This window comes from Rhinopithecus roxellana, chromosome 6, assembly GCF_007565055.1.
Source record: "Rhinopithecus roxellana isolate Shanxi Qingling chromosome 6, ASM756505v1, whole genome shotgun sequence".
Taxonomy (NCBI): Eukaryota; Metazoa; Chordata; class Mammalia; order Primates; family Cercopithecidae; genus Rhinopithecus; species Rhinopithecus roxellana.
This window is the reverse complement of record NC_044554.1, coordinates 68,453,201-68,525,289: the sequence shown is the minus strand read 5'-3', so window position 1 is coordinate 68,525,289 and position 72,089 is coordinate 68,453,201.

Sequence of the window (72,089 nt, the reverse complement as noted above, 5' to 3'; positions counted from 1 at the left end):
GGTCACATTAGACCTTCCTGAGAAGTAAGAACTAAGCAGAGTTGAAAATATAGCAATATAATAAAGGCAAATTTTAGTTCTCTGTAGTACATTTCAGTCCTATAAAAACATATGGCTTCAAGCATAAAAAACTGTGGGCTAATCAATATATACATAATTTTTCATATTCTTAAATACTCTCTAAACCCTGTATCCAGCCTTAATTTTGGTCTTCAGATCAAATTCATCACTTCTTTTGCTATCCCTAGGCTGTAGACTGCCACAGATATAACCCTCATATAGGCAATGATTTTATGTGATCATGCTCAGATATTAGACACAAAAAAATACTCAGAGTGTGACTCTGGTGAAACTGGCTCACGTTAAACAAACTCACATTGATATTTTAAAAAACCTGGTAATACAAATGTATTAAATTCCAACCAAATGTTTTAAATTATTAGCTATATATCTGGAATATGGCATTATCTTCATATCAGTACTTACAAGGAACTGAATTATAAACATTTGGCTGTTGGGAAAGCATGGAATTTCGACACACAAAATGTTCTATATGATCCTACAACCTAACATAACCAAGTCATGTGAGTTTGGTGTCATAGTCTACTGAAGAAATACATGTGGATGTTCACATTTGTGGTCAGGGCACCATCTCCCCTGAATGTTTGCCTCTCAAATGGTCTCTTTTCTAGGCATGTAATTAACCTTCTTCAGATGTGTCCTGTTTTCTTTTTTATTTTCTTTCTGTGCTTTGATTTGGATTAGAAATCAATTACAGCTATGGCTCCGGTAATATTTACAAGTGTTTGGCTATGCCATGTTCTTTCCCTTAGTTTTCTAACAATTTGTAAAATTCAAGACTCTGTATAATAACTGTAATCTCTCTAGTGATTCTGAAAAGACAGGGATCCCTTTCTTTAAATTTTCTCATCTATAGCATATAATTTTATTTTTATAGATGTATATTCACCTATTTCTAAGCACAGAGTAAGCCTTCAAGGCTTGTCAGTGAATTAGATGTTCTGCTGCTAAAAGTCACCCTGAACACCCTCAAGACTCAGAGTTGGCCGTTTTCTGAGAATAAATAAAAGGCCATGGCTCATCTCAATGCTATGACAAGAATGGGCACTTTCTTCTTCCAGCTCGCTTTCTTCCAGATCAGAGGATTCTTATAAGAATTTATGTGTTTTGTTGGGGAAAAAATCATTAATCCAAAGTTTAATCATCCCTTCAGTTTTACTTAAACTGTTTTCTCTTTTGTTTAATTCAAATAAAATTTAAATTAATACTTTTAATTTAAAATATCATTTATGATTATTTTATTTTAAATTAATTCTGTCGTCCTGGCCAGTAGCTTAAGTCTAATTCTATGTATTATACAGAGATATCTGAAATGATATTGATTAAATGTTCACACTGGTTATTGTTGAATGAAGAATTTAGATGACTAGCTGCTTTATCTTTTTTAATCAAAAGTTTTTTCACTGCTTTTATCACTTAGCCACATGACTAAAAATAGCTAAACCAAAAGAAGTTTTTTGAAAGACTCATATTTAAGCAACCTCTAGTGGTAAAATTATCTGATAACCATATATACAACATTTTGGATGTTTATGCAGCTCACACGCCACTAAGAGCTGCCTTCCACACACAGAAGTCTGTGTATGTAGCCATGTTGGTATTATGCACTTGCTCTTGTTCCGTCCTGACTACAGGCTGGACCAAGATAATCACCTGACCACTTGACTCAGGAGGCAGCCAATCTATTGCCTGGATGGAGCCAGTTAGAATCTGTTTCTTAAGAACCCAGTAAATTGGGCCACACGCAATGGCTCATGCCTATAATCCCAGCACTCTGGGAGGCCGAGGTGGGAGGATCAGAAGGTCAAGAGATCAAGACCATCCTGGCCAACATGGTGAAACCCCCATCTCTACTAAAAATACAAAAATTGGCTGGGTGTGGTGGTGCATGCCTGTAGTCCCAGTTACTCAGGAGGCTGAGGCAGAAGAATCCCTTGAAGTTGGGAGGTGGAGGTTGCAGTGAGCCGAGATGGCGCCACTTGCAATCCAGCCTGGCGGCAGAGTGAGACTCTGTCTCAAAAAAAATAAAGATAAAATAAAAAAGAACCCAGTAAATGACTTTGGTCATTTGTGTACAAGTGAGTTGGCCTTGGCACTTGATTTGCAAGGGCAAATAGGAGGCTAGGGTGGCCATTGTCCATAACAACGTGAAGAGGCAGAAAAAAACAAACTGCAAACAAGGATGAATCAGATACATACAGAGAAGCAAACCCAGACACCATGCAATCCCAGAGAAAAAGACAGAGTAGTTTGCTGGGTTCTTAGTATCTTTAGTATCTTTGATATAGTTCTTCAAAAGGAGTTAAATGTCCTTCAAAAGGAGTTAAAACTCTAGGTTCCATGTGACACTTTTGAATTCCACCAGTATTTATTGGTTTTTGTTAAGTTTCTGTTACTTGCAACCAGTAGCATTGTGACAGACAACACTCAGGAATTTCTGTTGGCTTTCGTCTTAAAATGTGTACAGAATCAGATCAATGCATATCACCTCCACCACCACCACTGCGATCCAAATCAACATACCCTCTGGACCGGATTTCTGCAATAGCATCCTAGAGGGTCCCCCTGATTCTTTACTCTTCACTTCCTGCCCATGCACAATTATTTCTCCATTCTCATCAAGAACAGCAGGTCAGATCATTTGCTCCTCTGCTCAGAATACTACAAGGATTCTGCAGTACTGTCAGGGTCAAAGTCAAAGTCCTTTAAGTGATCGAATCCCTCTGCTATCCTGAGTTTACCCCTTATGTTCACTCACTTGAGATAGACTGGCTTCCTTGCTGTTTATCTCGAGGCTTAGAGTGGAATGCTAGAATACTCTTCCCTTACTAATTCCCTCAATTACTTCAAGAATTTTCCTCAAATATAACCTTGTCAAAGAAGTCAAACTGACCACTATATTTAAATTTGCACACACATCCCTCCTGAGTTTTGCTACCCTTTTCTTTTTCTCCAGAGCACTAGTCACCTTCTAACATACTGTAAAACTGACCCTTTTAATTGTGTTTCACACTGAAAGGTAAGCTCCACAGTAGTAGGAATTTCAACCTGTTTTGTTCATTTGGCAGTCAATAAATACTTGATTAATGAATGGTTAAGACACCATCCCTCATGATTCACTAACCAGTTCTCTCTCCAGTGGTCCACAGGCCGATGGATAACACATTTCATTAACTTCAATATAGCAATGCTTGGAAACCATCAGTAGGATGGACATGAAGAAAGACCGATTTTGGATAGACACCAGTGAGGTTATCTATGATGATGAAAAACACGCAAATTTCTTATTTATGCCAGAAAAGTAGAGAAGCTATATTATAAACATGAGCATTATATATATTTATTCCATGAATAACATGGAGAATCTGTATGGCCTATCAGTGATTCAAATACCATATTTTATAAATTACAAGTGAAATGAAAACCTTTTGAGTGTAATGTAATGTCATACATTAGTCAAGATTCAAATTTTGTAAGTTTACATAGGCTAATAAAGACAAGTGATTTTTGAATTAGATAGTTTCTAATTAGAATGTTTAAACAAGAGGTCTATCTCCAGCACTCTTTGGAGATTAAGATCCCTCATGCCATCTTTTCTCTCAGCAACAGATTATATTTTTTAATCAGCTTGGGTTACTTTTAAGCTCTCTTCTCACTACATCTGATGGGGTAATGGCTTAGAGTGAATGAAAACAAATACAATGAAAAGCCCTGTCTGAGAAATGCTGAGACAAGCCATGCACTAAGGGAAAAATGAATGACTGGAAAGAAAATAAAAGCCTCAAAGTCAAATTAGCATAACAGAGGATCCAAGTATATGCAACAAGGCACAGACTCAGCAAAGACAGCCAAAATTTTCATAGTGGAGAGAAATGGGTCGTTTTCTAATTTTGAGCCATGCCATGTGGCACCTAGGTGACTCAGTGTGTAAAAGGTACAAGGTTAAGATAGACTATCTCAACAGAGATAAGTTTTGGTTAAATTACACCAAATGTGTTTACTGATTTTTTTTTAAACCTGCATTTAGGAAAATTATTTTGAGTGATAATTCTGAGTGTTTATTCAGAAACACATTCTTTGACAAATCTGCTTATAGTAACAGCCAAGATCCTCCAGGTGCCTATGTGTGAGAAGAACTATGTTGCCTAAGAAAATGATTGGTTCTTCAGGTTTCTCTGTAAAGATGGGGAAGCAAGAGAAGAAGAAAAGAAACTGAACCAGAGAAACCAAGAGAGTATGCATGTTTCCCAGAGGAGATGCCACTCTTTGATACCTATGCTGTGCCTGCATTCAACCCACTCAAAGCACACCAACATGGCACATGTATACATATGTAACAAACCTGCACATTGTAGGGTACATATGTACCCTAGAACATAGAGTATAATTTAAAAAAAAAGAAAAAATCTTTAGAAAAGTTATCGAGCTCACAGAATGCTTAAGAATGAGTGAAATTTTTGAGAAAACCAGTGAGGAGCTTGATTTATGTCAGATTGCTGCATTTCTAATTGAGGCAGCACACACAAAAGGCACATGAAGAAAAAGAAAGAGAAAAAAAATTGCTGGAAATTAATAGACAGAAGTAGACTAGTCAAACAGGATCTTTCAACTCCTTTACACTGTGGAAGTAGGGGTTTATGTCTTGCGTTCAATGTCCCCTTCATCTACATATCTTACATTTTATATCATGAAGATATGTCCTGGGAAAATCTGTAATAATGCCCACATCTACAGCCTCTTTTCTATGTAATCTTAGATGTTTAAAAAAGAGTTGATAGTTAATTTGTTTTGAAAAGTAGTGGACCAGCTTTAAGCTGGAGAGCACAGAAGCAGACAGCAATTTGTTAGCCTGACATTTTTCTTTGTCTTCCTCCTGTTTTTTGAATGATCAGCAATTGGCACAATTTTAGGAACTTTATAATGAATAGCTTTAAATAATGGAAAGATAATTAAGAGTTTGCATGATTTTTAAGTTCATTATGCTTATTTGGAGTAATTAGGAACCATTTGTTTCAGGGTGAAAACACACTTTTAACACAGAGAGACATTTTGTAACTTTGTCAGAACCTTCTTATTAATTTAAATTAAATTTGCCTCTATTCATTACATTCATACACTTCTATGGGAAATGGGAAAGTCAATATATAGTCTCCTTGATGAAAACTGTGGGTAGCTTATTTATTTTTCATTTGTGTGCAATAATATTGAGACTTTCTATAGCTAAATATGAGTTTACCTTTCCTCCCCACAATTTGCCCATCAAAGACTATGTATTGTTAGAAGGATAAGTTTATAGGCTACTGTATTAATGAGATAATAAAATCTCATTTGTGTTGTCCCTTTTACCTAATTCTCAATAGTAAAAAATTACTCCAAGATATCTTTTCTATGATTAGAGCAGAATAGAAGTGATTACTATATAATCACATTTGAAAAACTTCAGTTTAATTAGGATATATATTCAACCCAGAACTTGGCGTCAGAGTCTGGCATAGCCAAAGGAACAGAAGAGATGAAGAAAAAGAAATACTTTTGTACTCTTACTTATTTTCACATGAGGATGGTGTAAACCAGTCCTAAGTATAGAGGCATGTTTGTTTAATAAACTCTTGTAAGTCTATTACACTGAAAGGAAATGTTAAAAAAGAAATGTATTCCTTTTGTCTTGTTGTTTATATCTGACCATCAATAATTTTCTACTTCTTCTAGATAATCTGCTAATTCTATCCATATTACACATCCAAATACTAATGATGCTAATCTTGATCAATCTCCTCCTTAATTTTCCTCGTAGTAAAAATGCTTCTTTTCTTTCCATTTCACCAGATACTCTTTATATCAAACCATGTATCCTGGAGCAGAAAAATCCTGTCTTCATTGCTACAGCTGCAGATTTCAGAAATGAGCATGTAACCAAATTCAGGCCAAAGAGATGTAAGGAAATACTTTCTGGGATTTCTAGAACTTTTTTTTTCTTTCTCTCTGGGGAAATATCATGGGAAATCAACCTCTCCTCTTCCTGATGCTGTGTGAGGAAATGTGTAATCCGAGTATTCCTGGCAGCCATTCCACAACCAAAAGGGAGCCCAACTTAAGATGAAGCCAGTCCTGTGGTTGACTGAACAGAATGCCACGTAAGTTAAAAAAATAAATAAAATCTGCAACTTTCATGGTAGTGTTAAGCCCTTACATGAACTAACCCTGAAATCTCATGTGTCTCTCAATCTCTAGTTACAGGAACTAGAACATTTCCTTGTTATTTAAGTCGGTTTGAGTTTTTGGTTTTCTGTTACTGGCAGTAAAGTAACAATCTCCTTTCAGTCAAACATCAGGAAATTCACAGTCTCATGACATCTAAAATCACTAATAATCTTGCACTTAGTAAAAACTGGTACCAGATGGGAGAATATAGTAAATAAATGTATAGCACCTAAGTGTTCTGTACTTAACTTCTCATCCTTCCACTATCCAACAACAGCTTGACATTCCTTTGATAAATCACTCCCTTTCCACTCTTCGTGCAGTTTATATGCTTATGACTTCCCAATTTTATATCTTCAGTTCTAGATGTATACATCCCAAATTTGTATTTTTCATAAAGTCCAGACTTGTATTTTCAACTGTGTATTAACTATTTCCACTTGCTGTCTAGAAGATATCTCCAACTCTCAAACTTCCTACAGATTTGTTGAGTAGCTTTGACCAAAATGCTGATAGTGATATGGACAATAAAGTCCAGGTTGAGATGGTCACAGATGGAGATGAGGAGATGGAGTAAACGTCACTCGCTATGCAAAGAGACTGGTAGCATTTTGTCCCTACCCTAGAGATCTGTGGAACTTTGAACTTGAGAGATGATTTAGGGTATCTGGCAAAAGAAATTGTAATCGCCCAAGGGGTTAATTGCCTACTGCCTAGACAGAGCCGCTTCATCAAGACAGGGGAATTGCAATAGAGAAAGAGTAATTCACGCAGAGCCGGCTGTGCAGGAGACCGGAGTTTTACTATTACTCCAATCAGTCCCTCTGAGCATTAGAAAAGCACAGTTTTTAAGGAAAACTTGGTGGGTGGAGAGGAAGCCAATGGGTCAGGAGTGTTCATTCGTCAGAGATGAAATCATAGGAGTAGAAGCTGTTTTCTTGCACTGAGTCAGTTTCTGGGTGGGGGCCACAAGATCAAAGGAGCCAGTTTATCTCTCTGGGTGGTGCCAGCAGATCCATCAAGTGCAGGGTCTGCAAAATATCTCAAGCACTGATCTTAGGAGCAGTTTAGGGAGGATCAGAATGGAGGCTACTCCAGCTGCATGACTCCTTTCTTTTGTCTTTTTTGAAATGGAGTCTCGCTCTGTTGCCCGGGCTGGAGTGCAGTGGTGTGATCTCAGCTCACTGCAATCTCCACCTCCCGGGTTCAAGTGATTATCCTGCCTCAGCCTCCGGCGCAGCTGGGACTACAAGAGTGTACCATCACGTCCAGCTAATACTATTTTTGTATTTTTAGTAGAGATGGGTTTCACCATATTGGCCAGGCTAGTCTCAAACTCCTGACCTCGTGATTCACCCACCTTAGCCTCCCAAACTGCTGGGATTACAGGCGTGAGCCACTTCGCTCGTCCAACCCCTAAACCATAATTTCTAATCCTGTGGCTAATGTTAGTCTAGTCCCCAGGCAGGAAGTAGGTCTGCTGTGGGAAAGAGCTATTACCATCTTTGTTTAAACTGTAAACTACAAACTAAGTTTCTCCCAAAGTTAGTTCAGCCTATGCCCAGGAATGAACAAAGACAGCCTGGAGGTTAGAACAAGATGGAATCGGTTAAGTTAGCTCTCTTTCACTATTTCAGTCATAGTTTTACAAAGGTGGTTTCAAAATTCCTAAGCGTCAAACACTCAAGAGGTGACAGAGCATAAAAGTTTGGAAAATTTGCAGCCTGATTGTGCAGTAGAAAAGAAAATCCTATTTTCTGGGAATAAATTCAAGTGGGATGCAGAAATTTGCATAAGTAATAAGGAGCCAAATGCTAATTACCAAGACAATAGGGAAAATGTCTCCAGGCCATGTCAGAGACTTTCCTGGCAGCCCCTCCCATCACAGACCCAGAGGCCTAGAAGGGAAAAATAGCTTCCTGGGCTTGGCCCAGGGCCCCCCTCCTGTATGCAGCCTGGGGACTTGGCATCCTGCTTCCCATCCACTCCAGCCATGGCTAAAAGGAGCCAACGTACAGCTTAAGCTGTTGCTTCAGAGGGTGCAAGCCCCAAACCTCGGCAGCTCCCATATGGTTTTGGACCTGCAGGTTCACAGAAGTCAAGAATTGAAGTTTGGGAACCTCCACCTAGATTTCAGAGGATGTATGGCAACGACTGGAGGTCCAGGCAGAAATTTGCTGCAGGGGCAGAATCCTCATGGGTAACCTCCACCAGGGCAGTGTGGAAGGGAAATGTGGGGTCAGAGCAGAGTCTCCACTGGGGTACTGCCTAGTAGAGGTGTGAGAAAAGGGCCACCATCCTCCAGCCCCCAGAATGGTAGATCCACCAACAGCTTGCACCGTGCTATAGCCACTCAATGCCATAGGTACTTGCACGGCCATATGCACTCAATGCCAACCTGTGAAAGCAGTCTGCAGGGGGTTTGTACTCTGCAAAGCCACAGGGGCAGAGCTGCCCAAGGCTATGGGAACCTACCTCTTGCATCAGTGTGACCTGGATGTGAGACATGGAGTCAAAGGAGTTCATTTTAGAGCTTTAAGATTTGACTACCCCACTGGATTTTGGACTTGCATGGGGCCTGTAGACCCTTTGCTTTGGCCAATTTTTCCCATTTGGAATGGGTGTATTTACCTGATGCCTGTACCACCATTATATTTAAGAAGTAACTGATTCACTTTTGATGTTACAGGCTTATAGGTGGAAGGGACTTGTCTTCTCTCAGATGAGACTTTGGAATGTGGGCTTTTGAGTTAATGCTGGAATAAGTTAAGATTTTCGGGGAATGTTGGGAAGGCATGATTGGTTTTGAAAACTTGTCTTACCTCAGATGAGACTTTAGACTGTTGACTTTTGGGTTAATGCTGGAATGAGTTAAGACTTTGGGGAACTGTTGGGAAAGCATGATTGTGTTTCGATGTGTGAGGACACGAGATTTGAGAGTGGCCGGGGTGGAATGTTATGGTTTGGCTATGTTCCCACCCAAATCTCATCTGGAATTGTAATCCTGTAATTCCCACCTGCCATGGGAGGAACCCAGTGGGAGGTAACTGAATCATGAGGGCAGTTCCCCCATGGTGTTCTCATGATAGTGAGTAATTTCTCACAAGAGCCGATGGTTTTATAAGCATCTGACATTTCCCCCACTGGCACTCATTCTCTCTCCTGCTGCCCCGTGAAGAGGTGTCTTCCGCCATGATTGTAAGTTTACTGAGGCCTCCCTAGCCAGGCAGAACTGAGTCAATTAAACTTCTTTTCCTTATAAATTACTCAGTCTCAGGTATTTCTTCATCACATCATGAGAACAGACTAATACACTATATATTTCCAGTTTATTTATTTTTTTACCATTTATAATTGTGACCAGAAGATAAGTTTCATTATGACAGAGATTGTATTACAGACTATATCCCTATCACTTAGGAAAGTGCCACAGGATATAGACAGTCTGTAATATTAATTGATTGATGGAATAAATATTTTGGTGGGTAACCCCACTCCCCATCCTCATAATCCTAGGCACTCATTTGCTGCAAACCTGGTCAGTTAACAAATCCTATCACCCCAGCCACACTAATTGATGTTTAGAAACAATCACACAGCCAATTATTTTGGTAACTATAGGGAATTTTGCTGTAATAACTGGAAAAACAGAAGCTCTCCTTACATTGGGCTTTCCAGACACCAAGATATTGTAAGATTGTAAGTAAGTTCAACTTTGATAAACATAGAGCTTGCTGAGAATAAAATCCCTTAAAACAAAAATAGAGCTAAGAAATAGTAAAGGGAGAGGTTGGAGAAAAGAGGCTGAGGAATATAAGAATGAAGGGATGTGCGCAGGTGTCCAAAGGCAATGCTACAACCACCCCAGCATCTGTTGTAATCTGGTTATCTACTTTTAGACTTTCCAGTTATAAGAGTTAATACATTTTTACTTATGAAAATTTGATGAATTTCTTTCACTTAAAAGAATTAATGCAAGTTCTTATTGTCCATGAGCCAAAAATAGATCTTATCTACATTATGTATTGAAAACTACTGCCATCTCTTTTTCATTATTAGTGATATTAATCTTTCCATTTTGAGACTTGATATCATCTGTGTCAACATATAAAGCTGTAGGACCACTTATATCAACAGCAAGGAGAGCTAGCAGATTATAGATCTCAGAAGGAGAAAATCATATAGAGAGCACAGCTTTGAGCAGGTATGTGGCCTTCAGTATACTGATATAGCCAGCCTCAGGAAACCCTACACATCTATATTCCCTCAGTAACACTGTCAAGGTTCCCCACTGGCCAAGGCCAATCAAAAGCCAGAGGGCATCTTTTCTTTCCTGCCCCACCAGTGCATGTGTATGCTTGAAAGCTGGCCTCCCACTGCTGCCAGCAAAGCATACTCTGCCAGCCCCAACATCTTACTGTCATTGTAGTTGGAGCCTTGGTGGGCCCTATGCCCACCAGCTCTGCTGCCACCAGTGCCCTGCCACTGTGCCAACACTACTACTGCAGTGAAACTATGTATGGAGAACAGCAAACCCTCCCTACTGTCAGTGGCCACCTCCACCTGTGTGAATGCGCAAAGGGTACACACAGTCCTGTGCCCACCAACACCCCATCCCACAGGCTAAAACTATCACCAGTGCGACTGCTCACAGGCACCAGCAGGGTACCCACCTTCCTCAAGCTGTGCTGCCTCTGCTGCTGCTCCAAACACCTGCAGGAAGGCTGGCACCCTGGCACTTGCTGGCACTTGCTGGCACTCTACTGCAGTGGATGATCATGCATCCTGCCACACTGCGACTGTTGCTTCTGTGGGCACATGCAAATGAGGATGGATCCTACTCCCATCACCCTGTGAAACACTTTGGCTGGCACCACCTATTGAAGTGCTATGAACAGTGGTTTGAGAGCAACTCAGCCTCCATAGTGCAGTGGGTTCCTAACCTCAAGGAGCCAGAGAACAAAGTCAGGGCCCAATACCAGTCCTCCAGAGTTAGAGCACACAATCCAGGAATTGTGAGTGGGGCATTGGCCCCCTAAAATCTTCCAGAAATAATGCCAGTTGACTCAACCTACCTTATACCACAATCAAACCCTCAAGGTCATCAAATAGCATAAAAGAAAAAAAAATCCAAAGGACAGCAACTTTAAAGACTGGAGGAACATCAGCCCACACAGATGAGAATGAACCAGTGCAAAAACTCTGACAATTTAAAAAGCTAGAGTGCCTTCTTTCCTTCAAACAATGGCACTAGCTCTGTAGTAAGGGTTTTGAACTAGGCTGAAATGGCTAGAATGACAGAAATAGAATTCAGAAAATGGATAGGAACACAGATCATGGAAATGCAGGAGTACATTGAAACCCAATCCAAAGAAGCTAAGAATCACAATAAAATGATACAGAAGCTGACAAACAGAATAGCCAGTATAAAAAAAAAAATGTAACCAATCAGAGCTGAAAAACATACTATAAGAATTTCATAATGCAATCACAGTAATAATGGCAGAATAGACCAAATGGAGGAAAGACTCTCAGAGCTTTAGGACTGGCTTTCTAAAATAAGACAGTCAGAAAAGAATGGACAAACAAAATGAAAAGGAATGAATAAAACCTCTGGAAAATATGGGATTATACAAACAGACTAAATCTATGACTCATTGGTGTCCTTGAAAGAGATGGGGAGAATAGAAGCAACTTGGAAAACACATTTCAGGAAATTATCCATGAGACCTTTCCCAACCTAGCTAAGGAGGCTAACATTCAAATTCAGGATACGCAGAGATCATCAGTGAAATACTTCACAAGAAAATCATCTCTCAGCTACATAGTCATCAGATTCTCCAAGGTTGAAATGAAAGAAAAAATGTTACAGGAAGCTAGAGAGAATGGTCAAGCCACCTACAATGAGAAGCCCATCAGACTAGCTGTAGACTTCTCAGCAGAAACCCAACAAGCCAGAAGAGATTGAGGGCCAATATTCAACATTCTTAAAGGAAATGAAATTTCAATGAAGAATTTCATATCCAGCCAAAATAAGCTTCTTAGGCAAATGAGAAATAAAATATTTTTCAGACAAGCAAATACCAAGGGAATTTATTACCACTAGACTGGCCTTACAAGAGTTCCTGAAGAAACCACTAAATATGGAAAGGAAAGACCATTACCATGCACTACAAAAATACACTTAAGTATGCAGACTAGTGACACTATAAAGCAACCACACAAACAAGTCTGCACAACAATAAGCTAACATCATGATGACAGGATCAAATTCATACATATCAATACTAACCTTGAATGTACATGGTCTAAATGCTCCCAGTTAAAAAGTAGAGTAGCAAACTGGACAGAGAACCAAGACTCAGTGGTTTTCTGTCTTGAAGAGACCCATCTCACATACAGTGGAACCCAGAGACTCATAAGGAATGCAGAAAAATCTACCAAGCAAATGGAAAACAGAAAAAAGCAGGAGTTACCATCCTAATTTCAAAAACAAAGCAAAACAAACAAAAAAAATACCTTAAATCATCAAAGACCAAAAGAGACATAGAAGGAGATTACATAATGGTAAAGCATTCAATTCAACAAGAAGACCAAACTATCTCTAATATATATGCACCCAACACAGGAGCAGCTAGATTTATAGAGCAGGTTCTTGGAGACCTACAAGGAGACTTAGATTCCAACACAATAATAGTGGGAGACTTCAACACCCCACTGACAGTATTAGACAGATCATTGTGGCAGAAAATTAACAGAAGTAGTCAAGACATGAACTCAACACTGGATCAAATGGATCTGATGGACATCTACAGAACTCTTCATCCAAACACAACAGGATATACATTCTTCTCATTGTCACATGTCATATACTCTAACACCAACCACAATTAAGACATGAAACAATGCTTAGCAAATGCAAAAGGATTGAAATCATGACAACCACTCTCTCAGAACATGGCACAATAAAATTAGAAATCTAGACCAAGAAAATCACTCAAAACCAAACAATTACATGGAAATTAAATAACTGCTCCTGAATGACTTTTGTGTAAATAATGAAATAAAGGCAGAAATCAAGAAATTATTTAAAACTAATGAGTACAAGGATATGACATACCAGAATCTCTGGGATACAGCTAAGGCAATGTTAAGAGGAAAATTTATAGCACTAAACACCCACATCAACAAGTTAGAAAGATTTTAATTTAACAACCTAACAGAACTACTAAGAAAACTAGAGAACAAAGAGCAAACCAACCACAAAACTAGCAGAAGACAACAAATAACCAAAATCAGAGCTGAACTGAAGGAGCTTGAAACATGAAAAACCATTCAAAAAATCAATGAATTCAGGAGTTGCGTATTTGAAATAATTAATAAGATAGATAGCCTGCTAGCTAGAATAATAAAGAGAAAAAGAGAGAAGATCCAAATAAACACAATTAGAAATGACAAAGGGTATATTACAACCTATGCCACACAAATACAAATACCTATCAGAAAATATTATGAATAGCTTTATGCACACAAACTAGAAAATCTAGAAGAAAGGAGTAAATTCCTGGAGACACACACTGTCCCAAGACTGAACAAGGAAGAAATTGAATCTTTGTACAGACCAATAACAAGTTCTGAAATTGAATCAGTAATAAATAGCTTACAAACCAAAAAAAGCCCAGGATTCAGAGCTGAATTCTACCAGATATACAAGGGACAGCTGGTACCATTCCTACAGAGACTATTCCAAAACATTGTGGAGGACGAACTCCTCCCTAACTCATTATCTGAGGCCAGCATCATCCTGATACCAAAACCTGGCAGAGATACAACAACAAAACAAGAAAACTTCAGGCCAATATCCTGGATGAATATCAATGCAAAAATCTTCAGAAAAATACTGGCAAACTGTATCCAGCAGTGCATCAAAAAGCTTATTCACCATGGTCAAGTAAGCTTTACCCCTGGGATGTAAGGTTGGTTTGACATATGCATATCAATAAATGTGATTCATCACATAAACAGAACTAGAGACAAAAATCACATAATTATCTCAAGAGATGCAAAAAAACTGCTTTTGACAAATTTTAACACCCTTTATGTTAAAAATTCTCAATAAACTAGATATTGAAGGAGCGTACCTCAAAGTAATAAGAATCATCTATTCTATACAAACTCACAGATAACATCATACTGAATGGCAAAAGCCGGAAGCATTCCTCTGGAAAACCAGCACAAGACAAGGATTCCCTCTCTCACCACTCCTGTTCACAGTGGTAATGGAAGTCCTGGCCAGAGAAATCCGGCAAGAGAAGGAAATAAAGGACACTGAAATTGAAATAGAGGAAATCAAACTATCTTTGTTTGCAGACAACATGATTCTATATATAGAAAACCCAAGAGTCTTGGCCCAAAAGCTCCTTAAACTGATCAACAACTTCAGCAACATCTCATGATACAAAACCAACGTACAAAAATCCCTAGAATTCCTATACATCAACATCAGCCAAGCTGAGAGCCAAATCAGGATTGCAGTCCCATTCACAATTGCCACAAAAGGAATAAAATACCTAGGAATACAGCTAACCAGGGAGGTGAAAGATCTTTACAATGAGAACTAGAAAACACTGTTCAAAGAAATCAGAGATGACACAAATTAATGGAAAAATATTCCTTGCTCATACATAAGAAGAATCAATATCATTAAAATGGCCATACTGCCCAAAACAATTGACAGATTCAATGCTATGCCTATCAAACTACCAATGACATTCTTTACAAAACTAGAAAAAGCTATTTTAAAATTCCAGTGGAACCAAAAAGTACCTGAAATGTCTAAGGCAATCCTCAGCAAAAAGAATAAAGTTGGAGGCATCAAACTGACAGACTTCAAATTATACTATGGGGCTACAATATCCAAATCAGCATAGTACCGGTACAAAAACAGACACATAAAACAAAGGAACAGAATAGAAAGCCCGGAAATAAAACTGCACACCTACAACTATCTGATCTTTGACAAGGCTGACAAAAACAAGTAATGAAGAAAGGACTCTTATATTCAATAAATGGTGCTGGAATAACTGGCTGGCCATATGCAGAAGATTGGAACCGGACCCCTTGCTTACACCATATACAAAAATCAACTCAAGATGAATCAAAGACTTAAATGTAAAACTCAAAACTATAAAAGTCCTGGGAGACAACCTAGGCAATACCATTCTGGACATAGGAACGGGCAAAGATTTCATGATGAAGACACCAAAAGCAATTGCAACAAAAGCAAAATTTGACAAATGGAATCTAAACTAAATAGGTTCTGCACAGCAAAATAAACTATCAACAGAGTAAACAGACAACCTACAGAATGGGAGAAAATTTTTGCAAACTGTGCATCTGACAAAGGTCTAATATCCAGCATCTATAAGGAACTTAAACAGATTTACAAGAATAAAACAAACAACCCAATTAAAATGTGGCGAAGAACATAAACAGATACTTTTCAAAAGAAAATATATATGCAGCCAATAAGGATATGAAAGAAAGCTCCATATCACTGATCATTAGATAAATGCAAATCAAAACCACAATGAGTTACCATCTCACACTAGTCAGAATGGTTATTATTGAAAAGTAAAAAAATAATGGATGCTGCCTAAATTTTGGAGCAAAAGGAATGCTCATACACTGTTGGTGGGAGTGTAAAGTAGTTCAATCATTGTGTAAAGCACTGTGGCGATTTCTCAAGGACCTAAAAGCAGAACTACCATTTGACCCAGTGAAGGAATATAAATCATTCTATCAAAAAGACACATGCAGGTGTATGTTCATTGCTGCACTATCCACAATAGCAAAGTAATGGAATCAGCCTAAATGCCCATCAGTGGTAGACTGGATAATGAAAATATGATACATATACACAGTGGAATACTATGCAACCATAAAAAATGTGATCGTGTCCTTTGTAGCAATATGGATGGAGCTGGAGGCCATTATCCTTAGCAAATTAACACAGGAACAGAAAATCAAATACTGCATGTTCCCACTTATAAATGGAAGCTAAATGATCAGAATATACGGACACATAGAAGGGAATAGACACTGAGGGCTACCTGTGGATGGAGAGTGGGAGGAGAAAGAGGATCAGAAAAAAACAACTAATGGATTGTAGGCTTAATACCTGTGTAACAAAGTAATCTGTATAACAGACCCCTGTGACATGAGTTTACCTACATAACAAATCTGCACATGTACCCCTGAACTTAAAATTAAAAGAAAAAAAGCCAGAGGGTATGGGGTAGCAGTGAGGAGATCTATACATATCAGCCTCTTCTGGTAGAAAGTAGGTGAAAGGAGACTGTTGAGAAGGCATAGAGGGCCAAGGAAAGGATATATGGCATATCCTTACAGGAATTTTATTTCTTTTTTTTTTTTTTTGAGATGGAGTCTCTTTCTGTTGCCAGGCTGGAGTGCAGTGGCACGATCTTGGCTCACTGCAACCTCTGCCTCCCGCGTTCAAGTGATTCTCCTGCCTCAGGCTCCCAAGTAGCTGGGACTACAGGCATGTGCCACCACGCCCAGCTAAGTTTTGTATTTTCAGTAGAGACAGGGTTTCACCATGTTGGCCGGGCTGAGTCTTGATCTCTTGACGTCATGATCCGCCCGCCTCAGCTTCCCAAAGTGCTGGGATTACAGGCGTGAGCCACTGCGCCCAGCCTTATTTCACTTTTTGAAGACTAGTTTATAACTATTTTTCAGGACACTGAATTAGGAGGTAAATCACTTATCTCTTATAAATTACTGAATTAAAAGGAAAGACACACAGTGAGTGCCTCAAGGCAATGCTAATCTCTTTCAAAATGTTTATTTTTGAAGATAAAAAGAAATTCTGGAGAAAACAGTGGCAAAGACCCTTTTCAGGACAAACAATCTGTGATAAATTGTTAATCTAAATCCTGTTTCTCAGAGGCCCTTCGGTAAATACAGCTATCTACTACCCTAGTTTAACACTTTTGTAAATCCCAGAAAGCCTGAGAAAAGTCATCAAAAATTAATACGAAGATGAAATATTAACACCATAAGACTCTTCCCAGAAATGTTGTATGTGGCAATTTCTATATGTCTATATAAAATTTACAATTTTCTTGCTTTCTCCAGACTCAAATAACAAAATACATACTTGAGCTAGAGTCATTTTTGTAAAATGATGGTTTGTGGCATATTTTAATTATAATTGCATGTTTAATTACATTCATATAGCTCCAAGTTTTAATATGAGTTTTCACGTTATCGTCAATAGATTCCCCCGATATTTCAAGAAAAACAGACATAAAACACAGAATGTTAGAGTCATTTAACTGAGTGCAAATACTTACATTTTTGCATAGATTCATTTGTGCTCTATCTGTACCCCATTATTTCCATTTTATGGTGATGACTGCTACAAAGATGAAAAACATAGGTTTTAAAAATATAAGTATTTAACCTCTACATAACCTAATCCACAAGTTTTTTTTTAACTAATTTCAGTTAGTATCATTAGATAATAAAATATGTCCTGATATTATTCTTATCTTCGTACCACAGATTATTGTATTTTAATGTGTCAGCTATAACTAAACCACTTTTTTCTACTATTACAACCTTTAGAATCTGTTTCCTGACTTAAGCACATATGGAAAAAACATCCCGCAAGTGAAAGTTTCCCTTGCAAAAATGGCTGTTAAACAAATAAACCCTCACATTTCTAGAAAAGAGAAATCTACTCAGATAATACAGGTCAGAGTAAAAAACAGGCTTCAAATCAGATATCATAGAAAGTACCAAATGTGGATACTGGATAAAGTCTGACTGAAAACATGGTCATCCTCTCCAGTGCAAATTCTCTTTGAATTTATCACAAAATAATAAATCTCAAGTGGTACTGAAAACTTGGAATATCTATTTTTTCTATTAACCTTGTAATTTGAGAAATTCACTAAATACAGAAAACAGGAAACAGTTTCACCTAAACCACGGCCCAAAAGACATACTGAAGAGGACACTGTGACAGATGTTGAATGGTACCAAAGGATGCTTTGAGCCCAGAGTCAACACCGACAAACAGTTGGGGAGACTCCCAGAGAAAGGACTTTTTTGGGTAAGTGCCTGTGGAATAGGTGGACAGAGTTCTTTCCTTCCCTGTGCATCAGCTTCATTTGCGCTCAGAACAGCATTGCATGGGAGAGTGCCTAGATCACTGAAGCCAGACATAATCAGAAATTTCTGGCACAGTCTACCAGCAGTTTTTTTTCCCACTGTCTCGTGAGGCCAGCTCTGATGTCAGAACATACATCCACATCCAGGCAAGCAGAAATAATAAAAAATATGAGAAGGTAGCAAAATAAAATCACCAAAATTGTAAGAAAATATGGTTTAGTAACGTAAGTTAGCAATTTGACAAGAAGCTAATCCCAATATTTTAGAAAGTAAACAGAAGACTCTTAGATGAATATAATTAGTATCTTCAGAGTGAGCCAAAGTATTATAAAAATATTAGAAATAAAGGGACTTATTACAGATATAGAATATTAAACAAGTATAAACTAATGCTGTGTAAAAATTTATGTCAGTAAAATTAAAGGCTAAATGAAATAGATAATTTTCTAGGAAAATATAAATTACCTGTATTGGCTCTAGAGTAATAGAAAATAGGAATTAATGAATAACTATAGACACAATGGAAAAGACAGAAAAGACCTACTCTTAAAAAAATGGAACCATGCAGACATGTAGTTTTAGGCTGGAGGAAGAGCAAAATCTGCCTACTCCTAACAAAGAAAATGAGAAATAGAAATGGTGATTTTATCTTAGATGATATTAGCAGCAATAATTTCAGACTTTATAAAGGATGCCACGTCCATTAAATATTGGACCATTTTGATAGAGAATACTGAAAGAGATCATCACCCACTACAGATAATGAGCGGACCTGTCATTGTAGTAGATTTCCAAAGTGATTAGTACCATCCAGTGGAAATTTAACTAATCTTGTGTTAGATATTCAAGGTCTAGTGTGTAGCATGACTGAAGAAGGCTTCTTTTTCCTCTTGTAGTGGCAAGAGAGTTGGGATTGAAGAAAATAAAACTATACGTATTCAATTTTTGTAACAAGACAGCTTACCACCCTCCTCTTTATGTTAGCCTAAAGTATTCACCTGGTCTCTTTCCACATTAAATTCTGTAAATAACTGGGGCCAGAAAGAACTTCTCACATTCAAGGGTGTGCGTCAAAGTTAAAGAACATGGTGCAATTAAAACAACAACAACAACAACAACAAAAACCAACAAACAATTGAAGCATTTATACCACTGGAAAAAAACCTATTTAAATAAAGAACAGTTTTCAGAATGTTGAATTAAATGTAATAGAAAAAAATAGAAGCATTTAAGTAATTGGAGAGAAAGAGATACACATGGAAGTTTGCCAAAATAGATTCACTACATTCTTTCTTGGGGTTCATGTAGAGGAGAATAGAACAAATAGAACAGAAACGATATTTAAAGACACAGCCATGAAAAAGATTCTTGAAATAAAAAGAATACTTGGTTCAATTCAATGGATATTGTATTCCATTTAAAATTGCCTCCAATTTATTAATACTAAGACCTTTTCACAGAAATTTCCTATGATTAAAACTAAAGCAAGATTTTTATGGCATAGACACTACCAAAACTATATAAAATAAAATATTAACTCACCTTAAGAGGTACTTGTTAGGTTAATTTTAACCTTCTCTACAGCATTTTTCAATGTAATAAGGAAGTAAAGCAATTCTAGGAAGACCAAGTAGAGAAAGTGTGACTAAAAATTTTGGACCATTCTACATTTTTGAATATCTCTAAAGGTAGCAGATATTTTCAGCCAGGTAATAATTCAGGCAAGATAATTTCTACAAACTCTTCTTCAAGAAATTACTGGAGGATGCATTTCAACTAACTTAGAAATAAATGCAAAGACTGTGGTTAAGCCTAATGTCATTTAAATGTTGAAGTAAGACTTTCATATCTAGGAAAACTGTGGTTACAGAGCAAGTTATGTGACAAGGCAGAAATAACACTATTAATATCAAATGTTAGATGATAGAGGGAAAAAGAAAAAGGGAGGTTTATAAAAATCCTGATTTCATAGTTTTAAAATGTGGTAAAGTTTGCAGACACCAACATGCTGATTAAACCAGGTAATAGTGGCATAAGAATATACGAGGTAAAAATAATTACTAGAAAAATAATAAAATAACTCATGTAAATTAGGTGGTAAATGGAAGGAACTGGAGTCAGAGGGAGTGAAGTAAGCTGATATTCTAATTGCTTGTAGTGGTGAGTCAATAAATATTGTATAATAAAAGGAAATTAACATTGTTATAAAAAGTTGAGACTATAAAAATTCAATCTTCTGAGAAGTAAACCACATAAGCACTTACAGAAAGATACAGCATGAGAAAACACATATTTCATACTAAAGAATAAAAACATTTGAAGCATCTCACACCTGTTAGGATGGCTATTGTCAAAATGACCAAGAGATAGGAAGTGTGGGAGAAAAGGAATTCTTGCATACTGTTAGTGGGAATGCAAATTGGCAGAGTTATTATGGAAAAGCTATTATGGATGTTCCTCAGAAAATTAAAAATAGAAGTATCATATGACCCAGAAATTTCACTGCTGTGTATGTCTCCAAAAGAAATGAAATCAGTATTTCAAAGAGATATATGCACAAAGACACACAAAGAAATGTTAGACTTAAAAGAGAAGAAAATTCTGTCATTTGCAACATCATAGATAAATCTGGAGTACATTATGCTTAATGAAATAAGCCAGACACAGACAATCACTGTATGATCTCACTGATATGTAGAATCTAAAAGTCAAACTTACAGAATCAAAGAGAATGCCAGGGGCTCAAGCGGAGTCAGGATTGGGAGATGTTTATTACAGGGTAAAAAGTTTTAGTTAGACTGGGTGCGGTGGCTCATGCCTGTAATCCCAGCACTTAGGGAGGCCGAGGCAGGCAGATCATGTGAGATCAGGAGTTCAAGACCAGCCTCGTCAACATGGCAAAACCCTGTCTCTACTAAAAATACAAAAATTACTCGGATGTGGTGGCAGGTGCCTGTAATCCCAGCTACTCAGGAGGCTGAGGCAGGAAAATCGCTTGAACCCAGGAGGTAGAGGTTGCAGTGAGCTGAGATTGTGCCACTCCACTCCAGCCTGGGTGACAGAGGGAGACTCTGTCTCAAAACAAAACAAAAAAAAAAAGTTTTAGTTAGGCAGGATAAGTTACGGGAGTCTAATGTACAATGATGGTGATTATAGTTGATAATACTATATAATATATCTTAAATTTGCTAGAGAGTAGATTGTAAATATTCTCACCCCCCCCACACACACACAAGAGCACTATGTGAGGTTATAGGTGTGTCAATTAACTTAATTATGGTGACAATTTCACAGTGTTTGCATATATCAAATAATCACTGTATACCTTAAATAAATGTTTTATTTATTGATTATACATCAATAAAGCTGGGAAAAGCTCATAAAAACATTTAAAATAAGAAACCAAACATAAAATAGAAATTAGAAGACACAGGAAGAACTATCACAGGGTAAATCCCAAAACTAGGGTTCAGCCTTGGAGGCCATGTGGCTTCTTGATTTCTCGCAGAAAGGAATTCAAGAGTCAGCTGACAGAATAAAGTGAAAGCAAGTTTATTAAGAAAGTAAAGGAATAAAAGGGCAGATACTCCATAGTCAGAACATCCCTGAGGGGTGCTGATTGGTTATTTTTGTGGTTATTTCTTGATCATACTCTAAATATGGGGTAGATTATTCATAAGTTTTACAGAAAAGAGTGGGGAATTCCTGGAACTGAGGGTTCCTCCCCCTTTCAGACTACATTAGGTAGCTTCCAGATGTTGCCATGGCATTTGTAAACTGTCATGGCACTAGTGAGTGTCTTTTAACAAGCTAATGCATTATAATTACTGTTTAATGAGCAGTGAGGACCGTAAGAGGTTGTTTTTATTGCAATCTTGGTTTTGATGGGTTTTGGCTGGCTTCTTTACCACATCATACTTTATCAGTGGAGTCTTTGTTACCTGTGTCTTGTGAAAGCAGTCCTGCAGAACTTCCATCTCAGAACATTTTGCCATGAGAAATTTACTACTAAGAATTCACGCGCTCATTTTTTATTTCTTCTGGACAATGTAAAGTAGTGAAAAACCCATACATATAATCCATCTCTGATCTCATAGATCTCATATCTTGTGAGCCACAGATAAATAATAAGTAATCAAACAAATACATTATGTATTTTGTGAAAATGTTAAATAACATAAAGAAAAATAAACAAAGATAAGAGACAAGAAAGTGATTGAGATAGAGGATGAGGGAGAATTTCTAGATAAAAGTACTCAAATAAGAAAGTGTAAACCAAAAAGTATCTGAGACTGATCTCAATCTATTTAGAGATTTATTTTGCTGAGCTTAAAGACATACCTGGAGAAAAGGAACACAAAATCATTGAAACAGACTGTGGTCTCTGCCTTTTTCCAAAGTTGATTTTGAGGGCTTCAATATTTAAAAGGCAAAAGCTGGCTGGAGGGAAAGGAGGGAGGTGTGATCACATTACTGAATCCACATGTTGTGATATAGTTTGGCTGTTTCCCCACCCAAATATCATATTGAATTGTAGATCCCATAATCCCTTGGTGTCATGGGTGGGACCCAATGGGAGAGAGAATTGAATCATGGGGGTGGGTTTTCCCATGCTGTTCTCATGATAGTGGATAAGTCTCACAAGATCTTATGGTTTTATAAAGGGCAGTTCCCCTGCACACACTGTCTTGCCTGCCACTATGTAAGATGTGCCTTTGCTCCACCTTCGCCTTTCACCATGATTGTGAAGCCTCCCCAGCCATGTGGAACTGTTAGTCCATTAAACCTCTTTTTCTATATATATTAACAATTTCAAGTATTTCTTCATAGCAGTATGAAAATGGACTAATACAGTAAATTGGTACCAGTAGAGTAGGGTACTGCTATTAAGATACCTGAAAATGTGGAAGCAACTTTGGGATTGGGTAACAGGTAGAGATTGGAAGAGTTTGGAGGGCTCAGAAGAAGACCCTCCAAGGAAGGAAGATGTGGTAAAGTCTGAAGCTTCCTAGAGACTTGTTGAATGGTTTTGACCAAAATTCTGATAGTGATATGGACAATGAAGTCCAGGTTGAGGTGGTCTCAGATGAAGATGAGGAACTTACTGGAACTGGAGCAAAGGTGATTCTTGCTGTGCTTTAGCAAAGAGAGTGGTAGCATTTTGCCCTGCTTTAGAGATCTGTGGAACTTTGAACTTGGGAGAGATGATTTAGGGTATCTGGCAGAAGAAATTTCTAAGCAGCAAAGTGTTCAAGAGGTGACTTTGGTGCTCTTAAATGCATTCAGTTTTATTCATTCACAAAGATATGGTTTGGAATTGGAACTTATGTTTAAAGGGGAAGCAGAGCATAAAAGTTTGGAAAATTTGCAGTCTGACACTGTGATAGAAAAGAAAAACCCATTTTCTGAGGAGAAATTCAAGCTTGTTGGAGAAATCTGCACAAGTAATGGGGAACCAAATGTTAATTGCCAAGACAATGGGGAAAATGTCTCCAGGGCATGTTAGAGTTCTTCATGACAGCCCCTCCCATCACAAGCCTGGAGGCCTAGGAGGAAAAAATGGTTCTGTAGGCTGGGCCCAGGGCCTTGCTACTTTATGCAGTCTTAGGATATGTATCTCAGCCATGGCTGAAAGGGCTCAATGTACAGTTCAGGCTGTTGCTTCAGAGGGTGCAAGCCCCAAGCCTTGGTGACTTACATGTGGTGTTAGGCCTGCAGGTGGAGAGAAGAATTGAGGTTTGGTAACCTCTGTCTAGATTTCAAAGGAGGTATGGAAAAGCCTGGATGTCCAGGCAGAGGTGTGCTTCAGGGGTGGATCCCTCATGAAGAACCTCTGCTAGGGCAGTGTGAAAGAGAAATGTGGGGTCAGAGGCCCCCACACAGAGTCCCCACTGGGGCACTGCTGCCTATTGGAGATGTGAGAAGGAGGCCACCATCATCCAGACCCCAGAATGGTAGATCCACTGACAGCTTGTACCATGCACCTGGAAAAACCAGAGAAACTCAATGCCAACTCATGAAGCAGCCTTGAGGGTGGCTGTACCCTGAAAACCCACAGGGGCAGAGCTACCCAAGACCATGGGAACCCTCTTCTTGCATCAGCATGACCTGAATGCAAGACATGGAGTCAAAGGAGATTATTTCAGAGCTTTAAGATTTGACTCTCCTGCTGGATTTTGAAATTTCATGGGGCCTGTAGCCCCTTTGTTTTGGCCAATTTCTCCCATTTGGAGTGGGTGTATTCACTCAATACCTATATCTCCATTGTAGGAAGTAGCTAACTTGCTTTTGATTTTACAGCCTCATAGGCAGAAGGGACTTGCCTTATCTCAGATGAGACTTTGGACTGTGAACTTTTGAGTTAATGATGAAATGAGTTGAGACTTTAGGTGGATTGTTGGAAAGGCATAATTGGTTTTGAAATGGGAGGACATGAGATTTGGGAAGGGGCGGGCCAGAATGATACTGTTTGTGTGTGTCTCCCCAAATCTCATTTTGAATTGCAGCTCCTAAAATGCCCATGTGCCATGGGTGGAACCCAGTGAGAGGTAATTGTATCATGGGGGGTGGGTTTTCCTGTGTTGTTCTCATGATAGTAAGATCTTATGGTTTTATAAAGGGCAGTTCCCCAACACATACTCTCTTTCCTCCCACCATGCAATATGTGCCTTTGATCCTCCTTTGTCTTCCACCATGATTGTGAGGCCTCCCTAGCCATGTGGAACTGTGAGTCCATTAAACCTCATTTTCTTCATAAATTACCCCATCTTGGATATTTCTTCATAGCAGTATGAAAATGGACTAACACAAATTGCAAGATAAAAGAAGCAGGTAGAGGAATAGTCAGTTATGTATTTTTCTCCCACTCAGTAAATCAGCACTTCACATCAGATAAAGTGAACACTGAATAGCTACCTGTGGAGATATTTGGCATTCCTCCCCCTCTCAGACCACATTTGGGTAAATTCTATTTGTTTAAGAACAAAAGGAAAGGCAGTTTCTTGCATGTCTCAGCTTTTAGCTTATTTATTTATTTTTTTTCCTACTGGCATAGTGAGGTGTGGTCCTGAGATTTTATTTTATTTTATTTTTTCACAAAAGTGATACCACAGCAGAGACCTGAATGAAATGAGAAAGCAAGGCAACCAAAGCTCTCCTGGAAGACATTTCCAGGTGAAAGTTACAGCTAATGCCAAGGCATTGAGGGGAAACTACTCGGCTACTGCAGTTGGAGTGTGGTAAGAGCATCAGGGTAGATAGGAACAGAAAGGAAATTGTAGTCTCCAGTCTAAACAAGGGCCAATAGTAAGTCTTTTTATGTGGTATTTGCTCCAGAGAATGCTGTGACCAAAGTATTCATTTATTACTGTAGATGCCAGGAGTATTGGCTGCTGATGGCATATGAATGACCCTTAGAAGAATGGGTATGACTAACCCAAAGTGCTACCCATTTTCTGAGGCCATAGCATCAAATTAATGGTTGATGTAATTGTACAAAGGCCCTTGAAAAACCATGGGATGACTTCAAAGAGCTAGTCTAACTTCAGTGTTCCCCATGGAATGGATACAGGCCTTCTTTTCAATTGTGTCACAGTACAATTTCTGTACTTAATCTTGCTTTCCACACTTCTTTATAGATGTTTTCCCCAATGCACTCTCCAATAAACCTTCGTCACTGACAAAGCTTCGTCACTGAGTTTGATTCTAGGAAACCTAATCTAAGACATATGCATGAAGAAATTACTCCTTGATAGTAAAACCCATTGAACACTTTTGACAAGGGGGATAACGTGATCTGCTACATATATTGAAATTTCACATGTGATGTTGTGTAGAGAAAAGACCACAGGGAGGCAAGCATGAAAACAGAGAGGCAAATTAGGGAGTCTGCAATGAAGTGGCTGTGACTGCCTGAGGAGTTCTTCCTGCCTGCTGGAAAATGGAAGACCACAGCATTGTAGTAGAGAAAGAGTTTAACAGATATGAGAGTGGCCATGCCACGTGGGAAATGGAGTTTGTCCTCAAATTATCTCCTCCAAAGCTCCTATATTAGGTATTTTTCAAATGCAGTTTGGGGGAAGGGGCAGAGGTGGCTAGGCTCACTGCTGATTGGTTGGGACAGAGAGGAAATCATAAGCTTAAAGCTGTCTTCCTGAGGGCTCGAACGCCTTCTAGGTGGGGCCACGGGAGCAAGGTTGGTGAGTCCAGGTGAAGCAATGGGTGTCAGACATCCAAAAAAAAAAAAAAAAAAAAGACCCTGAACAGATATCTCAAAAGGCCAATCTATAATAATGTTTTTATATGAAGAAATAATTGGGGATGTTACATATTTTATAACCTCCAGATTCACGGCTGACAATAATTTATGTCTGAGTCTTAGTAGGTCTCAGGCTCTTCTCCTCACCCTGGCCTGCTGGCCTCCCATTAGCTTCACAAAATGAGCTTCTGAGTTTTGCGGCAAGGCCTATTATCATTTAAACTATAGCCTAAATGTCTTTTAAAGTTAGCTTGGACCAATAGCCTGGGAATAATCGAGAGTAATGCAAAATGGTGAATGGGTTAGTTCAGTTTGCTGTTAGAATTTTCTCACTGATCCAATTTTTGCAAAGACAGTTTCATAGTCAGGAATATTTATGACACCAGAAAGTTAATGAAGCAAAAGCTACGGAAATACAAGGAGAAATAAATGAAAAGACAGAAGTATTGTGTGGGATTAATTCATCTCTTTCACCCAAGGTCAATCAAGTAGAAAATAAGTAATAATAGGAAACCTAAATTACATGCTTATATGATTACTAAGGTAGCTTTAACTGATGTACTGTGCCCTGTATTTTGAAAACAAAGACTATACCTTTACTATTGGCTAGTAATAAAAATCATCCAAATATAAAAGTTTCTAAAGAAAACATAAACATGTTTCAAAAGGCAGAAAAAGTACAGGTCTCCATCACAATGCTACAAAACCAGAAATTCATTGCAGAAATAGAAACAAAAGCAAAAAAAAAAAAAAAAAAAAAAAAAAAAAAAAAAAAAATCCCTGAGGCATGCATTGTATAGAAGAGAAAATATAGATATTCCAGAATATCTAGAAATATAGAAATAATTATTATATTTCAGACCTAAAAAATATACAGAGATATTTTCAGAGAAAAAGATCATGGCCTTAAATGTATGTAAAAGCATGAAATAATGCAAATAAACTATTATCTAATGTAACACTATATTTCAAGCCTATGGATTATAAACGCAGATTTGTTTGGAGAAAAAAATTGACTAGTGTTTAAATAAAATGAATAAAAATCATGGCCACACTTTAAATATACCTCAAGGTCAACTGCCCATACCCATGTAGCCAACATGTAAATCATCCTGATTTTCTTGAAATGTTAGCTGCAATTATAAATTATAAACAAAGCATAAAATGTCAGTTTTATACCTTTGTCAGTGTGAGTCAGTGAAATTAAACCGATCAGTTACACACAAATCAGCTTAAACAGCTCTACTTATCTCAAAAAGGATGCTTACACATAACAGCCAATCACATAAAAGGTCAAATACTTCCTTCTTTTAGCTTAATAAGCTGTGTTGTAACTGTTATGAACAGGGCCACATCACTTTCCGTTTGTAGTTCCCTGATCCTTGAACTGTTCTTTTATACGAACAATAAACTGTAAAAAAAAAATTTTTTTTTTTTGAGACAGAGTCTCGCTCTGTTGCCCAGCCTGGAGTGCAGTGGTGCGATCTCAGCTCATCGCAAGCTCCACCTCCCAGGTTCATGCCATTCTCCTTCCTCAGCCTCCCGCGTAGCTGGGACTACAGGTGCCTGCCACCATGCCTGGCTAATTTTTTGTATTTTTAGTAGAGACAGGGTTTCACCATGTTAGCCAGGATGGGCTCAAACTCTTGACCTCGTGTTCCACCTGCCTTGGCCTCCCAAAGTGCTGGGATTGCAGACGTAAGCCACCGCGTCTGGCCGAACTTTAAACATTTTTAAAAATTTTGACCTGATTTTATTTTGACCCTAGCTACCTGGAAAATCAGTAAAGCTGGATTCTTAACTCTCTCTATACACCAAAGTAAATTTCAGGTAAAACCAGATATAAGTGCAAAATATGAATTCACATAAGTACTCACACTAAATTCAAGACTGAAAATAAACTAAACTTTGAAAGAAGAAGTTCCTCAGGCATAACCCAGGAGTTATAAATAATGACACCTTAACAATTTGAAGTCATTGCATACAAAAGTGCCAGAAACCATCACCACTATCACAACAACACAAACAAAAAACCTAGTAAACTGGAGGGAAATTCGATCACACATTTGATATACACAGGGCTAATTTATTCTGTATTTAATAAATCCTTGCAACTCTATAAAACAAGTAACCCAGGAAAACATGGGACAAAGATCATGACTAAATTACAGGAAGTAAAGATGTATTGTAACATAAAAACATGCTTAATGTTTCTAAGAAACATACAAATTAAATAATTTAGAAGACACTATCTTTAACCTATTGTTAGTCTAACATTGAGTAGAAGACTGTGTTGGCAAGGGTATGGGGAAGCAGACCCACTTTAAAGTTGTTGGTAGGAATGGAAATTAATACAATCTCCCTGGAGGGCAAATTGACCGTATCTCTCAATGTTTAAAATTCTCTTATCCAGAAATTTCACTTCCAAGAGTTTAACCACCTGATGGACTCACACATACGTGCAACAATATGTATACAAGACTATTAACAGAAGCCTTTTTTAGTAAAAACAAAAAGACTGGGAAAAACCTAAATACCTATCTCCAGATGTTAATATGGCACAACTGCTAAGTGATGTTAAGAAGTTGAAAAAGAGCGAAGTGCTATTCTTTCTAAGAAGGAAGCAAGGATTGTATGTGTATGTGCATACGATGTATAAGTATATGTAACGACACACAAATCTGTTTTGAGAGTTTGCCTCTGGGGAGGCAAGATGGTGGACTAGTTTTCACTACATATCTTTTGGGCTCTTTGAAGTTAACTTGCTTATGTTGTCTTTAAAGATAATTCAGAAAATATGAAAGCTGCAGATTTATAGGGAAGTTCTCTTAAACTTTCAAAAAATATGTACCATTGCTGATATTATAAATTGCTCCAGAGTACACAGAAACCTGGAAAGTTTTTCATCTCATTACAAAAGCCCAGCATAATAAAGTTTGAGAATGTTGGGTTAAAAAAAGTGAGATAGTATAGCATACACATGGACAATGGCTAGACTATATATGACTATAGAACACTGACCCACAACCTCTGCAGCAACTAGCCCAGAATGGTTAGGACTTGTTCAGCTAAAGTCAATAACTGCCAGCTTCTCCATTTTCACTGGGCTGTGTCCGAAATTGGTGGGTTCTTGGTCTCGCTGACTTCCAGAATGAAGCCGTGGTTACAGTTCTTAAAGATGGTGTGTTCAGCCTTTGTTTCTTCAGATGTTCAGATGTGTCCAGAGTTTCTTCCTTCTGGTGGGTTCATGGTCTCCCTGGCTTCAGGAGTGAAGCTGCAGACCTTTGCGGTGAATGTTACAGCTCTTAAAGACAGCACTGACCCAAAGTGAGCAGCAGCAAGATTTATTCCAAAGAGAGACAGAACACAGCTTCCACTGTCTGCAATGAGACCTGAGACCGTTGCCACCACCTGCTCGCACAGCCTGCTTTTCTTCCCTTATCTGACCCCACCCACACCCTGCTGATTCGTCCATTTTACAGAGAGCTGATTGGTCCATTTTACTGAGAGCTGATTGGTCCGTTTTGACAGGGTGCTGATTGGTACAAACCTTGAGCTAGACACAGTGCTGATTAGTGCATTTACAATCCTTTAGCTGGACACAAACATTCTCCAAGTCACCACAGATTAGCTAGATACAGAGCACTGATTGGTGCATTTACAATCCTCCAGCTAGACATAAAAGTTCTCCAAATTCCCACCCAACTCAGGAGCCCAGCTGGCTTCGCCTAGTGGATCCCACACCAGGGCTGCGGGCAGAGCTGCCATCCAGTCCTGGGCCAGGCACCTGCACTCCTCAGCCCTTGGGTAGTTGATGGTACAGGGAGCCGTGGAGCAGGGGGCAGTTCCCCTGGGGGAGGCTCCTGCGGTGCCTGAGCCTATGGTGGTAGGGGGTGGTGGGGGGTGGTAGGGGGTGGTGGAGGTTGTAGGGGGTGGTGGGCAGTGGGGGAGTGGGGGTGGAGGGGGGTGGGGGGTAGAGGGCATGGGGGTGGAGGGCATGGGGTGGAGGGTTGGGGTGGAGTGGGAGACTCAGGCCTGGCTGGCTGCAGGTCCTGAGCCCTGCTTGGCAGGGAGCCAGGCTGAGTCCTGGTGAGAATTTGAGTGTGGTGTGGGGTGTGGGCGGGCCAGCAGTGCTGGGGGACCTGGGCCACCCTCTGCAGCTGCTTGCCTGGGTGCTAAGCCCCTCATTGCCGGGGCCAAGGTGACAGCCTGCCGCTGGGGCAGGCCGAGCCCTCGCCCACACGGAACTTGCACTGGCCCGCAAACACCCCAGTTCCTGCCCCAGACTCTCCCTCCACACCTCCCCACAAGCAGAGGGAGCAGGCTCTGGCCTCAGCCAGCGCAGAGAGGGGCTCCCACAGTGCAGTGGTGGGCTGAAGGTCTCCTCCAGCACGGCCAGAGCAGATGTGGAGGCTGAGGTGCCCAGAGCGAGCAAGGGCTGCTAGCACTTTGTCACCTCTCACTGCTACCAACTCAGGGCCAACCAAAAAAGCCAAATACATTCTGGGATCCAATCACATGAGATTCTCCACTTCTAGTTGTCACACCTTCAGCTTTTCCATGGCAACATCTTCCAATCAGAGCATACCTGAAAGCCTTCCACTTTTTCACTATGATTCAGCTTTCAAATTCCCCTGCCTGCCTTTAAATCTCTGCTAAATACAAGTGATGATGGCTGACCCTCTTGCTATACCAAGATCCAAATAAATAGTCTCTGTTTCTTCTCTTTTAGATGGTCTTTGTTATTTTCACAGCAGTTAAACAGGTCTCTTGAATGCTGGCCTTCACAGAGGCTTTGACATGGGAATGTGTCCTGTACACCTCTAGTCCTGGGAGGCAAATGTAATTTTTCTTATATTTATCCTACCATGCATTCTTCTTTTTCTTGGAGCACATTCTGGAAAATGTGTTCATGCAAATTGTTCCCAGTGCAATTCTTTTTAGTTTCTTAATTACCCCTCTGGAACAATAAATAATGGAGCCTGGGCAAATATGAAGAAATTTGTGCTTTTTCCCCACATTCATTTGTAAGTCTAATTGTATTGGGCTGAACTTACATTAGATATAAGTGATACTATAATTTTAAATTAAATAATGACATATACTGCATTTCTTTTCTTAATGAAAGGAGGGATGATTGCTGTACCATCATCACTCATTTATAAGCAGTTATAAAACAAATATCCTTGATTTCTCTCTTTAGCCACTTGTATTTTCTGCATTTGAATGCTGATGCATGGCAAAGATTGTTTGCCTTTTCCCTTGTCATTTTCAATTCCTCCCTTCTACTGAAGGTGAAATCCAGATAAATAAGAGGCTTAATTCTCCATGTTGAAAATAGAGAATAAACTCCCCCATCACCTTTTTTTCTTTTAAAAGAAATTCACTTAGAAACTTGTAATTGTAAACTCTTTCTCTGTGACTTTGAAATGTACAAAAATACTTCCAAAACGTAAATAAGTCTCTTGCTACCTTCATGACCCAGGAAGATCTCTTTCAAAAACCTGAGAGCCTTATCTTGGAAATGTGACCATCAAGGAAGATAGCATCCCTATGTCCCAGTTTCTGTGGGAGAGCTAGAGCCTAACTTGGATGGATGCTTGCACCTTATGACTATCTTCTGTCATAATGATATGGGAAGTTTATTATTCCTTTGGACAAAGCTAATTAACTAACACAAATGGTCACCCCAATTCCCACTTAAATTTAGAATAAACTGTTACAGAAAGGGGTCCGGATCCAGACTCCAAGAGAGTTGGATCTTGTGCAAGAAAGAATTCAGGACGAAGCCGTAGAGTAAAGCAAAAGCAAGTGTATTAGGAAAGTGAAGGAATAAAAGAATGGCTACTCCAAAGAGCAACTGCGAGGGCTGCTGGTTGCCCATTTTTATGGTTATTTCTTGATAATATGCTAAACAAGGGATTGATTATTTATGCCTCCCTTTTAGACCATATAGGGTAAATTTTTGATGTTACCATGGCATTTGTAAACTGTCATGTTACTGGAGTGTAGCAGTGAGGACAAGAAGTCACTCTTGTTGGCATCTTAGTTTTGGTTGGTTTTAGCCAGCTTCTTCACGGCTAAAGGTAGCAAGAGACTTATTTAGCTTCTTTACGGCCAACTGTTTTATCAGCTAGGTCTTTATGACCTGTAGCTTGTGCTGACCTCCTATCTCATCTGTGACTTAAGAATGCCTTAACTGTCTGGGAATGCAGTCCAACAGGCCTTATTTTACCTAGCCCTATTCAGGATGGAGTTGCTGTGGTTCAAATGCCTCTAACAAAACTTATGTGCAACAAATGGTGCTGTCAAATTCTCTTACCTGAGAACTAATTGTTTATCTCAGAACCACATATATAATGGGTTGAAACTGCGTGGCTCTATAAATGTTGGTGAGACCCCTTTCTGTCTACAATGTCTTAGCATATTGCCTGGGATGCACACCACACTCTGGTTTAATGCTTATTCAATAATAAATAAAACTTTTTTTTTTCTCCTCTACGTTTGTGGAGTGTTTTTCTGGGTTGGGAGAGGATTTTGTTTTTAATTATACTTCCCCAACACTACCTTTCCCTGAAAGTGGTATTTCTAGATGGCTTGGATGATAACAGAGACTCTGGGTTACCAGGCTGTAGATGGGTATGCCAAGACAGAGCTGAGGAAATGAATAAGGTAGTCCTTTGGAAATAATCAATAGATGGTGCCTGAGGGAGCTTACGTGCAGTTCCAGTTGTATTATATAGAGAAGACTGTTATGATTGAGAGAGTAATGGAGAGAACAAAAAATGTTTCTGAACTCCTAGTTAAGGAAATGGAAGAAGGAAGGCGAGCCTGACAAAGAGAAAATGAAGAAAAAAACCTTGAAGGTGCAGGTTAGTGGAGAAAGGTCTTCAAGACACAACAGTTTCAAGTAGTTGTTAGTTTTAGTTACTTCTGTGAAGAGGATGAGAATGAGAACAGAGAAATCTGTCATTTGTATGTCAAGTAGAAAGTTTTTCGTAGACAAAAAATTTGTTAAAGTAGTGGGTATTTAAGCATTTTGAAACTACTTCTGTTTTCAAGCTTAACAGGAATGAGGCAGAATTCCTTTCAAGAATTTTATAGAGCTTATTGAAGACAACTATCCTATACCTTTGTATTCTCTTCTTTAGACTAAACTGTGTAATTCACTTCAGTTCTGTCTTTGCTGAGGCTTCTATTACTCAGTTTTCCTGACACCTTCCACACATACTTCAGCTAGTCAATACTCACCTTAAAAATATTCTCTAGTCTTTTCTAATATTCTACTAATATTAAGACCTTTCCAGATTACATTCTAACTCTTTTTAAAAAATAACTGACATTACATATTTATTGATTCAGGCTAAAGTTATAGTTATTTGGGGCAGCTATAACATGGTTGGTTAATTTTGAACTTGCCATTTCATAGAACATGGAACCTTTGTTAAACTAAATTCTTCCATTCTAGACTTGGCAATTTAAAAAATCTAAATATTGGAATTTTATTTTTTCATATTCACTTTTATCTGGCTAGAATCAGCTTATTACTTCTAGCAGAACTTTTTGAAAATCAATGTGTTATTGAAACTATCAGCTGTGCTCTCAATTCTGTATTATTAATGAATTTAATAAGTATGTCTTTTATTTTTCCTCTGGATGAGACGTTGACTTTCAATCGCTATTCTCCAGAACAATCCACTATTCAAAAAGAAAGCAGGAATTACAAATTTCAAAATGTTACTCAATACAGATATTATTATAGTATATTATTAGGTAAAGTGTTTCTTCAGCTCACATGTATATTATTTATATTAAAGTATTTTTTCAACTCATATGTATATTATTTACATATGCCAGGCACTGTTCTAAATAGAAATACTAACCCAATTAACTTTTATCATAGCCCTATGAGGTATTGCCATTATTATTCCCATTTACAGATTAATAAACTGAGGTAGAAACTGTTACATAATTTGTCCAAAATTAGTCTTAGATAATAAATAGCAGAGCCGGAATCTGAACCTAGAAATTCTCACTCCATACAAGTGCTGTATAACCAAGCTTGATCTCCGTTCCATGCCAATGTATAACTCTGCAGCAACATCACACTTTTATTACAAATTCAGTATTACTGTTAGTAACGATAGACAAGTCAATGTTATTGTTAGTAGGGATAACACCTTTGGAAGTATGATTAAATGCTTTTTATGTTTATGCTCAGAAATTTGGTTTGTCACATATTAGTCCTAGAAAACCCATTTTTAAAATAGTAGTAGTTAAATAGCAGAGCATAAGAAAGACATTGTGAAATGAAAAGTGATTTAATTTCCATAACTGGATTTGAGCCTTTTTACTTTGGAATAAAACTGTAAGCACTTAAATACTTTGAGCTTAATCATATATTAAGATAGAGGGAATTCACACCTCTCTTGGTATTAAATTGTTCAGGCTGTCTGGCTTCACAGCAGTTTACAAGAAGCTAGTGAATTGATTTACAGCATGAAGGCTATCTTTGCAACCACAGAAGCTAGCTCGTTTATTATTTGGTAATTGGAATCTTAGATTGTGAAACACAGTAAAATCTTTAGTGAGAAGAACACACCCTCACGATCTGTTGTTCACATACAGAGCTCATATGAAATTTAAAGTAAATCATCTGAAAAATATACTTTAAGATGAAAACGGAGTCACATTTACTCTCACTTTCTGTGTTCAGCCATTATCTCAGACTGGTTTTCAAAATGTTTTTGTTAACACACATATATTAGAAAAACTGCTAGGTAGACTGTAACACAAATGAGGATGTCTGTAGAAACGGACATGAAGATAGGAACAATAGACACTGTGGAGGTAGGGGAAAAAGGCAGGTGTGGGTCGAAAAACTACCTACTAGGTACTGTGCTTAGTGAGTTGGGCACTTAGTAAGATAGTGATCTGGGCAATGGAATCTCTACCCCAAACCTCAACATCACACAGCATATCCATGTGTACCCATGAGTCTAAAATAAAAGTTGAACCTGTAATCCCAGGACTTTGGGAGGCTGAGGCAGGCAGATCACGAGGTCAGGAGATCGAGACCATCCTGGCCAACACGCTGAAACCTCTTCTCTACTAAAAAAAAAAAAAAAAAAAAAAAAAAAAAAAAAAAAAAAAAAAAAATTAGCCGGGCATGGTGGCAGGTGCTTGTAGTCCCAGCTTCTCTGGAAGCTGAGACAGGAGAATGGAGTGAACCCGGGAGGCGGAGCTTGCAGTGAGCCAAGATTGCGCCACTGCACTCCAGCCTGGGTGATAGAATGAGATTCTGTCTCAAAGAAAAAAAAAGAAAGAGAAAAAGGAAAGCTGAAATGATAAAAAAAAAAAAAAGATGGTTTTATTCCTCTTAAAAGAAAATTTAAATATAATAATGACAAAACTTATATGTTGTATTTGTTCCTGACATTGTTCTTGCAGTCCTGATAATTTATTTTTAAATATTTAAGTATTATTTTAGGACTAATTTCTAATTCTTGATGCCCAGAAATTAAGTCATCATTTTCAAAATCTCTATTGGACTGGGCTAGAAATTTAACTTTTCACTGTGAATTTTCATCTCTTAAATATAAAAAAATTGAGACATTCATACCTTTCCCCTTCATAAACTTACAGAAAATTTCTGATATAAATACATGAGATTTGGATTTTACCTGTCATTTTGGGGAGAATGCCATTTTTTATTTCTCAGTGGCTAATTGAGAAATGTTTGGATCTTATATATCTTTAGTAAGAAGCCCTTACATTTATTTTCTGGCACTGTTGTTACTTAACATCAAAAGATTGAAAGGAAAATTTTAGATAACGGATGATACAAAAGTGAATGGCTACTGAAACAGATATGCTAAAAATAAAAATCTGATACTTGCGCCTAAATATGAAACTGAATATATTATTTCTACAGAAAAAAGTTCTTTGAAAGTTAATCAGCATAATAATTTTAACATCACATATACAAATGTTAAAATATTAAATTATGAGAAATGAGATTCATATCAACTGGGAAATACAACTGGACAAATAATTCTTTATGAAATAAACTCACACATCTGAGGGAGGCCATATTAGCTGTTAATCTTATTGAGAAGGCAACTGTTTAAAGCTTCAATCTACAACATCAAACCTATTGAATTGTGCAAAACCAAATATATGTTTTAGTAAGTTAGAAGTATGTTAAAATTTAAATCAATTTTCACCCAATAGACAAGTTCAAAAATATATGAAATAATTTCAACATGTTATATAAAATTTCTAAAAAGTTTTATAATCCTGTAGCAATAGCCGTCCACTCTTGGGAAACTTTCCTGTCAAAACTAAGAAAAATAGGGTTATATACAACGTGGTACCTACAATTATGAGGTGCATGGCTTACCAATTGTTCTGATTGATAGAGTAAATAATATTTACAAAATTCATACATACTAAGCACATTATTTGTCTTCATTTTTGCCTGTCTTCTTCCCTGAACAAACACCGTAGACATTCATTATGGACACCAAACTTGCTAGCTCTAGAATCAGATAAAATGAAGATAATCAAAGCTGTGTAGCTGGAAGATATTTTTGGGCAATGTGAAATCATTAACATATTGTAAGAAAGCCTCCAATTTGTAGTAAATGTTATGTTGAAATATTTCTTTGAAAAGATTTGTTGTTAAAATACTAATTTATTGCTTCTCGAAACGTATTTAACAGCATACAACATAGGAAAAGCTCCCCAAAAACAAAATGACATTTTGACAAGAACACTAATTTTCTTAATTAATATTTTAACAATCTTTTCAAAGAAATATTTCAAAAAAACCATTTACTTTTAAAGTAGAAATATGGGAAATAAATGTTTATTTTACAGCCATTTCATTAGGAAATGGGGAGTGGATAGTCCATCTCAAGAATTAAAGTTTCTTAAGATTACTGTGGTTTGTTGTGTCATTTCTATGCATTAATAATTGAAGTTGAGGAGTTTATAATAGCTGCTTATTTTGGAAGTAACATTGTTAATATTTTCTCTGGAATTTTTGTTCTGAGACTTTAAAAATGTCTATGAATTTTTTGTTGCAGTGAGGAAGGTAAATCATTTAGAAATTGCATGCTTCCCTTACTGCAATACAACCTGCTTTTATGTTTGTCTAAATGGCTTTATCTTCAAGTAGGTAGAACCCTAAATATAATATAGAATACAGACATGAGCTTTTTAAAAATTTCAAAATACATTTGGCAATAGTTATTTAGAATTCAGAATATATTTTCTTTTATGGAAAAAGAGGTAGTAAGATTTAAGTAACCCCTAAGGTTAGCCATATACATATGTAATCCAATGTGTAACTGAACAATAAAATTAAATACAATAGTTTAATTTATTAAGTGGTCAGTGACTTATTTTAATCACTAAAATCCATCTTAAGACTATGTCATTTAGACCTGGCACGGTTGCTCATGCCTGTAATCCTAGCACTTTTGGAGGCAGAGGCGGGTGGATCTCTTGAGCTCAGTAGTTCAAGACCAGCCTGGGTAAAACAGCAAAACACTATCTCTACAAAAAATACAAAAATTAGCCGGGAGTGGTGGCACACGCCTGTAGTTCCAGCTACTTGGAGGATCGCTTGAGCCCGGAGAAGCAGAAGTTGCAGTGAGTCGAGATTGCTCCACTGCACTCCAGCCTGGATAATAGAGCGAGACCCTTCCCCCCTTCCCCACCTCCAAAAAAAGGACTATGTCATTTAATCGTGGAATAGCTTTATTCATTCAATATATAAGAAATTTAGAGTATTCATATCAATAAAATTTGAGTACTCATATCCTGTTTTCTTAAGACTGTAAATATTTAATATTGAACTTTTAAAATTGTATTTGTATTTTAATGCAGACTTTTGAAGCTGTCAAACAAAAACAAACAAATGTATTTAAATTCTGTTTCTAATGAAGATTGTGGCTAAAATCTTTACTCTCATACTTAGAAATGATGAATAAATTGTAACTAAAAGTGAGAGGGGATGTGTGTGTGTGTGTAGTGTCAAAAATGAAGAAGGCGCAATTAAGAGCACCAGTTGATATTGCTTATCTAGAAGGTGATTATCAAATTCAGAAACAAACTATAATGCCCAAGAATTTGAGCCATAATGTCCACACAGAGACAAAAGATGAGGCTTCAGGAGAAATTAAAAACAAAGGTGGAACTAAGGCAGCTACACAAAGTTAGCATCTTCTGACTTTCCACCTCTGGTGATGATAAAAAAAATTACAATGACCTAATATGAGTCAAGTTGTCATCTCTCTGCTCAGTTCTTGGTAGAAATAGAAATATCTAATGAGAGTTCAAAATGAAGAGTGTGCCATACATAGGTTTGAAGTCTGATCTTGTTTATATATGTGAATCTTGTATAATATATGTGAATCATGAAATGGAAGCATTAAAATTGGTACTGGAGTCATAAAAATGGACACATAGGTAAGTAGAATGGAATTGAAAGTCCAGAATTAAACCCTTATAATTAAAGTCAAATTATTTTGGACAATGGTACTGTATTAGTCAGGGTTCACCAGAGAAACAGACCAAACAAGATGTGTAATGTGTGTGTATATGTGGAATGACAGATACCAGTCTGTCTGTCTCTGTCTCTCACACACCCACATGGAGAGAGAAAGAGGGAGAGATTTATTTTAAAGAATTGGCTCATGTAATTGTGGACACTTGGCAAGCCCAAAATATGTAGAGTAGGCTGGCAGGCTATTGACCCAGGGAAGAGTAAAATTTCAAGCCAAAGGCACTCTGCTGCCAGGATTCCTTCTTGCTCAGAGGAGGTCAGTCTTTGTTCTACTAAGGTCTACAACTGCTTGCATGAGGCCCACCCACATTACAGAACTGATCCGTATTATAGAGGGTAATCTCCTTTACTGAAAGTCTGCCAATTTAAATGTTAATCTCATCCAAAAAAAAAAAAAAAAGTCTTCACAAAACACATCCAGAGTAATATTTCACCAAATATCTGGGCACTGTGGCCAAGCCAAGTTGACACAAAAAAATTAACCAACACAGGTGTCAAGACAAGAAGCAAAGATTGTTTTTACACCAAATATTGCTGTAAAAGCTGAATATCCACAGGCGAAAAAATGAGGTCGGACTCCTTCCATAAACCAGACACAAAAAGTGAACACAAAGTACATCCTAGGCCTAATTTAAGAGTTGAAAACGTAAAAATTCTAGAAAAAAATAGAAGTAAATCTTCATGAACTTGGTCTAGGTAATGGTTTATTAGATCTGATACTAAAAGCACAGTGACAAAAGAAATTTATAGGCAAATTGGACATCAAAAATTTTTTAAAAGTTGCTACAAATGATACCATGAAGACAGTGAAAGGCAGCCCATCGGCTGTGAGAAAATATTTGTAAATCAATCATTTATCTGATGAAGGACTAGTAGCCAGAATATAAATTCCTACACCTCAATAATTACAAAAGAAATCACATGTTTTAAAAATGGGTAAAAGACTTGAATAGACATATCTCCAGAAAAGACATAAAGAAGACCAATAAGCACATAAAAAATGTTCAACATCATTATCCATTAGGGAAATACAAATCAAAATCATAATGAAATATCACTTCACACACACTAGAACTGCTAAAATAGAAAATGTAGACCATAACAAGTGTTTATGAGGAGGTGGAGAAACTGGAATTCTCAGACACTGCTAGTGAGAATGTAAAATGTTACAAACCACAAAAAATAGTCAGTTCCTCAAAATGCTACGCTGCTAAGCCCAGAGTTACCAAATGATGCAGTAGTTCCACTCCTAGGTGTATGCTAACATATATATGAAAACGTACATCCACATAAAGACCTGTATATGAATGTCCATATCAGCGTTATTCATAACAGTCAAAAATCAGAAAAACCCAGATGTTCATCAACTGATGAAAGAAAAACAAAATGTGGTACATTTAGACAGTGAAATATTATTTGATAATACAAGAAAATAAAGTAATGATGCATGCTACGACACAGATAAGCCTTAAAATATTATGCTGAGTGAAAGAAGTCAGTCACAAAAGACCACATATTTCATGATGTTGTTTATATAAAATGTCCAGATTTGGCAAATCCGGAGACAGGAAGTAGATTATTGGTTGCTTGGAGGAAGGGGTGGAGTGAAGAGTGACTTCATGGCACAGGTTTCCTTTTTGGGGTGATAAACTGTTCTAAACTTAGATTGTGGTGATGGTTGCAGAATTCTGTGAATATACTAAAGCCATAGAATTGCACAATTTAAATCAGAAAATTGTACAGTACCTAATCTAAATCTCAATAAAGATGTTAAAAAAATTGTTCCTGGGACAATGGTACTCCTGAGACACTTCGAAAAAATAAATGTAAAACTACTGGAGACATGTTTCCGTTATCTGTTCTGCACAAAATGCATATGGAGTAAGTAACTGCTTTGGAAGGTAAGATTATAATCAAATATAAAAACAATTATAAGGAAATGATTTAACAAAAGCGCAATGAGCAAATATAAAAAAGATAATAGAAAAATCTGAAACAAAACAAAATAGGTATACTTAATATAGTTAAAGTCACATATGAACAGAATCCACAAGGAAACAATTAGACACTATGAAAAGAAAGTAGATTGATTTGAATAATCATCCTGTATAAATTCCAGACACTAAATTATGATTCTTTGTTACTATTATTATTTCCTTTTTCTTTGTTTTTATTATTATGCTTTAAGTTCTAAGGTACATGTGCACAACATGCAGGTTTGTTACATAGGTATACATGTGCCATGTTGGTTCCCTGCACCCATCAACTCATCATTTATATTAGGTATTTCTCCTAGTGCTATCGCTCCCCCAGCCCCCCACCCCCTGACAGGTCCCAGTGTGTGATGTTCCCCTCCCTGTATCCAAGTGTTCTCATTGTTCAATTCCCACCTATGAGTGAGAACATGCAGTGTTTGGTTTTCTGTCCTTGTGATAGTTTGCTGAGAATGATGGTTTCCAGCTTTATCCATGTACTTGAAAAGGACATGAACTCATCCTTTTTTATGATTGCCTAGTATTCCATAGTGTATATGTGCCACATTTTCTTAATTCAGTCTATCATTGACGGACATTTGAGTTGGTTCCAAGTCTTTGCTACTGTGAATAGTGCAGCAAAAAACATACATACATACATGTGCATGTCTTTATAGTAGCATAATTTATAGTAGCATAGTTTATAATCCTTTGGGTATATACCCAGTAATGGGATCGCTGGGTCAAATGGTATTTCTACTTCTAGATCTTTGTGGAGTCGCCACACTATTGAACTAATTTACATTCCCACTAACAGTGTAAAAGCGTTCCTATTTCTCCACATCCTCTCCAGCATCTGTTATATCCTGACTTTTTAATGATCACCATTCGAACTGGCAGTAGGTGGTATCTCATTTTGGTTTTGATTTGCATTTCTCTGATGACCAATGATGATGAGCATTTTTTCATGTTTCTGTTGGCTGCATAAATGTCTTGTTTGAGAAGTGTCTGTTCATTATCCTTTGCTCACTTTTTGATGGGTTGTTTGTTTTTTTTTTTTTTCTTGTAAATTTAAGTTCTTTGTAGATTCTGGGTATTAGCCCTTTGTCAGATGGATAGAATGCAAAAATTTCTCCCATTCTGTAGGTTGCCTGTTCACTTTGATGGTAATTTATTTTGCTGTGCAGAAGCTTTTTAGTTTAATTAGATCACATTTATCTATTTTGACTTTTGTTGCCATTGCTTTTGGTGTTTTAGACATGAAGCATTTGCCCGTGTCTATGTCTTTAATAGTATCACCTAGGTTTTCTTCTAGAGTTTTTACGGTTTTTGGTCTAACATTTAAGTCTTTAATTCATCTTGAATTAATTTTTGTGTGTGTAAAGAAGGGATCCAGTTTCACCTTTCTACATATAGCTAGCCAGTTTTCCCAGCACTATTTATTAAATAGGGAATCCTTTACCCATTTCTTGTTTGTGTCAGGTTTGTCAAAGATCAGGTAGTTTGAAGTCAGGTAGTGTAATGCCTCCAGCTTTGTTCTTTTTGCTTAGGATTGTCTTGGCTATGCAGGCTCTTTTTTGGTTCCATATGAAGTTCAAAGTAGTTTTTTCAGTTCTATGAAAAAAGTCATTGGTAGCTTGATGGGGATGGCACTGAATCTATAAATTGCCTTGGGCAGTATGGCCATTATCTTAAGAATGATTCTTGGCAGGGCGCGGTGGCTCAAGCCTGTAATCCCAGCACTTTGGGAGGCCGAGACGGGCGGATCACGAGGTCAGGAGATCGAGACCATCCTGGCTAACACGGTGAAACCCCATCTCTACTAAAAATACAAAAAAAAAAAAAAACTAGCCGGGCGAGGTGGCGGGCGCCTGTAGTCCCAGCTACTCGGGAGGCTGAGGCAGGAGAATGGCATAAACCCGGGAGGCGGAGCTTGCAGTGAGCTGAGATCTGGCCACTGCACTCCAGTCCGGGCCACAGAGCGAGACTCCGCCTCAAAAAAAAAAAAAAAAAAAAAAAAAGAATGATTCTTCCTATCCATGAGCATGGAATGTTCTTCCATTTGTTTGTGTCCTCTTTTATTTCGTTGAGTAGTGATTTGTAGTCCTCCTTGAAGAGGTTCTTCACATCCCTTGTAAGTTGGATTCCTAGGTATTTTATTCTCTTTGTAGCAATTGTGAATGGGAGTTCACTCATGATTTGGCTCTTTGTTTGTCTCTTATTGGTGTATAGGAATGCTTGTGATTTTTGCACATTGATTTTGTATCCTGAGACTTTGCTGAAGTTGCTTTTCAGCTTAAGGAGATTTTGGGCTGAGACGATGGGGTTTTCTAAATGTACAATCATGTCATCTGCAAACAGGGACAATTTGACTTCCTCTTTTCCTACTTGAATAGCCTTTATTTCTTTCTTTTGCCTGAGTGCCCTGGTCAAAACTTCCAACATTATGTTGAATAGGAGTGGTGAGAGAAGTCATCCTTGTCTTGTGCCGGTTTTCAAAGGAAAGGCTTCCAGTTTTTGCCCATTCAATATGATATTGGCTGTGGTTTTGTCATAAATAGCTCTTATTATTTCGAGATATGTTCCATCAATAAATAGTTTATTGAGAGTTTTTAGCATGAAGGGCTATTGAATTTTGTTGAAGGCCTTTTCTGTATATATTGAGAAAATGATATGGTTTTTGTCATTGTTTCTGTTTATGTGATGGATTATATTTATTGATTTGTATATGTTGAACCAGCCTTGCATCCCAGTGATGAAACCGACTTGATCATAGTGGATAAGCTTTTTGATGTGCTGCTGGATTCGGTTTGCCAGTATTTTATTGAGGATTTTCTCATTGATGTTCATCAGCGATATTAGTCTAAAATTCTCTTTTTTCATTGTGTGTTTGATGCTGGCCTCATAAAATAAATTAGGGAGAATCCCCTCTTTTTTATTGATTGGAATAGTTTCAGAAGGAATAGTACCAGCTCCTCTTTGTACCTCTGGTAGAATTCAGCTGTGAATCCGTCTGGTCCTGGACTTTTTTTGATTGGTAGACTATAAATTATTGCCTCAATTTCAGAGCCTGTTATTAGTCTATTCAGAGATTCAACTTCCCCCTGGTTTAGTCTTGGGAGGGTGTGTGTGTCCAGGAATTTATCCATTTCTTCTAGATTTTCTAGTTTGTTTGTGTAGAGGTGTTTATAGTATTCTATGATGGTAGTTTGCATTTCTGTGGGATCAGTCGTGATATTCCCTTTATCATTTTTTATTACATCTATTTGATTCTTCTCTCTTTTCTTCTTTATTAATCTTGCTAGCAGTCTATTTTGTTGATCCTTTCAAAAAACCAGCTCCTGGATTCATTGATTTTTTGAAGGTTTTTGGTCTCTATCTCCTTCAGTTCTGCTCTGATCCTGTTTATTTCTTGCCTTCTGCTAGCTTTTGAATTTGTTTGCTCTTGCTTCTCCAGTTCTTTTAATTGTTTTGTTATGGTGTTGATTTTAGATCTTTCCTGCTTTCTCTTGTGGGCAGTTAGTACTATAAATATCCCTCTACATACTGCTTTAAATGTGTCCCAGAGATTCTGCTACATTGTGTTTTTGTTCTCATTGGTTTCAAAGAACATCTTTATTTCTGCCTTCATTTCATTATTTACCCAGTAGTCATTCAGGAGCAGGTTGTTCAGTTTCCATGTAGTTGTGTGGTTTTGAGTGAGTTTCTTAATTCTGAGTTCTAATTTGTTTGCACTGTGGTCTGAGAGATAGTTTGTTGTGATTTCTCTTCTTTTACATTTGCTGAGGAGTGCTTTACTTCTAATTATGTGGTCAATTTTAGAACTCTCAGCAGAAACTCTACAATCCAGAAGAGAGAGGGGGCCAATAGTCATCATTCTTAAAGAAAAAAAATTTCAACCCAGAGTTTCATATCCAGCCAAGCTAAACTTCATAAATGAAGGAGAAATAAATTCCTTTATAGACAAGCAAATGCTGAGAGATTTTGTCACCACCAGGCCTGCCTTACAAGAGTTCCTGAAGGAAGCACTAAACATGGGAAAGAACAACCGGTACCAACCACTGCAAAAACATGCCAAATTGGCCGGGTGCGGTGGCTCAAGCCTGTAATCCCAGCACTTTGGGAGGCCGAGATGGGCGGATCACGAGATCAGGAGATCAAGACCATCCTGGCTAACATGGTGAAACCCCGTCTCTACAAAAAAAAAAAAAATACAAAAAAACTAGCTGGGCGTGGTGGCGGGCGCCTGTAGTCCCAGCTACTCGGGAGGCTGAGGCAGGAGAATGGTGTAAACCCAGGAGGCGGAGCTAGCAGTGAGCTGAGATCCGGCCACTGCACTCCAGCCTGGGTGACAGAGTGAGACTCTGTCTCAAAAAAAAAAAAAAAAAAAAAAAATGCCAAATTGTAAAGAGCATTGATGCTAGGAAGAAACTGCATCAAATAACAGGCAAAATAACCAGCTAACATCATAATGACAGGATCAAATTCACATATAACAATATTAACCTTAAATGTAAATGGTATAAATGCCCCAATGAAAAGACACAGACTGGCAAATTGGATAAACCGTCAAGACCCATCAGTGTGCTGTATTCAGGAGACCCATCTCACATGCAAAAACACAGATAGGCTCAAAATAAAGAGATGGAGGAACATCTACCAAGCAATAAAAAGCAAAAAAAAAAAAGCAGGGGTTGCAATCCTAGTCTCTGATAAAACAGACTTTAAACCAACAAACATCAAAAGAGACAAAGAAAGCCCTTACATAATGGTAAAGGGATCAATTCAACAAGAAGAGCTAACTATCCTAAATATATATATGCACCCAATACAGAAGCACCCAGATTCATAAAGCAAGTCCTTAGAGAACTACAAGCAGACTTAGACTCCCACGCAATAATAATGGGAGACTTTAACACTCCTCTGTCAATATTATACAGATCAATGAGACAGGAGGTTAACAATGATATCCAGGACTTAAACTCAGCTCTGCACCAAGTAGACCTAATAGACATCTACAGAACCCTCCACCCCAAATCAACAGAATGTACATTTTTCTCAGCACCACATCACACTTATTCTATGGTTCTTAAGATAAAAATAAAGCTAAAGAGAGAATGCTGAATTGGTTGGCTGGTGAAATTTCCCAGAATGTAGTCCTGAGAGATATGAAGATTAAAGATGTGAGAGAGAGACTAAGTGACATGGAAGATAGAAGAGAAAATCCAATATACATATTCATAGAAGTTGTCAATATAGCATAGGAAAGGGACAATATTTGAAATGATAATAATTGAAAGCTTTTCCAGATTGATGAAAAGTAAGAATTCTTAATAGCCTATAAGCAAAACAATTTCCAATCAGGATAATTAAAAATAAATTTGTACCAATTGTATTTAATTAAAACTGATGACAGTTTTTTTGTTTGTCTTATCTTAAAGACAAATAAGAGGGATAAGATAGCCAGGAGAAAGGAGAAAAGAATGAGAGAGAAACAGAGTGAGAAAGGGAGGGAAGGAGGAAAAGGCAGAGAGAGAAAGAGAAGTGGAGAGAGAGATTAACAACAGAGAAATAATATTTGGACTGTAGCATATATGTCAAAATCAACTAGAAAAGTCAGAAAATAAAGAAAAAATGATACATTCAAAATGCTTAGAGCATATAGGAGATCAAGAGTTCTATACACTGTTAAATAATTCTTCAAGAGTGAGGGGGAAGAGAAGATATATTCAAATAGAGCTTTTTGTTTGTTGGATTTTAAAAAGTCACTTAAATTACAATGAAGGATTTAATGTAGGAAGAAGAAATCTGTACTCAGAAGGTAGGAACTGGATCCATAAACGGATGGTAAGAATGAGTATTGGTAAATATGTGGCAAACATGAAATAAAATTACAAATAATGACCGTGTATGGTTTGAAAACAAAACAATTTAAGTATTAGAAATGAATTACATGAAAGAGGTTTGTAAGTTACTTTTCCTTTAAGACATAGGGGTATAAAGATATAAATTAATATTAGACATTGTCAGATTTGATTATACGTATTAGAAATTTCAGGAAACCACTAAAAAAGCTAGAAACACAATGTGAAACTTCCAATAATTTAGAGGGGAAAAATAGAATAAAGACATTTGAATTCAATAGACAATAGCAAAAACAAAAGAACGTAAAACCTAAACGTAAGGTGGAAGAAATAAAATGCTAAGAATCACAGTAAGAGAAAATAGAATCAACCTAACAATTAAAACATGGAAATTCTATGATTCGATTATGAATTTTCAGCTATATGCTGTTTTAAAAGACACTATCTAAAAGGCAGTATCTAAAACATAGTGACATGTTCAATTTAAAATTAACAGGAAGACAAATGATGTACCTGACAAATATTAACAACAAGAAGCTGGAGTAAGTATATAACTCTCAGTGAGAACTGTTTAAGCAGAAAACATTACAGTATTAAGGATATAGAGGGTCATTGCATAATGGTAAATAAGAAAAAACTCACAGCGAAGATACAGTATAACAGGAGAACAGATACAGAAATTCATTTTCCTATTACTTATGCATGTGTAATTCTTAAAATGTTTAAAACCAAATTAGTCTTACTGGAACATACTTCCTTTTATTCTTTGACATCTCTCCTTGAAAGTTTAGAACACATTTCTTTCACTAAGCCTTCCAGTATCGATTTTTTCCACCCCTTTTATAACCTCCTGTTTTGCTATTATGTGTTGTATTGCATATTGGGTTAGATGGGAACCCCCACAGGAGCTTTGTCTTTTATGTGTTTGTAAGTGGCATATACCCTTACAACTATTATAAATAAATAATAATCATCATCTTGGGGTGAAAGTAAAGCATAAAAATGTCAACCTTTCAAACTAAAGTGAGTTACCTTCCTCTCTTTAACTTTACCTTAGAGATGCATCTTATAAAATTCTAGAAACTTTCTAACACATATACAGTTTAAGTTTAAAAATAAAAAAAAATGATGTTGTATTGGCCTAGGGTAAGCAACCATCCTGATTTGCCTAGTTTTATCAGTGAGTGCCTTATATCCCAGGAAAACCCTCAGTCCCAGGCAAGCTGGGATGTTGGTTACCCAATAATATCACTTTTCTTTTAAGATATCTAAAGCATATATATTTTATATCTTTTATAGCAAATTACATTTAAGAAAGTGTTCAACCAAAAGACAAAAGGTAGCAACAATGAAGAAAAATATTAACTTTTCTTAATCAGAGTACTGTATTTCTATTAGAAAAGAAAATGTCTACTTTGCTGTAGCCTAAGTATCTCTTTCAACTTCAATGAAATGTAGGACATCTTACCAAGTCAAAAATTTGCAAAAGGTGGAAAGTGACTTTTTTCTTCAAATTCATATTTGTCATTGAGAAGCCTCTGATCTTTCTGAAATTTTAAGTATCATAGAGAAAGTCACAATTCGTAATATGTACTGAAATATTAGATGAGTTGAAGAAAGTGAAGGACTGGTGAAGCCAATCAGCAATTACTGAAGAGATACTCTGGAAAGGTATCATAGCTTTGCATTTCCTATATTTAACAGTTAATTTTTAGTGAATGAAATGATTAAAATAGACTATGGAATGTACAGGTGAAGAGAAAATGCATATTTACATTGTAATCTATTTCCATAAGTAGATAATCGCCTTTCTGCTCTCTGAATTATAAAGAAGTGTATTTTTTATATTTAATAACTTGTGAAATATAAATTTTCTCATTTGCTCAAGATGGTTTTGGGAGGCTAATTATGCTTTCTCAAAATGTTCATGTATTCACAGAACTATATACTGAGTAGTACTGAGAGGTCTGCATTTCCAAAGAGGAATAAGACATGACCCAACCTTCAGGGGGCTCATGTTTTATTAAAAGTGAAAAGAAAACAAGTGAGTTTATTAATGCAGAATAAAATACAATTGTATATGGAAGGTGCCATTATTATAGTGAGAAAGAAGCTAAGATATAAAACAAACATGCAAGAAAAGATATGGTGCTTGAATTATGTCTTGAATTCATTCAGTTTTGTGCCATGTACCATGCTCAGCACTAGCCATAAGTTGTAAAACACAGAGGCTCCTAGCATCATGTGGCATACATTCTAATAAGAAAAAAAGACAATAAACATATCACAAATAAATAAAATATAGTAATTATAGATGGCGGCAACTGTTATCAAAGAAAGAAGTAGGTGATATGAGAGAGGCAACTGGAAAGAGTTGAGGACTGCATAGGAGTTGTTCAGGCAGATGGGGTTACACTGGACAATGACATTCCAAGGGAAAGGATCCTTTTAAGCTGCCTGGTTCCCTTCTAAAGCACAGTTGGCACTTGACATAAATGGTCATGAACATCCTTGTACTGTTCTTGGGAACTGTCTTTGAGAGCAAATATTAATCATTACATCCACTACATTCTAATTTGTCCCCAGTCTTTCATTTTCACCCTTTTGACTTTACATCCTTTATTTCCTTGCCAGGCTTATGTGTTTAAAAGCATTTTTCTGCCTGCAACTTTTTTTCTTTTTTTACTCTGATTTTTCCCTATTATGGCCAGAGGTAAAGGGAGTCAGAGGGTAAGATATAAGTATCACAGAAGGCCAAGTCTTCTACAACTTCAGAAGTAACACGTGTAGAACAGGAAGAGCTAAAAAAAAAAATTAAAAATATATTTGGAGGGACCGTGACATGATAGAAAGGGAAAGAAAGGGGAGGGGAGGGGAGGGGACACACCCAGGAACAATACTTTCCATCCTTTAATCCAATCAAGTCAACACTCAATATTAACCAGCACACCCGAATAGTAGTGCTAAGTGATCCACAGTCTCACTGCTGCTTGTGGTTCTTTTAACTCTCTTTACTGCTAATGTCTTAATTTATGGGATAGATGAGAAATCATATGGAGCTTGTTATTTCCTTTACATACTTTAAAAACCAGATATATAATCTGTTTAAAATGGGATATCTTGGTTTGGTGCCCAATTATCTTTTCCTTTCATTTAGTGCTACACTAATTAACTCAGTGCTATCATCCAACTGTCAGATCAGACTTAATTCAATTTATTTAATCTCCACCCAACACCCTGATATAAAAGTGAACACTAGCTTATTGACATTTTTTCATCAACAATTTTTCATAGTGATTGCTCTATATTCAGATGTAACACTCCTTACCTTGGAAGAGAAAACAAAAAGTACATGCTCAGATATGCAAATACCAACTTGCTGACAAATTCTGGCAAAGATGGACTCATATTAGTAATAAACTATTCCTAGTTATATAACAAATCATTTTTATCATATAACTTTTGTATGTCCACGGGAATATTTCATTTTGACTTTTTGAATGAAGTAGGATACTTTGGGTATATGAGATTTTTTTCCATCAAACTCAAAATTATTTTAATGCATTTTCACTGGGCATTTAATACTATAACTATTTTCCCCGAGTATTTCTTTATATGATATGTTAAATTTACATGTGATTAATCTGTGACGTGATAGTTTAGTAGCCAATTAAATTTTGAAAGTTGGTATTCTTTTAACAGTGGAAGGAATAGGCATAAGAGAAACATTCTGTACTGAGCAATTATGTGTGGGATGTATTTAAGAATATATAAAGTTATTCCTCTCAATGCAATTTTACTTCCTTGTTCTGGAAAATTGTTAATGTATCTATGAAAAAATAGATTCATAGTTTAAAATACTATCAAAGTTTTCCACTATTTGGTATGAATTTGTTCTCAAACATGGCCCAGTTCTCTTAGTATATGTGGATAAAGACATTTGCCAGTAAAATAAGTAGGAATGACTACTAAAATGACTAATATTTTGGTCCAGAGAGGAATGGGGTTTGTTAATCTCCCAATGTTCTTTCTCTGTGTTTGGACAATTCATGACTTTTCTTGATTTACATAAATGTGCACCCAGGATTGGCTTCATGTAAAGAGAATGTAGAAGTCTCACTGGTAGTTATTGTTTAAAGGTATTATCTCTGTTCCTGGCTTAAAGCTCTATAAGTGGGAGAGCAGAACTTTGTATCTCAATGAGAATAAAGTGAAAGTGTGTGACAATGGGATAGACAGAATGGGACTGCTGAGGGGCAGAGGACCAGTGTACCTGAGATGAGGAGGCTGGTTGTTCATGAGTGAAGAACTTCGTATCTACTCTAGATTTTTACTTTTAAAATTGATGTGTAGCTTTTACAAACTTTGACAAGATTTCCTACTATTGATATTAAAAAGGATAAAGTATATTAATAAGGAAAACTTTAGATCTTCATGCCAGAAAAACAATATCCTGTCCTAAAATACAACTTCTGGAAGATAAATTGTAGAAGTTTAGATTTAAAAGATTTACCATTTCTTATTCCAATATGATCTGATTGTTACAGGGGAATGGAAAAAAGGTGATTATCACTCTGGATAGACAAGAATGTGCAAATCTAAGATGAATATTAAGTGAATATAGTTTTATGATATAATTTATAGTTCCTGGCTACATTGTTTATAAGAGTAAAAAAATGGCAATGCCCCAAATGTTGAACCGCAAGGTATCTTTTACAGGTACCTTGGTATTAGTTAGACATTAAGAAATATGCAATTATTTAGAAAATGTTTAAAGTATATTTAATGAAGGAATCAAGTTATAAAAGAGTAATCTGTAGATACATTATAAATATATCATGTAGGTGAGCCGAGGATGTGCCACACACATTCTCTCTTCAAGGATTAGACTTGCTGCCCAGCTATAGCAAGTATGGTGAGCAGACAGCTTCCCGCTGTCATTTTCTTCATGGTCTGCCTCAGCTACAGAGAGCTGCTTTGCCTGATTTTACTCCCTGGATCACTCAGTGATTGATACAGGTCAGGGTGTAAATGCTTAACTATTTGGGGCTGACCTAGGATACTCTAAGGGTAGCAATTGCTGTAGAGCTCCTTGTTGGGCTGGCAGAGACTTTGTTAGGCCTGACAAAGTTTGACTTCTTTCTCTACCCAAATGTGTATTTTCTTTCCCTTCCACAGATTAAGCCCTGAAAAACACCTTGCATCCCAAACTCCATCTGAGCATTGGCTTCTGGAGAGCCTATTGGTGGTCCACAGAATAATGGCCCCTTAAGGATGTCCACATCTTAACTTCAGAAACCTGTAAATATGTTACCTGACATGGCAAAAAGGATTTTTCAGATGTGACTAAATTAACAATCTTGATGTATGAATATTATTGTGAATTATCTGGTGACCCCAATATAGTTATAAGGGTTCTTCTTAGAGGGAGAGAGAAGTTTCAGAGTCGGAAAAGTAGACATAATGAAAGAAGAAGGGGTCAGAGTCAGAGAGAGATTTAAACATGTTAATCTACCAGGTTCTTGTTTCGGTTTTTAAAATAAATTTTATTGTGTATATTTATTTGTTATACAACAAATACGACAACATGTATACAACATGATGTTATGGGATACATATAGATAGTAAAATTATCACTATAGTGAGGCAAATTAACATATACATAATCTCACATAATTATACTTCAATTAATTAATTTTTTGTGGCAAGAGCAGCTAAAATCTATTCATTTTGCAGACAGAGGAAGAGGCCAGGAGCCAAGGAATCCAGGCCATCTCTAGAAGATAGAAAAGACAAGCAAGCAGAGTCATCCTTAGAGCTTCCAGAGGGAACATGGCCGTGCTGACAACTTAATTTCAGTCGAGTGAAACTCATTTGGGACTTCTGACTTCCAGAATTGTAGAATTATAAATTGATCTTGTCTTAAACCACTAAATAGATTTGTTACAGAAAAAATAAGAAACTAATTCACCATCCAACAGCACATTTTGTTCAATCTGATATCATTTTGGTGAAAAATGTTTTTCATGGGAAAAAATACTGCGAGAATACAGATTGAAGGATGTATAATATTAATTACTGGGTAAGATTTTGCTTATGTCATTTTCTAGATTACCTATAATAAATGTATTTTCCTCCAAAAAATAAATTTGTAAAGAATAAAGTGAATGGTTTCCATGAAGCTTAGTCAAGATACTCAAAAATAATGATAGAATATATGTACTCGACATCTTTTCTAAAGGAAAACTGAGAGAATACTATTAATTATCATAATAGAATACTCCTTTAGAGAGAGAACATGAGATCAGATTAGCTCAAATGGATGAAACAGCAACATGGCACTCATGCTGAATTAAGTTATTTATAAATGTTGTTTAATTCAATTGTTCCTCTGTTGATGGTGGTGTTCACTTTGTTGTTGTTTTCTCTTTTCTTTTTTCACTGTTAACAATGCTACGATAAATATCCTTGCACTAAAACAGAGGCAGATCCTTGCAGATAAAGAGAGAGATCTTTATCTACTCTCTCCTTAACACTTTTAGGATAGATTTTTAATAGATTAATTCTGCCTAAATAATTTATATATTTTAATTTCTAATAAGTGGCATCAGATTGCTCTTCAAAATGCCACTACTATTCAAACTTCCTCTGGTAATGCATAGAAATGCCCAGTCCCCACAGTGCCCTTTTATATTTTTATAGATTGATACAAATGACATGACTAATGCTTAGGGACCAGCCAGAAACTTGCTGCAAAGGTGAATTGAAACTTAACCCAAGATTGTTGACTAAGAAGGTTTATATGTTCTCTGTTTCTGATCAAGGTTGATCCTGAAATCAGGAGTTTGGGCTGTGACTGCTGGGAACTAGCCTGAGTCATACACTGGGCCAACATTCCAGTGTTATCTCCAGTTAGTTTCCTTAGTCATACTCCAACCGCATTGAGACATACTCTCCTTGTCCTTTAATTATTTATAATTTAATTTCCTTCTGCTTGAAATGTTGTCCATTATAAGCTATTTTCATATTTGTGAGAAAATGAAATCACAGAATGTCAAAATTTGGGGGACAAAGATATACAACCTTCCACCAAATTCAGTTTTCTGGTAAGCATTTACTGCTCTTATCCTTTAAGATCTAAACTTAAAACCATATTTTCTCGGAAGCCTTTCCTCATTCTGTCAGCTGCTATCATTCTTGCCTCTATTCAAATCTATGATGCTTCATTTATACTTTTTTTCTTTTTGGAAATTTATTACAGTAAGTACTTTGAAATTTAGTGGTCTAGCCTGTTCGTGTAGCTCGAAAGGAATACTTGAGGCTGTATACCTTATGAAGAAGAAAGGTTTATTTGGTTCACAGTTCTGCAGGCTGTACAAGAAGGATGGCATCAGCATCTGCTTCTAGTGGGAGCTTCTGGAAGCTTCGACTCAGGATAGAAGTTGAAGGGGAGCTGGCATGTAGAGATCGCATGGTGGAAAGTAAGAGAGAATGGAAAATAATAGGGAGGGAGGTGGCAGACTTTTAACTAGATCTCTGGGAACTATTAGAACTGAGGAGAACTCACTCATTACCACTGAGATGAGACTAAACCATTCATGAGGGATTTGCCCTGTGACCCAAACACCTTACACTAGGCCCCACCTACAACACTGGAGATCAATTTAGATGTGAGATTTGGAGGGGACAAATATCCAAACTATGTAAGTTTTTTATTTTTCCTAAAACAATGTCTTATAATAAATAGGAATATAAGTATGTATTAAATAAAATATAAATCTGCTAATGGTACAAATGTGAAACAATTTGCAGTTATGGCAAACAAACAACACAATTGAATCTCATTAGTATGCATGAGATTCAGACTTGGAGACTTTTTTTTGATGAAAAACAAAGGCAGAGAAAGCCATCATAAATATATCCTGCAGAAGCAGGGGTGCATTTTTCTGGTCAGAAATTGCAATAATTTTTAATTGTTGTAAATTTTTGCTAGCAAATTAGATCTGCCAGCATAGGCTATAACCAGTTGTTACAGGTTCAATAGTGTCCCCCCAAAAGATATGTCAAAGTCTTAATTCTCAGTACCAGAATGTTCCTTTTTTGTAAATAGGGTTATTGCAGATGTAATTAAGTTGAGATTAGGTTCTACTAGAGTAAGGTAGGCTCTTAATTTAATATAAATGGCGTTCTTATAAGAAGAGAATAGACATAGAGACAGAGATGCACAGGGATAACACCATGTAATGACAGAGGGAGAAACTGGAGTGATACATCTACAAGCCAAGGAACACCAAGGGCTGCCAATATCTTAGTCCATTTTCTGTTGCTTATAAAAATATTGGAAACTAGATAATTTATTTAAAAAAAAGAATTAATTTCTTAAAATATGGAGGCTATTTTCACAATATTGATTCTTCCTATCCATGAGCATGGAATGTTTTTCCATTTGTTTGTGTCCTCTCTTATTTCTTTGAGCAGTGGTTTGTAGTTTTCCTTGAAGAGGTCCTTCACATCCCTTGTGCTGAGACCAGCTCAGTCGGGGAGACCCTAACCCAGCAGCGCTAGAGGAATAAAGACACACACAGAGAAATATAGAGGTATGAAGTGGAAAATCAGGGGTCTCACAGCCTTCAGAGCTGAGAGCCTGGAACAGAGATTTACCTACCTATTTATTAACAGCAAGCCAGTCATTAGCATTGTTTCTATAGATATTAAATTAACTAAAAGTATCCCTTATGGGAAACAAAGGGATGGGCTGAATTAAAAGAATAGGTTGGGCTAGTTAACTGCAGCAGGAGCATGTCCTTAAGGCACAGATCACTCACGCTATTGTTTGTGGTTTAAGAACGCCTTTAAGCGGTTTTCTGCTCTGGGCAGGCCAGGTGTTTCTTGCCCTCATTCTGGTAAACCCACAACCTTCCAGCGTGGGCATTATGGCCATCATAAATATGTCACACTGCTGCAGAGATTTTGTTTATGGCTAGTTTTGGGGCCAGATTTTGGGGGGCCTGTTCCAAAAATGTACCCCTTCTCTGATTTGCAAAGCGATAAAAGCAAAGGCGGCATTGTCACGGTGAGCTACTTCTCACAGGAGTCAGGATCTGCATCTGCAGACTATACAAAGACAAACAACACAGATTAAAAGCAGAATCATCATTGAAATTACAGAGCTTCCAAGTGTTTTTATCCATTTTAATGGATTACTATTTGCTAATATGTCTGTAGCTCTTTCAAGCACTCCAGTTCCTGACATTAAGGTCAGGTGTGCCTGGGATGCTTTAAATATTTGTTATTTTAATTTTGCAATATCTAAATATAAGTTTGTAGAGTGTCTTTCTTGATGCTTTTTTATTCTTTCCCAAATTTTGATCTTATTAAGCCACAATGTTTAGCTCCTATGACGAGCCATATCATTTGAGGTTGAGGTGCCACTATACCACCACAGTTCCAGATAATAGGAACTTTTGCCATACTTCTTATCATTTCTACCATCTGACCATTTTTTTCAGACCATCTGAACATAGTGTGTCTGTGGCACACAGACTGAGAGGTTCAATTCAAGCTAAACGTCCCCTGAGGGGACCAATCAATAACTATTCCATAGAAATCGCTGCGCAGCACCTCTACCTGTTCTGCAATGCAATCTTCCTAAACAAGTGCATTCACTTTTTCTGGCCATGTTCAATTTTGTTTACAAATAGTTTTTTGAAGGTGGTATGCCTCAATTATAGGAGCAGATTTATTATGGTAAATACTGAGATCAGAAAGCATATGTAACAATGTCATAGAGTGATTACATCTAGGCATTATTTCCAGCCAAGATTGATAAATATGCCCAATAAGTATAATTGTTCTCTGTGTCAGCCCTTGGTGAAGGAATACTCACAGCAATGGTGATCATTGCTATCATAGCTATCATTAAATTACTCATTGTGACTGGCTGTCCCGCTTTCCTCAGGTTTTCTTCTGCTATCTGTGACAGTTTCTTGATCTGTCCCCAGATGGGTGGCTGTGTTTGATGGGTGCGGCTTGTGACAGCTGGTGTCCTTCTCAGTGTCAGTCTCAACATGGCTGCAACTGAGGGGTCCTTGGGATCCTCCCGGAATCTGGCTCATGATAAGGTTTCAGGTGTCTTGATGGTATCCAAATCGACTGTTGATTTTGGTCTAGAGAAACACAAGCATAACTTCTACCCCAAGTTATTACTTATTTCCCAACTTTTTGTTATTGGATCTCTCCACCAAACCGGTTGTTCTGCTTCTGTCTTTGCGGCTGGTTTCTGTAGATGCTGTTCAGCTCCTGCTAACATCTGGCTTTTGGGCAGGCTCAAAAAATTTAAAGTTAATGCTAGATTTAACTGTGTATGGGCTGTTCCGTAATCTCTATTTCTCCCCTTTTTTTGTTTTTGTTATCAGTTTTTCATCTGTGTGAAATTGTAACTGAGCATTTTTAATTAACTGTGTTGAATGAGCCACGTATGAAGAATCAGAAATCACATTAATAGGCATATCAAAAGCAGTCAGTAGCTCAATTACAGCCACAAGCTCTGCTTTTTGAGCTGAAGTATAGGGCGTCTGAAAAACTTTACCTTTTTATCCAGAATAAGAAGCTTTACCATTACTAGACCCATCTGTAAAACAATGAAACACTTAGCAGGCTGCAGGTTGTTTACTGCAGGAATTGTAAATGCAAACGGTTCATAGTCTTGCTCAGCTAAGGGGATAGTAAAGAAACAGTCTTTTAAATCTATGACTATTAAAGGCTAATTTTCTGGAATTATAGCAGGAGAAGGCAATCCTGGCTGTAATGCTTCCATAGGTTGTATAACTGAATTGATGGCTCTGGAGAATTCCAAGGAGAAAATGTTGGAGCTATGTGCCCGTTTTCTAATTGTTCAGTAACTGATTTCTCTGAAGCCTTCAGTTTCTCTTTACTTAGCAGTCTTTGTTCTATCCAAATTGGCTTATCTGTTAACCATTTTAAAGGCATAGGTTCTGGAGGCTTGACCATGGCCGCCATCAAAAATGATATCCTAATCTTTGGCGGGAACTTTGTCTTTCCACTTGAAGTGATTTTTTTCAAACCTTGCAAATTGTTTTCTAGTCCCATACCAGGGACATATCCCGTTTCATGCATTGTATGTGGACTTTGAGGGCCATATAATTGCTCTGGAATTAGAACTTGTGCTCTCCATTGTTGTAATAAATCTCCCCATAAATTTATAGGTACAGAAGTTATAATTGGTTGAATAGTCCCAGATTGTCCATGGCCCTTCACAATGCAAAATATAACTACTTTGACATACTTCAGGGGCTTTACCAACTCCAACAATATTTAATTGAGCAGGTTGAATTGGCAGTGCGGACGGTCAGTGCTGTAGACAAATGATTGTATCTACCAAGCCTTTAAATTTCTTTCCCTGAATAGTTATTTCACAGGTAGGATGTTTATCAGTAATTTGATTTACCCAATAAGCTGCTTTGCCTTGTTTATTTGTGCTTCTAAATCCTCCTGTTCATTTAATTTCATTTTTTCCCATTCCCACATACGGCACAATCAGAAGCTGTACTGTGCGCTCTCCTGGCTCTGCTTTCCAGGGAACAGAAGTAGATATAACAATTTGAATTCCCCCATTGTAATCTGAATCAATGACTCTTTAATGTATTTGTACCCCTTTTAAACTTAAACTAGACCCCTTTTAAACTTAAACTAGACCTTCCTAAAAGTAATCCTATTGTCCCCACTGGCAAGGGTCCAGAGACTCCTGTTAGGACCTTTTGTGGGGGTTCTCCAGGCAGAAGGCTCACAGCTTTTGTGCAGCATAAATCTGTTATGCCCAGACCCTTTATTCCCCGAAGAAGTCCACCAGAATCCAGAGTCAAAGCCAAGCGGCAAGGATCTTTAATGCAAGTTCGAACTTGGTCCCTCTGTTTTACAACATACAAGAGGGCCCCGAATGATGCATGTGGCCACTCTTTATAGCCCGATGCATACAGGATATGCAAGGTTACAGAGGTACAAAGGAATTCTTTTGGTTGCAGCATTACAACTGGTAATTGGTTAATACAATTAACAGTTTTCCATTTGTTCCCGCGCTTTTAGTAAAACTACAAACGGTTGTGATCTTATCAGGGGCTCTCTAGGTGGTGTTTCTGAGATGTGTGTGGGGGGGGATGTGTTTGTGTTGGGCTCAGGAAGTTGGGACAAAATAGAGGATTGTGTTTGTACTGGGCCCAGGACTAAGATATGTGGCAGATACCAGTAATTAGAGCAGGACAGAGACTTTCACAACGTTTGTCCTTACAATGTCCGGAGTCTATAGATAACCTAATTAACCTAATCGGTTGGGTCCGGGGTCGATCTTTAACTAGGCTGAGGGCGCCGCCCAGGCTGTCAGGGCGCCGCCCGGGCTGCTTGCCTGTGGACTTCATTTCTGCCTTTTAGTTTTTTTCATTTGATCTCTTTCAAATCTACTGCGGCACTACCAGCTGGGTGTTATGGCCATCATGAACATGTCACAGTGCTGCAGAGATTTTGTTTATGGCCAGTTTTGCAGCCAGTTTATGGCCAGATTTTGGGGGGGCCTGTTCCCAATACCCTGTAAGTTGTATTCGTAAGTATTTTATTCTCTTAGTAGCAATTGTGAATGGGAGTTCATTCATGATTTGGCTCTCTGTTTGTCTGTTATTGGTGTATAGGAATGCTTGTTATTTTTGCACTTTGATTTTGTATCCTGAGACTTTGCTGAAGTTGCTTATCAGCTTAAGGAGATTGTGGGCTGAGATGATAGAGTTTTCTAAATATACAATCATGTCATCTGCAAACAGATAATTTGACTTCTTCTATTCCTATTTGAATATGTTTACACTGCCCAAAGTAATTTATAGATTCAATGCTATCTCCATCAAGCTACCACTGACTCTCTTCACAGAATTGGAAAAAAACTACTTTAAACTTCATATGGAACCAAGAAAGAGCCTGCATAACCAAAACAATCCAAAGCAAAAAGAACAAAGCTGGAGGCAGCATGCTACCTGACTTCAAACTATACTACAAGGCTACAGTAACCAAAACAGCATGGTTCTGGCACCAAAACAGATATATAGACCAATGCAACAGAACAGAGGCCTCGGAAATAACACCACACATCTACAACCATCAGATCTTTGACAAAACTGACACAAACAAGCAATGGGGAAAAGATTCCCTATTTGATAAGTGGTGTTGGAAAAACTGGCTAGCCATAAGCAGAAAACTGAAACTGGACCCCTTACACCTTATACAAAAATCAACTCAAGATGGATTAAAGACTTAAATGAAAGACCGAAAACCATAAAAATCCTAGAAGAAAACCTAGGAAATACCACTTAGGACATAGGCATCGACAAAGACTTCATGTCTAAAACACCAAAAGCAATGGTAACAAAAGCCAAAATTGACAAATGGGACCTAATTAAACTAAAGAGCTTCTGCACAGCAAAAAGGGGCTAGGGGAGGGATAGCATTAGTAGAAATACCTAATGCAGGTGATGGGTTGATGGGTGCAGTAAACCATCATGGCATGTATACATATGCAGCAAAACTGCACATTCTGCACATGTACTCCAGAACTTAAAGTTAAAAAAAAAAAAGAAAAGAAAGAAAAAATATATATGGAGGCTTAAATGTACGGGCTGGGTGCTGTGGCTCATGCCTGTTACCCCAGAACTTTGGGAGACTGAGGTGGGCAGATCACCTGAGGATGGAGTTCGAGATCAGCCTGGCCAACATGGTGAAACCCTGTCTCTACTAAAACTACAAAAATTAGCCAGGCATGATGGCATGCGCCTATAATCCCAGATACTCAAGAGGTTGAGGCAGGAGAATTGCTTGAACCCAGGAGGTAGAGGTTGCAGTGAGATGACATTAGGTCACTGCACTCCAGCCTGGGTGATGGACGGGGACTCTGTCTCAAAAAAAGAAAAAATAAATAGAAGGTTGCGGGACTGCATCTTGTGAGAGCCTTCTTGCTGGTGGGGATTCTCTGTAGAGTCCTACAGCTCAGGACATCATATGGTGAGGGGGCCAAACATGCTTATGTGCTTGCTCAAGTCTCTATTCCTCTTTTTATAATGCCACCAGTTCCATTCTCTTGAAAACCCATTAATACATTAACCCATTAACACATTAATCCTTGAACAGATTAATTCATTCATGAAGGCAGAGCCCTTATGACCAATTACCTCCTTAAGGCTGCACCTCTCTATACTTCCACCTTGGGGATTAAGTTTTTCCATGAGTTTTGGAGGGAACAAACATTCAAACCAATGCAGCCAACAACCATGAGAAGCTAGGAGAAAAGCACGGAATCAGTTATCTCCCTGCAGAGGAAACCAACCCTGTCAGCACCTTAGTTTTGGACTTACAAGATTCAGAACTGTGAGAGATTAAATTTGGTTTTTGAGGTCCTCCAGTTTCTATTAATTTGTTACACAGCATGGAATTCTGATATGCCATTGTTCTCCATTATCCATTTATCACAGTAAAAGTTTTAAATTCAACACCTTTAAAAAGCTGGGTTGCAACTGGTATTAAGAAAAGTTGAGAAGGGGAAAGTATTATTTATGAGTACCTCTTCCAGCAGTGAGGAGAGAAGTACCCTGAAGAGCCATGAGGAAAGTAGAACACAGACAAGTGTAGTATGTCCAGGCAAGAGGTGTATACAATGCCAGATAGGAAAATAAGAGAGATAAAGCAGGGGCATGAAGTCTAAGGTTCATGTAAATAATCAGCAACCAGGTGAACTAAAAAAATTGAAGCAGCAGTAAGATGTGGGTTGGTTAAAAGCATGGGTGAATCAGAGCTCTTCATCATTAAAGGAGCAAGTCAAAGTAACATGAGAATAGAAACTCAGAGTCAGAGTAATGAAGAAAGGAAAGGAATAACGCTGAAGCTGATGCTGTTTGCTCCCCTATACCCTCTCTTCCTCCTTTATTCCTGTCTTAAATAGATATTTCAGTTCTGAATAACTTTTGCCTAGAGGCCTATATGTTCTAGAGTCTAAACAAATAGCTGACTACTGTGGAATCAACAGAATAGGGTGCACACACAATTTTCTGGCAGAGGTATTTCTTATATTGATCACTTAAATCAGTCTCTTCATAAAATATTAACATTACAAGCCTTGGTTAGAAGATGTTAACTGCTAAGAGCCTCTGGTGAGACCTGAGTTTATGTTGGACTATAACGTCAACATAATGTATTTTTTAAAAAATCAGTAAACACAAAGATACTATTCCTTTTAACTACATAGGAAAATTCAGAATGTCATTGTAGAATACCCTACAGTTATTGCACAGTAAAGAAATATTTCTCATACATATAACAATTTCTCATGTCTCTAACTTTAGTTTTCAGCATTGAGAGTAGTCAGTGTGATGTTTTTATCAGGGATTATCGTAATCCCAAATGAGAAGGAAATGTGTGGTGCTATTGTGGATGAATACAGGCTGCTATAGTTGAGCATCAGAAGATAAATATGGTGAGTTTAAGAAAAATTTTTAAGAGATATATTACTGCCCTAGAATAATGCTTAGGTGCTCATTTTCCAGTGTCAAAGTAGACATATGGCAGAAGATTCCAGAGAACATTTTTTCCATTTATATAAATTGGAATGAAAGATATTTAAAAATCTTAAATCTAAGATTTCCTAATCTATTTATTAATTCATTTAGTTATATTCTACAAATCTTTCAGATATAAATGTGGTACAGAGAGATTAATATCTTGTCTGTATTCTAGGGCTATATATAGGGAAAAGACAGATACATACAATCAACTGAAATTTATGGCAGAATGTGATGAGTCAATTACAGATTCAAAGCAAGATATGTATGTACAGATAAAAGCATAATTCTCAGTAAGTAATCAGAGGAATTTTCTTGGAAGAGAGGGGATTTGAGTAATGGAACTGAGCCTTACAATTTATGTAAGGTTTTGATCCTCAAAGCTACAGAGAGAGGAACTCAGACAAAGAGAGTTTCATCAATGCTTCCTAGTCAATAAATCTATTGATCAGGTGAGTAGTCAGTCTAGTGTGGATAGAGTGTAGGGAACAGAGAGATTAGAGAGGAGAGGCACATGAGGTCACGATCAAGGTCATAAAAGACCCTGGAATGCCAAAGCTAAAGTTTAGATTTTTTTTTTTTTTTTTTTTTTTTTTTTTTTTTTTGAGACATGGTCTTGCTCTATTGCCCAGGCTGGAGTGCAGTAGGACAATTGTGGCACACTGCAGCCTCAACCTCCTGGGTTCAGAAGATCCTCCCACCCAAGCCTCCTGAGTAGTTGGGTATGGGAGTTCAGTCAGGGTTGTGGGAAAAATTGTAAAGATGCAAACCTTCTTGGAAGTCTGGAAGGTTTTGTAATAGTTTCAGTAAAATATTTGGCTGAAGGCAGCTGAATTCACTTAAAAGCTTAGGGCGTAGATATAAAGAATGTAGGGGAGTATATCTAAATAGCTTGTTTACTCATGTGGTCCTGAGACTGACCTTTGATCATTGGAGGGCAAGACTGCTCTCTCCAAGGGAGGGAGACTAGATTAATTACCCACAGCTGTGTTGACCCAAAGTCTTTGTCATTTAATCTCTACTAAATAAATGCAAACTTCACCAGTTTATCAGGGTGACACTGCAGACTCAGGCAGCAGAGCCTTTTAACTGTGCTGACAGGCAAAATATCTGTGTCAGTGGAGGTCTTTCATCCATCTCTGGGTCAGGGTCTGTAGGTTGGACCTGGAAGCTGGGACTGCAGGCATGCATCAATATGCCTAGCTAATTTTTAAATACTCTGTAAAGATGAGGTCTCACTATGTTGCCCAGACTGGTCTCGAATTACTGTCTTAAAGTGATTCTTCCAAAGTGTTGGGATTACATGCATGAACCACCACACCTGGCTCAAAGCTAAAGTAGTTGGATGACATTCCTTAGGAAACATCAAGTCAATAAAAAATGTTCATGGGAGATAGAGTTTTCTTTTTTTTTTTTTTTTTTAAATCATGTTCTCCCCAATATGTCTACAATACAGCTGTTTCTTAGCCTCATTACCCAGATGACAGATTACGAGTTTTGGTCTGCTTTCAGATAGTTATCCTTCTTTCCCTATTTCTTGACAGCTTTTCTTTTCAGATTCTAACTTTTGACATTTGAAATATGAGCCTCTGAACTACAGTGTCTGTATTGAATTATTTGGTCAAGTCATAAACTTATTATTTGGTCAAGTCATAAACTTGAATTTGTATATGTCAAGAATTTGTTTTAAATCTTAGTTTTTAAAAGCTTACCATATGTTAAAATTTTGGCACCAGTGTCACCATTGTTCTTATAACATTAACTAAATTCTTCAAAATCAATCTGACTCTTTTTTTTACTTTAACCTAATTTCTAGTATGAGATCCACAGAGATCACTCAGCTGCCATCAAAATGCGATATAGGAATAAGATAACTGAATTGACATGTATTCCTTAGAGCAATTGTATCCACCATTTCTTTCTCCAAAAGAGTTTTGACAGCTTGTCAAACATTTTCTTATGAAGAGTCATTATGTGACTACCTTCACCAAACTCCCTATGAGTGCACATCCAATCAGGCTTAAAATAGAATTAGTGTTTTCCCAATTGTTTCTAGTGTTGTGAGTAAGAATTGTTCACCTCAAGATAATCCTGAGAGGTAACATGGTATGGTGGATTGAAGAACAAAGAAAGTTTTCAATGTATACGTCTAGTTTTCATCATAGAATTTTCAGATAAGCTTAGAAGATTTGATTTCACTTCTTTCTATAATATATTCTCTTGTCTACATCCTAAACTTCCCTGATGGCATTTGGCATCTGTTTTTAAGAAAATGATGATGGCCGGTCGCATTGGCTCATGCCTGTAATCCCAGCACTTTGGGAGGCCCAGGCGGGCAGATGACTTGAGGGCTTAAACCTGGCCAGCATGGCGAAACCCCATCTCTACTAAAAACACAAAACTTAGCCAGGCATGGCGGTGCTTACCAGCTACTTGGGAGGTTGAGGCACAAGAATTTCTTGAACCTGGGAGGCAGAGGTTGCAGTGAGCTGAGATTGTGCCACTGCACTGCACTCCAGCCTGGGCGACAGAGTGAGACTGTCTCAAAAAAGAAAAAAAAAAAAAAAAAAAAAAGAGGATGCTGATACTCTTGGTAAGATATTTATTGGACAAAGACCTTATTTGTTGTCTCCTGTAGTTTTAAGTTTTTGCATCATGATTCCTATTACAGCTCCAAATTAAACAGAATTCCTCTTCACTTTTGTTAAACTGCTTGTTACCCTTTGTCTTTGTTTTTAAGGTAATAGATCTGTCAAAATGTGAAATGTTCCATATTACACTTTTGTTTCTTTAGGACAAAAATGAAATCCAAGCTATTTCTAAAGGAAGAAAATTGCTCCACTGCACTCTTTCTCTGTCTCTTTTATTCCTGAGAATGATTACACAAATGTTTGATTTCATAAAATACCCTTACCCAATTTTGAGGCTTATATATGTGTTTATTGATTTAATCTTAATTTTTTATTGGTAAACTTATTTAGCAGTTCAATTCCACTTTTTGAATATGCCTAAAAAGTGGCAGATTCACCAGCACAATTGAACACTACTCAATCCTTATTATCATAGGATAATTTCACTTAATTTCAACACACATCTCTATATTTTAGAAACAAAATAATTTAAGATACATCAATGAGGACTTTAAAATTATGTATGAATATAAAATGTTCAATGTGAATTTGTTTTTCAGTTGCCTGATTTTTCTTAACTGTTACAGTCAACTCTCTGTATCTGTTGGTTCTGCATTTATGAATTCAACCAATGATTAAAAATATCTAAAAATATATTAAAAATACTGCAATAAAATAATACAAATTTAAAAGAATGCAGTATAAAGCTGTTTACATAGCATTTACATTGTATTAGATATTATAAGTAATCTAGAGATTATTTAAAGTATATGGGAGGATGTATATAGATTATATGCAAATACTACACCATTTTATATAAGGGACTTCAGCAATGGCAGATTTTGGTATTTGAGGGGGAGTGCTAGAACCAATTTTCTGTGGATATGGACAGATGACTTTACTTTTAAAGAGGTGAAAGCTGGACATTTTGCCTAGAACTTAGTGAGGGAAGTGAGGAGAGACAGAAGCTTGATGTGGGTAGGGGCAATGGTGTGCTCTTCATGCTTGATTTCGTATGCCTCAGAAGGAAGAACGTTTTAAAAGTTGGCTACCTATAAGAATTAATTGGAAAACCAAACAGACAAAAATACACAAGAAAATATGAAATGTCAACAAGAGTAAGAGGTAGTCAAATGTGACCATTTGGTCCTCTTCACTGAATTGTGGGTGACCACTAGAAACTAATTTACAACCTTTGATATAATTATCTATGCATTAATGTTGCTCTAGACTTTTAAAAGAGCTAATTACAAACATTTTACATTTATGAAATAATTAAATTATTTATCTTTCCTTGCATTTACGCATAAGCCAATTAAATCATTTACTGAAGCAGTTAGATTGACTTTTTTATCATCAATGAAAATGCTATGACTTATGACAGATTTGTCCTCTCCTTCTCCTCTCCTTGACATTTGTCCTCAATGTCAATTTTAGAAACTTAAAATCCAATTAAATTGCTGACTGGAGAGTGGATTTTTGAAAAGTTTAGACACTCAGTTATTCAAAATATATTTAAATCTCAGTAATAGAGAAGCACTCAATTTTCTTTGGGTTTGAAGCAACTATTGCAAGAAAAATAGATGGTTCACAAGATGTTGAACATTTCTTTTCCTGCATTTTTATTGTGTTTGATTATATTTGCTTGAAAACTTGATAACTTGTTCAGATTTCAGGGGTGGAAACGCATTTCTATCCGAACATAAAAAAGTCTATAGGTTTGTCACCTTTGAGTATGATTCATTGTCATCTTCTCTTGAAAATCTATGAAATTTCAACACAAAAGATACCATCCTTTTAGGAGATGATGTAATTCACTCTCTAAATGATTCACCTGTATTATATTTGAATCTGCCGATTTTTCTGCCTTCTAGAATAAAAATAATTATACTGGTGGGATACTCTGTGATCTCTAATAATATTTGTTTAAGCAAGCTCTTGGATATAAAATGTCTATACATTTATATTTTTCAAAAGTTCGAAATAACTGAAAATTATCAGGGATAAGAGGATGCTATTACAAGTTGAAAGATTAGCATATCATATGGATTAAAAAACAGTATGATGAAACTGATATTACAGTGATTTGCATCTCAAATACTCACCTCATGTTATTTAAAGACTTTGATGCTTACTGCAATGCTGTAACACATCAGACACTCAATTAAATCTTGTTCAAGAAATGAATTAACTTTGAATAAAATCTTGTTCTTAATTTTTAAAAGTTTTACTTATGTAGTATATTAAAATATGTAATACTTTATATATTAAAATATTAAATGTTTTACTACATCATCAAAAATCCAGATGATTCTATTAGTTTGTATACAAGATTTTTTCTATATTTAATTTCATTTTATGACACACACTGCAAAATGATCATACCTGGAAGGTATAAAATAAATCACAAATACTTAAAAAACTAGTTATGTTCCACAAAACATGATTTAAACTAGTCTGAAGAGTTTCTTTCATGGAAATGAAAGAATAAAAGACACAAGTAATCACGACCTAGAAAGAGTTGCTCATTTTAGGTATATGTTTTTTCACTATATATGAATATATATGTAAAATTTGTCTATAAATGAAAAATACAAATAACAGGTATGGATTATTTACATATATTCAAAACACAACCTTCTAGACATACAAAATTTTACCATTTATCAATGTATTGTGAAAATGTACTGTGTCATATAATATTTTATAACATCATTTATCATTTTTGCATGGTGTTGATGAATTCTGGTTGATTTAATTATTCCTTTTTGTTTAAAACCTAGGTTGCTAGCAATATCTTTGTTCTAATTAACTTTTATAAAAATCATTACACATATATCTTGGCACACGTATCTAATTATTTCCTTAGAAAAATATTCTCAAAGTGGGAATTGCTGGGTCAAAGAGTATAAACCTTACTCCTAAAAGATACTTTTGAAGAATTATGTATATATGGTAAGATGTTTTAGTCTAATTATTCTTATCATCATAGTCACCATTCTTGGATATTTATTATCTGCTGAACGCAGCTCACATTACGTGTGTTTTCTTATTTATTTGGCACAACAAAATCCTTTGTGTTTACTATTATTATGCTCAATACTGTGATTTAGTGGAAGATAAATTTTAATAATTTTGTATATTTTTAAAATGTATTTGACCTTGTCAGCACTCTATATCCTTATCTTTTATGCAAGCTGGTTTTGTAAGCCTAAACTTATTACTGTTAATAGTCCCCTGTACCTCCATAAATTTTGTTTTTTGAGACAGAGTCCCTCTCTGTCACCCAGGCTGGAGTGCAGTAGCATGATCTCGGCTCACTGCAAAGTCTGCCTCCCGGGTTCAAGTGATTCTTGTGCCCAGTCTCCCGAGTACAGGCGTGTACCACCATGCCCGGCTAATTTTTGTATTATTATTATTATTATTATTATTATTATTATTTAGTAGAGACAGAGTTTTACCATGTTTGCCAGGCTGGTCTCAAACTCCTAATCTCAGGTGGTCCACCTGCCTAAGCCTCCCAAAGTGCTGGAATTACAAGCTTGAGCCCCCGCGCCTGGCTACCTCGATAGATTTTTATGTCCTAACATGGAAGGGCATGAACTAAAACCTACTCTGCCACTTCACTCACTTACTTATAACAAGGACCTTTTTTTTTCCCTCCTCATATAAAATCGTGAATACTACTTGCTACTATTCTTCCCATAATTACACTTTTGTTCTGGCTATTATCTCAAAGATGGGCGGATAATTTATAGCTGCACACATTACAAACCTGTACTTGCCATCATTCTCTCTTTGAATCTGACTCTGAAAAACAGGACTGGATTCTAGAGTAAGTGGATGGAATTAATTATACTACCAGATAAAGAAGTATTATAGAGTAGAATTTGGGTGATGGTTAAGAACTGCCTATAGTATGTATGACAATTTGTCATACTACATATACATATTACATGTGTACGTTGCATGTGGGGACCTAATTTGATGTAGCACATATTAAAGACTATACAACAGCACTTTTTGTAACAAATTACATCATATTATCTGCTAATTCTTTCTTAACGAATGGTAAAAAAAATGGGCAAAAAATGAGTTCTGGAATATGGTATTTCAGTATCAAATCATGTAATCAAATTAATTCATTCTCTTTTTAGTTTTTACGCTTCTCATTAGGTCTTCTTTTCCTCTGTGTTAATGTTAGGTATCTATACTTGTCAATGGACAAAAATGAATTTTTATCAGTGGCTTCTTTAGCAATAATAATGTTTCAATAATAACTTAATTATGCCACATTTCTTGATGTAGCTAAATAATGAGAAAATGGGTGTAATAAGATTTTTAAATACATGGGTAAGTTATAAAAATATGTAGGTTAGTTTAACTCTGTATTCTCAATAATATTACTCACAACTGCAGTAAATATCACATTTTAAACACAGTTTAAAAGAGAACTAAATAAATTTTTAATTAATTTTTAATTAATTCTCTCAAGACTTCCCCTTTGATCAGCAGGCTTCCCCAGTTAAAAAGAAAAAATACCCATAGCTGTTAAATCCACAATTATATTTTGCAACTAAGCATTTACAATATTATTTCACTACAAAGAACACTTCTCAAGTTATTTTCAACACTTTCAATACAGCTCTAAACTTTTAATACGTGTAGTTTTTATCCAGACTATCCAGACCTGTTAACCAACTGTCACTGTGAGTGTAATGAAGGCTTCTGTGGGTTTGGAGAGGGAGAATGTGCTGGACTAGCAATTTATCACTTAGCCTCACAAGCCAAAAGACACTTCGGCTCCCATCAAATCACTTTCAAGAGCCACATTGAAAACAACCAATTTGATAGTGTCGCAGGTGTAGAAATTACATCTTTTAATTCTGCACTTTAACTTTTTTTTCAACATTTTAGGTTTGATCAGGCTGCCTTCTCATTGGGGAGTGATTTCATTACTCCCTCTCTTTTTAAAGTTTTCCTTCTAGGAATTGCATGTACCAGTAAATATTATGATGGTCTCATTTCTTTTCTGAAATGAGGTTTTCATTAGCTTTATAGCGATAAAGTAAAATTTATTTTTACCACTTTTTAATCACACCATTCACATATTTTCGATTTAGTACTGGGAACCCAAGGATATCATCTTATTTTCCTGCATTACTGATTGTCTAAATGTACCTAGTTTTTTAAAGGTAACATTTCCTATTTTATTAAGTATTCAGGTTCATTGTGATACCAAAACCAGATACAACAGTTACAAGTAAAGATGACCATGACCAATATTCCATATGAATATAGACATATAAATTTCCAGAAATACTAGCAGACTGAATGTAGCAATATATACAAATAATTATACCTCATGACCAAGTAGGATTTTTTCACAAATGCTATGATGGGTTAATATCCAAAAAATCAACCAATATGTTACATCATATTATTTATCAGAAGATTTTAGACCTTGCGAAATGCTTATCGGAGTTCAGTTTAACATGCTTTCTGCTGAAACCTACTGGGCTTGAATCATCAGCTAAGCTAATAATTTCTATAGTGGATCATCAGCTGTGTGGGACCTATATTTGCATATTTTCAGTAGTTGGTATAATCACTGGAGAACTGCAGAAAAATCAAAGTGGAATGGATTTTAGGAAATAATTTGGTTCCAGCAATTTGAAGCCTGTTCCAAAGTAAGTTTTCCCAACTGTTCTCAAATCATATTCCTAAACTCTCCTGTTTTGTTGAAGTATTAAGAGACCAATATTAATATATTTTTGTGGTCTTCATTTTTCTTATTACTCTACTTTTAAATGTTTAAAACACAACATTTGTACATAGTTTGATGCCAAACATTTTTAATATGGCCTGTGAGGCATTGTGTCTTATGGCTCCCACATGACAGTATGAAGGTGCTGACTTGTATCAACTTGCAAGAGCTAAACTTTGCGAAATTTTGTGAGCTGGTTGTTAAACCTAGGTATTATTTTAAGATAATTATATAAAATTAACATCAAGTAGATTCTATAACAAACAAAAGTAATAAATACTCAGAACTCATCACTTCATAATTATTTGGCTATACTTTATTATTATCGTGAGGTTACTTACGCCCATTGTGTCTGTGTCATGGAAATATCATCTAATGGAGTGTTACTGGCAGCTCTTTCCAACTCAGCATTTTGTGATATGTTGATCTCTTAAAATTGGCCATGGTGGGAATATTTACTCCACAGGAGTTGGCAAATATTAAAAATCAGAACTTGATTTACTATTTTGTTGACTGTATAGACATAAGAAAGTAATAAAAGAAAGTATAGCGTATGGCCTCTACACAATAGTGTGAAAGAGAGACTTTCTTAATAATACAGATTAAACTTTTAAAAGTGTCATGTCTGTTCCTGTTACATTGTGAATATCACAAAAAATAAAAAAAAGTTTCCAGTTTGGGAAAACTATTCTATAATTCAAAAAGGAAGGCCTTTATGTCATTGACCAACAAATAAGGTTCAGATGTGTATCTTCATTTCACTTTTGGCTTACTTGTTAATGGAAATGAAAATAACCAACATTAATGTTGAAGCTACACTTAATAATTGCAGTCATAGAACATAAGAGTTCAGCAAAAATCAATAAAATCACTCTGTGAGAACTAATTTGCTATATGGAATTTATAGCAGAGTATTATATATTTCATTATTCTTTGCAA